The following is a 72,089-nucleotide window of genomic DNA, read 5'->3' as shown; positions in this document are numbered from 1 at the left end:
CCAGGTCTTCCGTTTTTTGGCCCGCATGTGCACATGAAGACTAGCTGGCCAGTGCTCATGCACATGCCAGAAACTGGGAAATCATCTTCCCAGCACACACATGTGCACCGGGCAGCTGCTCTTCTGGTTTCCAGCGCACACTCGCGCTCCCATTTCAGCACTCGGTGCTGAAAAGGTTCGCCAACACTGATATAGAGTCTCCTGCTTCAGCTGGATGTGTGTGTGTGTGTGTAGACTAGAACCTCCAAGATCCCTTCCATCTCTGTTATTTTGTTCTTCTGGAAGCTGACTTTTCAGGTTCACGAGGACTAGAAACGTTGTCCTTGTTTTTGAAAACCTGAAATGCCTAGGAGAGTAGGGGTCTGACTAAGTAGGTTCAGCCAAGGGAGTGTTTTCAAAGGGAAATCTATCTTTCTTCTATGACAAAATCCAAATGATGGGTCAGTTCGTTTCTTTCCAAGCAATTTCTATAATTTCCAATGCACCTCCATAACTGTCTGGTTTGGTTCTGCAACCCAACAAGACAGGCACGGACTTCAGAGGATAGTTAGGACTGCAGAAAAAAAACAATGGCTGCCAACCTTGGTGATGCAGGGGACTAAAGAGCTGTTAAAGTAGTACTTAGCTGCCAGCTGCCTGCAATTACTGCGAGTTCAAATCTCACCAGGCTCAAGGTTGACTCAGCCTTCCATCCTTTCGAGGTAGGTAAAATGAGGACCCGGTTTGTGGGGGCAATAAGCTGACTTTGTATAAAAAAGAACACCGCTGGGGGGGGGGGAGGGCGAAAGCCCTACTAAGCAGGTATATACAAAAGTATGAAGGCTATTGCTTAAAAGCATTGTAAGCCGCCCTGAGTCTCCGGAGAAGGGCGGCATATAAATCGAACCAATAAATAATAAATAAATAAACCTGCCTTCCATTGAGGACCTGTATACTGCACGAGTCAAAAAGAGGGCTGTGAAAATATCTACAGACCCCTCGCATCCTGGACATAAACTGTTTCAACTCCTACCCTCAAAACGATGCTATAGGGCACTGCACACCAGAACAACTAGACACAAGGACAGGTTTTTCCTGAACGCCATCACTCTGCTAAACAAATAATTCCCTCAACACTGTCAAACTATTCACTAAGTCTGCATTACTATTAATCTTCTCATCGTTCCTATCACCCATCTCCTCCCACTTATGACTGTATGACTGTAACCTTGTTGCTGGTATCCTTAAGATTTATATTGATTGTTTTCTAGTATGATTTGATTGCTTATTTGTTCCCTATGACTATCATTAAGTATTGTAAGCGTTGTACCTTATGACTCTTGACAAATGTATTTTTTCTTTTATGTACACTGAGAGCATATGCATCAAATTCCTTGTGTGTCCAATCACATTTTGCCAATAAAAAAATTCTATTCCTGTCCCTGTCCCTGTCCCTGTCCTATTCTATTCTATTCTATTCTATTCTATTCTATTCTATTCTATTCTATTCTATTCTATTCTATTCTATTCTATTCTCACCATTTTAGCCAGAAACCTACCAGCTAGCTCATATCTCTTGAAACTAAAATCCTTCAGGGTCAGAAGCAATTGCAAAATTGCTTTATTCATCCCTTGTTCCACCATTTTATTTTATTTTTTATACTAGGAAACCTGGAAAGCTGTATCGGAGTTAGGGTTACGTCCGCAATTGAGCGTAAAATTTCTGTTGTTAAGCAAGAGTGTTGTTAAGTGAGTTTTGCCCTATTTTATGACCTTTCTTGTCACCGTTGCTAATTGAACCACTACAGGTGTTAAGTGAGTAATACGGTTGATAAGTGAATCTGGCTTCCCCATTGACTTTGCTTGTCGGAAGGTCACAAAAGGAGAACCACATGACCCCAGGACAATGCAACGGTCATAAATATGAATCAGTTGCCAAGTGTCCGAATTTTGATCACACAACCATGGGGATGCTCCAGTGGTCATAAGTGTGAAAAAGAGTCATAAGTCACTTTTTTCAGTGCCGCAATAACTTCAAACGGTCGCTAAATGGGCTGTTGTAAGTCAAGGACTACTTGTATTTTACTCTGCTTTTGCTTAAGCTCTTTGAAACAATTTCCCTTAATCCTTCCCCTTGGAAGGATGCCGAAGCCCTCAATGAAATCAGCCTTCTTACTCGAAGTTGCTTTCTGGCATCTCCAAGCTGGCTCATGGCTTTTGATCTGGGAATATTTACTGCCAAGCGCAGGGGAGAGTCATGACTTCAAGAAGAGAATTCTGTGCAAAGGTTTGAACTGCGTTGAGGAGGGGAAAGAGGGCAAGGAGAGAATGTTTGGGGAGGAAAGAGGGTGGGAAAGAGAACAAGAGTTGCTAGGAAGGAGATGGTTCCCAGAAATGAATATCAAAGAGTAACGTGTACAGGGTGCAAAGTTTTTTGGAAAGCAGGTAGTTCTTGGAGAAAAGCAACCCACAGACTGGGAATTGGTGCAATGGAAATGCACAGCAGCCCCAAAGGAAAAGGAATGACGCTTGCTCCTGGGGAGGAAAGCTATGGCAAATCTAGACAGCATACTAAAAAGCAGAGACATCACCCTGCCAACAAAAGTGTGTATAGTCAAGGCTATCATTTTCCCAGTTGCAATGTATGGCTGTGAAAGTTGGACCATAAGAAAGGCTGAGCGTCAAAGAATGGAGGCCTTTGAACTCTGGTGCTGGAGAAGACTCCTGCGAGTCCCTTGGACTGCAAGGCGATCCAACCGGTCAGTCCTAGAGGAGATCAACCCTGACTGCTCCTTAGAAGGCCAGATCCTGAAGATGAAACTGAAATACTTTGGTCACCTAATGAGAAGGAAGGACTCACTGGAGAAGAGCCTAATTCTGGGAAAGATTGAGGGCAAAAGAAGAAGGGGACGGCAGAGAACGAGGTGGCTGGATGGAGTCACCGAAGCAGTCGATGTGAGCTTAAATGGACTCCAGAGGATGGTAGAGGACAGGAAGGCCTGGAGGAACGTTGTCCATGGGGTTGCGATGGGTCAGACATGACTTCACAACTAGCAAGAACAATGTGTACAGGGTGCAAAGCAGGGGTGAAATCTACTTACCTTCCTTACCGGTTCGGAAGCACGCACATGCATCATATGCGCACATAGACCTTCTGTGCATGCACAAAACCTTCTATGCATGCACAGAAGGTAAAAAAAGCCACATTACTTCCTGGTTAAAACCAGGAAGTAATAACACCTGGGCGGGTGGGTGGAGCTTCGCTACCGGATCGCTGAACCACCGGCCAAGATTGCTACCGGATCAGTGATCCAGTCCGATCTGGCAGCATTTCATCCCTGGTGTAAAGTTTTTGGAAAGCAGGTAGTTCTTGGAGAAAAGCAACCTACAGACTGGGAATTGGTGCAACGGAAATGCACCGCAGCCCCCAGGAAGGAATGAACTTAAAGGTGTCAGCTTTCCCAGGTCATTCAGACAGGAAACACGACCAAATGGGCCAACGCTATTTTATTGCAAGGCTACGCTTAACAGAACCTTGCAACTTTCAAAGTTACTCTACGAGAATCCTCCGCTGTCTCCTTAACCACCTGAGAAAGCTAGGGAGGGTTCCTCAGCCCATCTCTCAAGGGCTTTTTCACACACCGTTACGAAAGGCCAACCAATAAAAAGTTAGGCAGCTCATTCTCAGGAACTGGGAATGGTGCTTGACAGAAAAACACAGCAGCCCCATGCAAGAATCATCACCCAAAGGTTAAACCAGATAGGAAGCACGAGAAGATGGGCTAATGCTATTTAGTGTTATGGCTACATTAACAGAACCTTGCAATTTTGAAGTGGTGGTGGGGAGGTGCGCAATGGCTCAGCAGTTGAAGACCCTGGGCTTGTCGGTTGGAAAGCTGACAGCCTGGGTTCGAGACCCGAGTGCTGCACGATGGGGTGAGTTCCCGTTACTTGCTCCAGCTCCTGCCCATCTAGTAGTTCGAAAGCATGCAAATGGAAGTAGATAAATAGGTACCACGTTGGTGGGAAGCTAACAGTGTTCTGTGCACCTTTGGCATCTAGCCATGCTGACCCTCGTGACCACGGAAAATGTCTTCGGACAATGCTGGCTGAAATGGAGATAAGCACTGTGCCCTAAAGTAGGACAGGACTGGACAGGGAAGCCTTTATCTTTACCTTTACTGAAACCTTGAAGGTACTGAATAAATCCTCAAGTGTCAGTATGAAACGAAATTTCATTTTAATGTATGCTGATTAATGTACATTCAAAGCAGGGGTGGGCTTCAATAATTTTAGCAAGGGGTTCTCTGCCTGATTGCTGGGTGGGCGTGGCCATAGTGGGCGTGGCCTAGTCGGCCTCCTTCACCATGGTGGGAGGGGCGTTTTTGTCCTCCCTGGGCTCCAGAGGCTTCTTTCGAGCCTCCGGGAGGGCATAAATGGCCTCCCCAGGCTCTGGAGGCCCTCTGGAACTTCCCGAACTTCTGGTAGGCCCATTTTTAGCCCTCCCCGAGCCTCCACGCACACCCCGCACTTACCTGCATCCAAAACGGGCTGCGTGTGAATTCCTGGGAGGGGAGGGGCAGGGTGGGAGGGGCCAGCCGGATGTGAGATTTGGGGGTTCTCTGAACTGCATAGAATCTTAGCTAGAGGTTCTCCCGAAGCCCTGCGAACCCCCAGCAGCCCACCCCTGATTCAAAGTAACAATAAAGTTATTCTAAGTCTCTTTAACAGGCTAAGGAACTAGGGAGGGTTCCTTCTGGGTTTCTTTCAATCAGAATAGAGCTGGAAGAGACTTTGGAGGCTTCTAGTCCAACCCCCTGCTCAAGGAGGAGACCCTATGCCATTTCAGATAGGTGGCTGTCCAGTTTTTTCTTAAAAACCTCCCAGTTATGAAGCCCCTACAACTTCTGGTGGCAAGCTGTTCCACTGGTTAATTCTCCTCGCTCTTAGGAGGTTTCACCTTAATTCCAGGTTGCTTCTCTCCTTTTGTTAGTTTCCATCCATTGTTTCTTGTCCTGCCCTCTGGTGCTTTGGAAAATAAATGAACTCCCCACAAAGTTTTCCACGTCCATTAGGCAGCTCAGGCCTACACCGTCTCTTATTTGACAATTCCCTAGGCAACATTTCCTCACCCCGTCTTCTCAAGGTCAATAAAATAAATAAATACTGTGCCGCATTTCAACCCCGCCAATGGCCCTCTTGCTGAGCTGAAGATCTCTCGGCAATTTTTTCCTGTTGAGTTGGCCCTCCTTGGCAATGAACTCTTCAGCTAACTCTGGAAGGGATGGTCCCAAGTGAACTGTGCTTTGAAAAGTGGGACAACCTGGCCACCTCAGATGGAAGGACCTTGAGTGGAGGCCATCAGGTCTAATCTACCCCCAAAGCAAACAGGAAACTAGGAACTCTAATTCAAGGCAGATGTTCTCCCTTGCATGGAGAAACAATAGCTCACAATTAACTTCTTCTCTGAGGAGGAGGGGGCGTTGCTTGGCCGAAAACCTCAAGTCATACTTTCTGTTCTCCAGACAGATTGGGAAATTCAAGGACCCAGTCTGGGAGAATCAGCTGGGGCTGGGGGTGGGGAGAGAAAGCCATTTGATCCACCATAACTGAGCAACTTTCCAGTTTTGGGAGCTATACTTTCCCAAATTATTTCTTTTTTTAGGATATTTAGCAGGGGTGGACTTCAAAAAATTTAGCAAGGGGTTTTCTGCCTGGTTGCTGGGTGGGCGTGGCCATAGTGGGCATGGCCTAGTTGGCCTCCTGCACCACGGCAGGAAAGGGGGTGTTTTTGCCCTCCCCGGGCTCCGGAGGCTTTCCTCGAGACTTCGGGAGGGCGAAAACGGCCTCCCCAGGCTCCAGAGGCCCTCTTCCCGAACTTCCAGTAGACCTGTTTTTTGCCCTCCCCGAGCCTCCGTGCATGCCCTGCACTTACCTGCATCCAAAACGGGCCGCATGGGGACTCCTGGGAGGGGTGGGGCAGCCAAGGGTGGGATTTGGGGGTTCTCCAAACTGCACAGAATCTTAGCTAGAGGTTCTCCCGAACCCCCGCGAACCAAGGGTGAAATCTACTTACCTTCTGTACCGGTTTGGAAGTGCACACCCTCACGAATGCACGCTGACCTTCTATGCATGCGCAAACCCTTCTGCGCATGCGCAGAGGGTAAAAAAAAAACAGGTTACTTCCTGGTTAAAAGCAGGAAGTAATGACGATTGGGTGGGTGGGCGGAGCCTCGCGCTGCCATCGCTACCAGTTCTCTGAACCACCCGCCGCCATCGCTACCGGTTCGGTCGAACCGGTCAGAACCGGTAGCATTTCACCCCTGCTGTGAACCCCCCGCAGCCCACCCCTGCTCCTTACGATTCTCACAGATACCTGATCGAGGGTGACAGAAGGGGAGGAGAGAAGAGAAGACCAACCTTTCCAGCTTTTGGGGGAGAGGGGGGATTGCTTTGGGTTATTTGGGGGTGAAGGCACTGCACTCATGTTTTCCTAAAACAAACATATGTGTGAAGAGAAGGGATCTCTCTGCTGAAAAAGGGCCAAATTCCAGCTATGCAAATGTGGGGTTTCTGAAAGACTGTAAAATCAGGGTGTGGGAACCAGATGCACAATCTGAAGGTCATACAGTCTTATGTTCCTTCGCAACGTTGATTGTTTTCCTTTCTGCTTTTTATCAGTTGGCTTTTGATCTCGTTCTTGATGAGTATCTCCCGTTTATCTATGTATGTGTGTGTGTGTTGAAATCCTCTTATTCCGACCGAACCCTCCTATAAATATTTATAAGGCCTATCAGTTCTTTAAACAAAAGGCCAGAAACCCCCTCAAATGTACAGAGGGGAACGATGCTTGGCTCGTCCAGGGCCATCCGTGCTCGATGAGATCACTGTCTTGAGGCTCAATTAATCCCAGACTGGCTTTGGCCGGAACTAAATGAGCTTCGATCTTACAGCATTTTCCATAAAGGGAAGGCTAAAAAGGGCCACATTTTTCCCAATAAATATATTCTGCTGGACCAGATGGAAAGCCTATCTAGTTTGGCTTTCTGTTGCCACAGTGGCTGCTAGATATTTTATTTATTTATTTGTAGTGTCCTCGGTGCTCTCTGATCTTGGTGGCTTTCTTGCAGACCTTTCATTACCACACTAGATAACGTCATCAGCTCTAGAAGGGAGCGGGGGTTTTCTCCCTGTCATTATCCTTTCCAGTTCTGATGATGCTACCTACCTTGGTAATAAAACATCTGCAAGAACACAACCAAACTCAGAGAGCAGTAAGGAACCCACAATCCTTCCCCTCCCCTAACAACAAAGCTGGTCTACCCGGCAACAGGGGCTGGACTAAGAATTATTGGTAGACTCAGTCCTTCAATCTGAGTGGGCGAGTACTACCCGCACTGGCTGCTGTCTCCACTCTCAATGGAGAATGGGACAGGATCTCGTGCTGGAGCCCATCTTCAGGGAACTTCTCTCTAGCAGTGTGTGTGCTGTTCAGTGTGTGGTATTTACCGTATTTTTCGGACTATAAGACGAACCTGAATTTAGAAGAGGAAAACAACAACAAAAAGTTTTCGGCCTCTCTTTTTTTGGGCCTTTTCCGGCCTTTTTTGGCCTATTTTTCAGGTCTTTTTTGGCTTTGTTTCGAGGCTTTGTTTTCCAAAACATTTTTTCTACAACCTCTTGTAGAAAAAAATGCTTTTAAAAATAAAATAAAAGCCCCTGATGATCGCGCGGCTCAGCCGGGCATGGGGGCGGGGCAGGGATTTTTGCTACCGGTTCTCCAAACCACCCACTGGCATCGCTACCGGATCGGGTGATCCGGTCCGAACCGGGAGCATTTCACTCTTGATCCAGGCCCGGGGGCTGGATCTGGCCCACAGGGTGCTTAGATCCGGCCTGGGGGTTGCCCTGGAAACAGTGAAGGACCGGCTCACAGTGCCTCTGCCAGTAAAAACGGAGCTTGCGAGGGCCACAGGCGGCATTCCCAAGCTCCATTTTTGCTGGCAGAGGGTTGCAGGATGCCGTCGCAGCTAAAGATGGAGCTCGGGAACCCATTTTCACTGGTAGAGTGCTCCGGCCACCACAGGTGCCCCCGACATGAGTGACGTCAAGCCGGCCACCCCCCAGTCGCCCCCCCCCCCGAGGTCAAACACAGTCCTGATGCGGCCCTCCATGAAATCAAGTTTGACAGCCCTGCTCTAGACTTTCACTTCCCACTTCCCATTCCAAAAGACGCAACTTTCAGATCTGTTGTGTCCTTCCTTATTATTTTGTCTCCGGCGTTCAACGTCATCTCAGCTTTTCTAGATTTACTTTCCCCCCTCGATTTAAGCTCTTTACCATTTATTGCTTCGACGTGCCAAACCATCCTTTTCTTTACTCCGTGCTTGTCAGGAGGTGTTGAATTCTGATGCTTATCAGAAGCTTTGCTCAATTTAGGGTTTCAGATAACGCTTTCTAGCAAGTCAGAAAAGAGTTTAGAGACCGCCCAACAGTCGTTTGTGTTCCTTTGCCCAGGCAACATTTTCGGTGAATGATATCACTTTTACAAGCCGCCCAATTACCTGCGTTTCATCCGTTAGGAGGTTACATGCAATGTATTGCCAGTTATTCTCACCCACGAATTACAATAAATGGGTTGCAATTTGCCTTGGTGGATGTATTTCTCACGTTGTACGAGTAGTCCTCAACTTACAACAGTTTGTCCAGTGACTGTTCGAAGTTACGATAACACTGAAAAAAGTGACTTATAACCAATGGTGGGATTCAGCCGGTTTGGGACAGTTTGGGCCAGTTCAAGCGAACCGGTAGTTAAATTGCTGGCTGGCCCCACCCCTTCCAGGAGTTCCCACGCGCCCCATTTTGGCTCCCAGATAAGTGCAGGGAGGCCTACTATGCCCAAAATGTGGCACGGGAGGGGTGCGCCCCCCTGTGGCCCGTTTTTACTCCCAGGAGGCTCCATGGAGGCCTACTAGGCCCAAAACGGGGCACAGGGGGGCAGTGAGTCCCCCTCCTGCAGCCTGTTTTTGCTCCCGGGGGTGCAAGAGACTGAGTGCAGCCTGTCACACCCCCTGGCCACGCCCACAATGGGCACGCCCACCCAGCCGGTCATTAGGGCAGAGAACCGGTTGTTAAATTATTTGAATCCCACCACTGCTTACGAGTGTAAGTAAGAAGGATGATTTCGTTGAGGGCCTCAAACATCCTCCCAAGAAGGAGAAGAGGAAGGATTAAGGGGAATTGTTTTAAAGAGCTAAGCAAAAGCAGGAGCACAAAATACAGGCAGTCCTTGACTTACAACAGCCCATTAAGTGACCATTTGAAGTTACAGCACTGAAAAAAGTGTCTCATGTCCATTTCTCACACTTACATTCATTGCCACATCTCTTGTGTCCATGTGATCAAAATACAGACGCTTGGCAACTGACTCACATTTACGACGGTTGCAGTGTCCCAGGGTCACTTTTTACGACCTTCGGACAAGCCAAAGTCAATGGGGAAGCTGGATTTACTTAACAAACGTGTTACTCAATTAATAACTGCAGCGATTCACTTAACAGCTGCGGCAAGAAATGTCGTAAAATGAGGCAAAACTTCACATAACAACTGTCTCACTCAGCAACAGTGATTTTAGGCTCGGCTGTGGTCATAAGCTGAGGACTATCTATACATGGGAAAGGCAAAGAATACTGCAGTTTTTCCTCCAAACTCAAGAAACCTGGTCCCAAGTGGAGTCATCCAACTCATTGTTTTTCCAAAAGTGCCTTTTCAAAAGGCAACTGGGCTTTGTTTTATCTTGAAGACATTTCGCTTCTCATCCAAGAAGCTTCTTCAGATCTGACAGGCAGAATTGAAGAAGCTTCTTGGATGAGAAACGAGACATCTTCAAGGAAAAACATAGTCCAGTTCAGTGGTGAAATCCAATTTTTTTTTTACTATCGGTTCTCTGGGGGTGGCTTGGTGGACGTGGTGTGGCTTGGTGGGCGTGGCTTGGTGGGCGTGGCCGGGGAAGGATACTGCAAAATCTCCATTCCCACCCCACTCCAGGGGAAGGATACTGCAAAATCTCCATTCCCACCCCACTCCAGGGGAAGGATACTGCAAAATCTCTATTCCCTCTCCACTCTTGGTGGAAGGATACTGCAAAATCCCCATTCCCTCCCCACTCCAGGGCAAGGATACTACAAAATCCCCATTCCCACCCCACTCCAGGGGAAGGATACTACAAAATTCCCATTCCCTCCCCACTCCTGGGGGGAAGAATACTGCAAAATCTCCATTCCCACCCCACTCTGGGGCCAGCCAGAGGTGGTATTTGCCGGTTCTCCCAACTATTCAAAATTTCCGCTACCGGTTCTCCGAACTGCTCAAAATTTCCGCTACCAGTTTCCCAGAACCTGTCAGAACCTGCTGAAATCCAGTTTCACCCCTGATCCAGTTGCCTTTTGAACAAGCACCTTTGGGGGAAAAAACTGATCCAACTATTGATCTGAATTTTGATGGCCCAGAATTGGTTGCTCAGCGTTTCGTGGAGCATTTAGGAAAACGGTTTTACTGATTACAAAAACCTGCCCAGATGCAGTCTCTGTAAGTCTGAAAGCTCCTGAGACAGAGAGAGATTCATGCTCACCTACAACCATGATGTTGAACTCAAATCCGGTTTTCATGGTCTTGATACGCATCTGGTCCAGGACGGCCTCAATCCCCACGTAGCCGAATAGTCCGCCGTCCGTGGTCTTGAGGGCTGGGCCATCCTGGGGAATTGGTTCTCCTGCTAGATCGTCCTCCATGCTCAGCTGCTGAAGCTTGGGATGAATCTCTGCAAAGAGGAAGAGAAAATATAAGTTATAGGCAACCTCCTCCTTTTTCTTGCAGGCTTTGTTGCACTTCTATATATTAAGTTTGGAGTAAGAACGAAAGCGAAAGATAAAACACATTTTTCCCTTTGGAAGCAGAAATGCAGCCTTGAAAGAGAAACAACATCTGTCTAAAGTTGGGTGTTGCAAGAGACGGTGGAGAGGCTGGGACAGGAATGGAAGAGAGAGGAGACCTAAACAGCCAAGAAAACAGAAGGGGAAACCATACTGGCAGCTTATCTCATAAACAGCAACTCAGCTCAATAAGACAACAGAATAACAGAGTTGGAAGGGGCCTTGGAGATCTTCTAGTCCAACCCCCTGCTCAAGCAGAACACCAGACAAATAATTGCCCAGGCTCTTCTTTAAAAACTTCCAGTATTAGAGCACCCACAACTTCTTTTTTTTTTTTTTTTGTAAATTTTTAAATATTTTTTTACACAAACACATAATACATCAATCCTTCCGTGTGTCATCTCGGTGTTTCTTCAGTAACTTCTTCTCCTTTTTCATTACTCCTCCTATCTTCATTTCTTCCCTTATAATTTCCATTTCTCTATTACAATATTCCCCCCCCCCAAAGTACAATACATTTAATATAATATTCTCCTATTTTGTTATCAAAATCTTTATCGATTTCTCTTTTTTAACCAATCATAAAATTTCCCCCATATCTTAAAATATTCCGTATCTTCTCTCTCTTTAATCACCAAGGTTAATCTATTCACTTCTGCACAGTCTAATTTTTTTTTTAATTACTTCCCCTTCCAACGGAATTTTCTCTACTTTCAATTGAGCTCGATAGATGGCAACAGTTATGGGAAAGGAACTATAAACTAACAATATCCACTGCACACAAAGAGAATCAATATGTTTTACAGATGGCATATGCCCCCTGAAAAATTGGCAAAAATGTTTAAAGACAAATCAGCTAAATGTTGGAAATGCCATCAAATACCAGGAACTTATTATCATATGTGGTGGACATGTTCAGAAGCTAGAGTCTATTGGAACAGAATTAAGATTTGGTTATTATTTATTTATTTATTTATTTATTTATTTATTTATTTATTTATTATATTTCTATACCGCCTTTCTCCCGTAGGACTCAAGGCGGTGTACAGTCAAGAAAAATACAGACACACAAACATCATAAAATTGCTAATTAAAATTATTACTTAGAGGAAATGACCCAACAACATATTGATTTAAAACTGGAGCTGTTCCTACTGGGTATCCTACCAGAGAAAATTAGTAAAGAAAATGTATATTTGATTATTCATAGAATAACTGCAGCGAGGATAGTATTTGCGCAAACTTCTGAAGGCAAGCCATTCCACTGATTAATTGTTCTGTTAGGAAATTTCTACTTAGTTCTAGTTTGCGTCTCTCTCCTTGATTAATTTCCCTCCATTGTTCCTTCTCTTGCCTTCTGGTGCTTTGAAGAATTTGGTGATCCCCACTCTTTTTTGTGCCAGCTCCTCAAATATTGGAATACTGCTATCATGTCACTCCCTAGTCCTTCTTTTCACTAGATATATCCATTTCCTGCAACCATTCTTTGTATGTTTTAGCTTCCGGTCCCCTAATTATCTTTATTGCTTTTTTTCGACACTCTTTCCAGAGTCTAACTACAGTAGTGGCCAAAATTGTAGAAATCTTATGGGGAAAGTGTCTTTTTGATGTTTGATGGCTAATAACACCACTTTTTTTTTTTTTTTTTTTGGAGTTTCAAGATAATCCTATTCCATTGCTGGAATGGCCTGGGAATAGCCCAGATTTTAACCCAATTGGAAATCTATGGAGCCGACTAAAGAAAGTTGTTAGTCAGAAGCGACCCAGCAATGAAACCCAGTTAATAGAAGCAATCCTTCAATCTCGGTTTCACATTAGAACAGCTGCAGAACTCAAAGACTTGGTTCACTCCATGGGAAGACATGATAAGGCCGTAATTCATGCTAAAGGTTACCCAACTAAGGATTAACTGACATGGGGATCATTTTTGAATATCTCTTTTTTTCTATGGTGATCATTTTTGTATATCTCGGTTTTTTTCTATGTGTTTCACTTTTCTTCTTTCTACTGTAACCGCTATTCTAATAGCAAATCCTTCCTAAAAGTTACTGCATTACATTCTTGATTAAATTATCTTTCCATTGATATATAATTTTATGGTACTACTCCCCAAAAAAGTGGTGTTATTAGCTAGTTTTAGAAAATACACTTTTCCCAAAAGGTTTCCACAATTTTGGCCACTACTGTATCTGAAGCATCTTCCTTGACATGAGCCGAGCCTCCATTGCGCTGAGTTTCTCATGCAGCATTGCATCCGGGTTATATTATGTTTGTCTTTGATAGCCATTAGGCCAGGGAGAAAAAAAAGAGAAAGAGAAAAGTGAAAGTGAATTCAAATGCACAGCAACGTCTCTGACAAAGGTCAGACCTTAAAGAGTAGCTCAACCAAAGAGGCTGGAGGGGTGCCTCCATTAGGGATGGGAAGGGGTGGGGAAGAGGGTTGGCACCCAGCCCAAAAGTTGGGAAGCTTTGCAGAGGAACTGTGGGAGGGAAAGGGGTTAGTTTCTTCCCCCACCTCCCCAAATAAAGAGTGGAGGGGAGGGAAGTCTCTTCTTAACTGGGTTGGTAATGAGGGGAGTTGTTCAAAAGTCTGGGAAGTTGGCGGGGGGGGGGCTTCAAAAATTTTAGCAAGGGGTTCTCTGCCTGGTTGCTGGGTGGGTGTGGCCATGGTGGGCGTGGCCCAGCTGGCCTCCTACGCCACGGGGTGTGTGTGTGTGTGTGTGTGTGTGTGTGTTTGCCCTCCCCAGGCTCCGGAGGCTTTCCTCGAGCCTCTATTTCCCCTATCCAGTTTTATTTCTGCATCTTTCAGCTTACAACCCAGACTTCTTTAATATTTACCGGGCAATTCTTTCTATCCATCATCTCTTCTCCTCTTCTTCTCCATTCTTCTCCATTTTTTAATTCGCCTCCCACACTCATCTTTATCTCTATCTGCCTCTATATCGTTCTTGTTCAATCTAAACATTTCTCCAAGTACAATCTTGTATTGCCAATTCTGTCTGCCCATGTCCAGGGATGGGCTTCAAACATTTTAGCAAGGGGTTCTCTGCCTGGTTGCTAGGGGGGCGTGGCCATGGTGAGCATGGCCTAGTCGGCCTCCTGTACCACGGCGGAGAGAGGGCGTTTTTGCCTTCCCCAGGCTCTGGAGGCTTTTCTCAAGCCTCCAGGAGGGCAAAAATGGCCTCTCAGGCTCTGGAGGCCCTCTGGAGGCTGGAAACCGGCCCATTTCCAATCTCCCTGAACTTCCGGTAGGCCCGTTTTTCACCCTCCCTGAGCCTCCGCATGCGCCCTGCACTTTCCTGCATCCAGTCCATGTGGAGACTCCTGAGAGGGGCAGGGCAGGGTGGGCGGGGCCAGCCAGGAATGGGATTTGGGGGTTCTCCAAACTGCACAGAATCTTAGCTAGAGGTTCTCCCGAACCCCTGCAAACCCCCAGCAGCCTACCCGTTTATAACAGAGATGCAGTGTTCAGCGTAGGCAACTTGAAGATGGGGGGACTTCAACTCCCAGAATTCCCCAGCCAGCCATCTTCAAGTTGCCTACGCTGAGGAACACTGGTCTAGAAGGATAAGGACTTCCAGATTCCCCACCCGCTCCAAATCTAAGGCAACTGATATTTAAGAAGGAGGAAAAAAGAGCCAGCCAGAGTTTGGTGACCCTCAAAAGGCCAAAGAAGCCAGAAACCTTGAATCTCACATCTCCCTTTGCTTTCTCTGGCCAAGCAGATTTTAGCCTTTCATCCTAGCCTTGGGGGGCAGCTGCTTACAATTATTCAAGAAGAAGAAGAAGATGATGATGATAGAAATCCTGCCTTTATCTCTTTTCCTGTCCACCCCCTTTTCCCAGAGGGTGTAAGGATCAATCCATCTGCTCTTGGAACAGCGTGGGAGCAACTTCCTGTTGTTCTCCCGAGCATACGGCTCTTGGCTATATCCTTCAAAAGAAAAGACGTTGGCTAGGATCAAGGACATCCATCTCTTCTCCTCCTCTTCTTCTTCCTCCTCCCCATCCAATATTCCCAGCTGGGCCAGAGCCACGCAAGCAAAGATGAGCATCTGAAAGTTTCCTTAGATGATTCCGTCATGAAGAAACCCTTCCGTCAAAAGATACTTTTGGAAGGGAGATAGGGGCCTGGGTAGAAATTTTGGAGACTAGGCAGTGGAAAGGGATAGAGGTGGGAGAAATACCTAGATTGAACAGCCAAGAAGCAGAGGCAGACAGAGAGGAATATGGGAGGGACCATTCAGAGGTGGTAATTTACCGGTTCTCCGAACTACTCAAAATTTCCACTACCGGTTCTTCAGAACTGGTTAGAACCTGCTGAATACCACTTCTGATTCCAGGCCACAAGAACACAATTCCAGGGTTGTTTTGCAGCCTTGACATTTCCTACTACAGAGGGACCCCCGTTTCATCAATCTAGGGTGGTCTTCTCAGATGCAAAAAGAGATTGCAGGGATCTTTGGCTTCAACACTGCCCTTGACTTGGTGTGGCTTGCCCTAATAGCCATACCTATTGCACCATTAGTAAGAAAGGGATGATAACCCTTGAGGTTCCTCATCAACACACATCATCTGGGGAACAAACTATTGGATAGGTGACAGTCTTCTCCATCATGGAGTATCTCTTACCTACGTTCCCACGTAGGCTACAATGGGGTGGTGTTTATAGTCTACTAAGTGATAGGAAAACCAGCTATTACTTTTATAGGCTGTGCAAATTAAGTCACCCTGTGAAACCCTCACCCCATTGCAGTGGTGAAATCCAAATTTTGTTACTACCTGTTCTGTGGGCGTGGGGAAGGATATTGCAAAATCCCCATTCCCACCCCACTCTGGGGCCAGCCAGAGGTGGTATTTGCCGGTTCTCCGAACTGCTCAAACTTTCCGCTACCAGTTCTCCAGAACCTGTCAGAACCTGCTGGATTTCACCCCTGCACTGTTGGCAGTACATAGTCACAACATGCTTTGTCCTTGCTTAACCCAAGTGAGGGGTTTAAATGTATTGTGTGAATCCAGTTCTTGCTTTTCAATTTAAATCAGGAGGGTGATTCATTTGTGGGAGGGAGGGAATAAGAATAAGAACAGAGTTGGAAGGGACCTTAGAGGTCTTCTAGTCCAACCCCTTACTTAGGCAGGAAACCCTACACCACTTCAGACAAATGGTTATCCAACCTCTTCTTAAAAACTTCCAGTGTTGGAGCATTCCCAACTTCTGGAGGAAAGTTGTTCCACTGATTCATTGTTCTAATTGTCAGGAAATTTCTCCTTAGTTCTAAGTTGCTTCTCTCCTTGATGAGTTTCCACCCATTGCTTCTTGTCCTGCCCTCAGGTGCTTTGGAGAATAGCTTGACTCCCTCTTCTTTGTGGCAGCCTCTGAGATATAGGAAGACTGCTATCATGTCACCCCTAGTCCTTCTTTTCATCAGATTAGACATACCCAGTTCCAGCAACCGTTCTTTATATGTTTTAGGAAGGCTGCATTGATCTGGGAACTGATGGTCAATCTCCCAAAGATATACTCCGTGCGTTTAATCCTCATCCCAAGTGAGAATTTGTTAGTAACACTGAATCTGCAGTGATTCAGACTTGCACATCAGACGCTACAGATGGAGGGGAAAGATTGCAGTTTAGGCACTTCCGATTCAAATGAAAACATCACCCACATTCACACTTACATGTTTGCACCAGCAAATGTCACACGGATGAATCTCGCCTTCGTTCTTGGCACAAGTACAAAGACAAACTTGTTTCTAGACATGCCACTCTAGATAGCACTACTCGGATAATAAGCATATTGGGAGAACAGTTCCCAATTCAACCTGTCCTACGCTGTGGTTAGGACACTAACTTTTACTTTCAGAAGACTCTAGTTCTGAAATTACATGGAGAAACCTTTATTTATTTTATTTATTTATTTTTATTTTTAATTTGATTTATATGCCGCCCTTCTCCGGAGACTCAGGGCGGCTTACAATGTGCTAAGCAATAGCCTTCATACTTTTGTATATTTATACAAAGTCAGCTTATTGCCCCCACAAACTGGGTCCTCATTTAACCTACCTTAGAAAGGATGGAAGGCTGAGTCAACCTTGAGCCTTGGAGAGATTCGAACCAGCAGTAAATTGCAGGCAGCTGTGTTAATAACAGGGTGCTTTAAACCACTGTAGTACCAAGGCTCTTTAGTACTACAGCTAGTTCAGAAAAGAAGCAAGTGAGAGCAATCAACCCATGGAACAGAAGTTACCTTCAGAAGTTGTGGGAGCTTTAGACAAATCAGCTAAATGTTGGAAATGTCACCAGTTACCAGGATCTTATTACCATATGTGGTGGACATGCCCAGAAGCTAAAAACTATTGGAATAAAATCAAGACATGGTTGGAAGAAATGACACAACAACGTATTGATTTAAAATCAGAGCTGTTCCTACCTGGTATCCTCCCTGAGAAAATTTGTAAAGAAAATGTTTATATGATTATACATGTAATATCAGCTGCATGGATTGTTTTTGCACAAAATTGGAAAGCAGAGAAAATACCTTTGGAAGGAGAAGTAATTAAAAATTTTTTAGAATGTGCAGAAATGAATAGATTAACTTTGATGATTAAAGAAAGAGAGGATTCAGAATATTTTAAGATATGGGATCAGTTTTACCATTGGTTAGAAAAGAGATATAGACAAGTTAATTAATAGTAATGTAAAAAAATGGTATAATTAGGATATTGTACCTTTGGAGATATGTTGTAATAGATTGGGTGATAAATGAAGACAGAAGAAGCTACAAAAAGATGAAGTCATGGAGAAAACACCACCGAGATGTCGCATGGAAGGAATGACTGATGTATTAAATGTTTGTTTGTGTATAAAATAAAAAAACTTTTTCAAAAAAAAAAAAGTTGTGGGAGCTTCATCACTGGATGAAGCTTCATTTCAAGAAGAGACTGGACTGCCATCTGTCAGAAATGGGTCTCCTCCTGGCCGGGGTGGGGTGGCGTTTAAACACCGTGCGGGGTGGATCTGGCTGACAGGCCTTGACTAGAGACAGCATTGCCTTCTGGATATATTAAAGGTAAAGGTTCCCCTCGCTCGTCGTTCCCAACTCTAGGGGGCGGTGCTCATCTCCGTTTCAAAGCCGAAGAGCTTGACTTCTAATAAAACTATACCTTTCTCAACAAACGAAACCAAGGATCTTTTCTACTTAGGGGTTTAAGTTGTGACAAGATTGACACCCACCTAAACAACCTGTCATGACTCCAACTAACGAACCCAAGCAAATCAGAACTCTGAGACTAGAATCCTCCTCAAAGAACTTCTTTATTGGGTACATTGTATCGGCACAGACAAGGGTAAAACCAACTCTAACTATTCCCTGCGGTTTCGGTATAATTAAAATAGTAAATGATCCCCTCCCCAAGTGTCACTAGTCACACTGTCCAATTGTGGCAATTGGACGGCATGCCAGGGTATAGCCAATGACCTCAAAACCTTAGATGACCCACAATGTAGATGATTCTGCTACTGCTAATGATCCTACTCATCAAGTCATCTGTCCAACATGAAAAGGGGAGAGAAGATCTGGATGATGATTTTCATGAAGCAGAGCTACAGGCCCAAGACCTCTGGCAGCAAGGACCTCACCTACCTGCCCTCCAGGTAAAGGTAAAGGTTCCCCTCGCACATATGTGTTAGTCGTTTCCGACTTTAGGGGGCAGTGCTCATCTCTGTTTCAAAGCCGAAGAGCCAGTGCTGTCCAAAGACGTCTCCGTGGTCATGTGGTCGGCATGACTCAACACCAAAGGCGCACGGAACGCTGTTCCCTTCCCACCAAAGGTGGTCCCTATTGCATTTTTTACATGCTTTCGAACTGCTAGGTTGGCAGAAGCTGGAACAAGGAACGGGAGCTCTCCCCGTTAAGCGGCACTAGGGATTCGAACCGCTGAACTGCCGACCTTTCGATTGAAAAGCTCAGCATCTTAGCCACTGAGCCACCGCATCCCTCCGGATATATTAGGCTTAACCAATTCAGTTAAAAAACCAACAGCTGCATTCATACAACATCCCCCACTCAATGTTTTAATCTTGCTTAGATCAATTAATCAATTATTCAGTGGAAGGTGTTGCTTTTAGAAGCTATGGATGTTCAATCACTGGAGGTTTTTAAGAAGAGATTGGGCAACCACTTGTCTGAAATGGTCTCCTGCTTGAGCAGGGGGTTGGACTAGAAGACCTCCAAGGTCCCTTCCAACTCTGTTACAGGTAGTCCTCGACCTAACAACCGTTCATTTAGCGATCATTCAAAGTTACAACGGAACTGAAAAATGTGACTTTTATGACCGTTGTCCACAGGTATCCCCATGATCATGTGATCAAAATTCAGACGCCTTGGCAACTGCTTCAGATTTATGTCCTTTGCTGTGTGAGAAGATCACGTGATTCCCCTTTTGCGACAAGCAAAATCCATGGGGAAGCCAGATTCGCTTAACGACCGGGTTACTAACTCATCAATTGCAGTGATTCACTTAACAACTGTGGCAAGCAAGGTGGTGAGATGGGGCAAAACTCAATAGATGTCATGCTTGGCAAGAAAAATCTGGAACTCCAATTGTGGTCGTAAATCGAGGATTACCTGTATTCTGTCAATCCCTCACTCTGAAGATCCGTTCATGTCTGTACAAATGAACAAGTCAATATTTGCAAGGATGGTTCCTTTAAAATCCCAGAAAATAATAAATAATAATAATAATGAGCTGAGGTGGCGCAGTGGTTAGAGTGCAGTACTGCAGCTACTTCAGCTGACTGCTAGTTCATCAGATCAGCGGATCAAATCTCACCGGCTCAAGGTTGACTCAGCCTTCCATCCTTCCGAGGTGGGTAAAATGAGGACCCAGATTGTTGGGGGCAATATGCTATTTAGTATACTGTCTTTGGTGTAAGCCGCCCAGAGTCCTCGGAGAGTGAGCGGCATAGAAATATGACAAATAAATAAATAAATAAATAAATAAATAAATAAATAATAACTTTATTGTCATTGTATGTGTATATACAGTATACCCATACAACGAAATTCACTTAACACCCAAAGACCAGGTCCAACACACACAACAATCCCCAAACACACTCCCACCCACCACAATTCCCCACCCCTAAACCACCCAAACATCCACACAACAGACCAAGTAATGCTGTCCAACAGCTCACCGATAGTAGCCCTTTAGTTCATTGTTAATGCCATTATAGCTCAGGTCCACCCACCACGCTAAGCCATGGAACATCTAAACACCAACCCAAAAAGAAACATTTTGCTTCTGTCTGCACACTAGGATCTAGATTGATGGATAGTTACTCCCTTATTCCTCCCTGTTTGCTACACAGGGGCTTGATGTCATTTCTAGACTTGGATCCCAGAGATCAGGAATTCTGGCACCCTTTTTTTTTTCCGCCATGGATTCAATTTCAGGCTTTGGGCAGGTGATAATTTCCTAGCCTTTGTCCCCGATTTGATGGAGGAAATCAGCCTGCCGCCTTCCTCACACAATGGCAAGGATGAAAAAACCAAAACCACAGCAACGAAACCCTTGCCAACCATGCACATTTTCTCTCTCTCTCTCTCTCTCTCCGTTCATCATATCCACGTCTCTTTTTTTTGAATGGGTTTTGGAGGCCAGCTCAATATCTACCTCTCCCTGAGGACAATCAGCAACCAGAAAAGTCTGCAGAGGTGCAGGAAAAAAAAATAACAAGGAGCTGAACGGATAAAAAAAAAGAAAAGAAAAAAAAGCAGGAACCGGGAGAATCTCCACGCCCACCCAGGCGTTACAACTCAACTAGAGAAGATGGCTTGCTCAACCACCAGAAAGGAAGAAATCCAGGGAGGATCAGAAGTGAACCAGAGCATACGTCTGTCCGGGGTTCCCATCAACTCTGCCATCGTGACCCAATCCAACCAGCCTTCCTCCCTCCTGCCAGGCCTTAGAACACCCTATAGCTTCTTTCCCACCCACCCACCCTCCAGCCTACCACTCATGTTCTTGAAGTCTTCTCCGAGATGACCCACCAGCAGCATCTCGTGGTGGCCACACCATACAACCTTGAAGGTGGGCAGGAGAAGACTATGTGCCCTTAGAGAACAAAGCTGCTGCCAGGGAGGGGAAAACAAGCCAAAAAAACCCCCCCTAATAAAAACCCACCAGTCCTGGAGACAAAGAAGATGCGGACGAGATTCAACCTTTGAATCCTGATTTCCTTGAATTCGGTCTCTGCCAGCCTTCTCTGCAAGCTTGCCTTTCCTTCGCTGGGGAGATGCCCCTCCAGAAAAAAGAGCCAGCTATTGTCCAGGTTGCACTTCTCCCTTTCAACCCAAGACAAAAGCTATGGCGACTCCAAGGATCCCACCTACCCCCTCCCCAAATTCAGGTGAGCAGCGATATCTGTGTTATCCTTACCTTTGCTTTCAGCTGCCCATCATGCTTCTGTCTCTTTCAGGGGCTTGGGCAAAAAAAAAACACAAAAAACCGGGCAGCTCCTCCCTTCTGCCAGTTCCCCTTTTGGGTTTCACACCCAGAGCGCCAGCGAACGCACCAGGCTGCTTCCAAGCACATGACCAGAATGGCAATCAGTCCCTCCCTCCCCTCCCCTCTCCTTCTCTTTCCTGGGACCCCCTTCTCCCCTTCAAAAGGTGACCGGGGGGGGGGGGGAATGAGGAAGAGTGGGGGGAGACACAAGGCCATTCAGCAGCTTTGCCCAATAGCCTGGCCAGGTTTGCTTCCTCCTTTCCAGCAAGCAAACCCTTTTGCATTTTAAAGAAAGAAAGAAAGAAAGAAAGAAAGAAAGGGGGAAGGGTGCCAAAGGGGGGGAGGAAAGGAAAAGAAAATTCAGCTCTTCCGGGGAGGAGGAGGAGGAGGGAGGGGGGAAGAAGTTAGGGGCCAACTGGCCAAACATTGCACAAATCCCCCCCCCCCCCAGTTTTTGGAGAAGGGCACATGTGAGACTATGTTTCTGAGCCTCCTGGGTGGAGGAAGTTTTTTTCCCTCTTCCCAAATAAAAGTAAAAACCAGAATTGAAAAAAAAACACCACCACCACAATATAAAAGTAGAAAACTCGTGTGCCCCCTTCCCTCCGCAGCCTCAAAAGCTGCATTACACACTCATCCCTTGGCCACCCAGTTTTCTGCCCTTGAAATGTTCTACTTCCATAGGGATAAAATGTTTGTCTACGGGTAGTCCTCAACTTGCGACCGCAAGGGAGGGGGGGCAGCGTTTCTGTCGCTGGGCAAGACGGTGGTTGTGTGAGAGATGCTCCATGTTACATTGTAACTTAGAAGAAGTCAGGAAATGAAGGGTTGTAAGTTGAGGACTATCTTTGCCCTTGTTCAAGGGGATGCCCTCTAGATGCACTGGACTACCGTCCCCATTTTACACGAGGATGCCACCTGTGGATGATGGGAATTGCAGCCCCGACCCATCTGGAGGCTGCTGAGTTGAGGAATAGCAAAAGCACTTAGACTTATATACCACTTCATACAGGGGTGAAATTCAGCAGGTTCTGACAGGTTCTGGAGAACCGGTAGCGGAAATTTTGAGCAGTTCGGAGAACCGGCAAATACCACCTCTGGCTGGCCCCAGAGTTTATTTTATTTATTTATTTATTAGTCATATTTCTATGCCGCCCACTCTCCAACAACTCTGGGCGGCTTACACCAAAGACAGTATACTAAATAGCGTATTGGCCCCTAACAATCTGGGTCCTCATTTTACCCACCTCGGAAGGATGGAAGGCTGAGTCAACCTTGAGCTGGTGAGATTTGATCCGCTGATCTGCTGAACTAGCAGTCAGCTGAAGTAGCTGCAGTACTGTACTCTAACCACTGTGCCACCTCGGCTCAATAGAGTGGGGTGGGAATGGAGATTTTGCAATATCCTTCCCCTGCCACGCCCACCAAACCACGCCCACAGAACTGGTAGGGAAACATTTTGGATTTCACCCCTGACTTCATAGTGCTTTTACAGCCCTCTCTAAGTGGCTTTACAGAGTCAGCTTGTTGCCCCCAACAATCTGGGTCCTCATTTTACCAACCTCAGAAGGATGGAAGGCTGAGTCAACCTTGAGCCTGGTGAGAATTGAACTGCTGGCAGTCGGCAGAGTTAGCCTGCAATACCGCTTTCTAACCACTGTGCCATCACGGCGCCAGGGAAAGTGGTGTCAAGGGTTTGTAGAGCAAAGAGGATGTCAGAACTGTTAGCTAATGTGCAGGACATCACATGTGTTTTGTTTCTGCAAGCCACAACTATTTCAACATCCTAAGAAGAATATGAAAAACGGCTGCAGGATTCGGGTCTGGCTAGTCTAGAGAAAAGAAGAATTGGGGGCGACATGATAGCAGTATTCGAGTATTTGAGGGGCTGCCACGAAGAAGAGGGGGTCAAATTATTCTCCAAAGCACCGGAGGGCAGGACAAGAAACAATGGTTGGAAACTGATCAAAGAGAGAAGCAACCTGGAATTCAGGAGAAACTTCCTAACAGTGAGGACAATTAACCAGTGGAACAGCTGGCCTCCAGAAATCGTGGGCACTCCATCACTGGAGGTGTTTAAGAAGAGTCTAGACAGTTACATCTGAAACAGGTGTGGATTCTACTTACCTTTACTACCAGTTCGCATTGTGCCCGCACGCACAATGCATGCATGCACAGATTTACTTTGATGACGTCCAGGTGGGCAGAGCCTCCCACCGGTTTTACTACCGGTTCTTGTGAACCGGTCTGAACCGGGGGTTCACTGATCTGAAATAGTATACATTCTCCTGCTTGAGTAGGGGATTGGATTAGAAGACCTCCAAGGACCCTTCCAGCTCATCCCATTCCCATTCCCATTCCCATTCCCATTCCCATTCCCATTCCCATTCCCTTCCCTTCCCCTCCCCTCCCCTCCCCTCCCCTCCCCTCCCCTCCCCTCCCCTCCCCTCCCCTCCCCTCCCCTCCCCTCCCTTCCCTTCCCTTTCCTTTCCTTTCCTTTCCTTTCCTTTCCTTCCCTTCCCTTCCCTTCCCTTCCCTTCCTTTGCTCACTTAATCCCTCCTTTTGGCACCCAGAAATGTCCTTTAGACACAACCTTCCAACTTTGGCTTAATCGATGGAAAATAGGTCTTAGCCATTCATGGTAAGGAACCTACTTAAGCATAGAAGGACCATGAGTGAAAACTCAGCATCTTCTCTGTTACATCACTGAACAGTGACTTGGTTGGCCACATCACAGTGAGCTATGATTTGCTTAACCCATGACTTAACTAAACCAACGTGAATTGGTTAGGGGTCAGACACGGATCACAGTAAGCTATAAATTATGGTTTACAGTGTACAATAGTTAGGCTCATTCAATATGCTATGTTCAGATCATCCAACCCACCCGAGATAATTGGACATGCGTAAGGATGATTCATAGATCGGTTTTTCCTGGGTTGGCTAAATTGGCTTGGTCTCTTAGGAGATGATAAGAGAAAACACCAAGAGGAAATATCTCTTTGGCCTTGAAGATGTGAGATCAGCTAGGGAAGCTTCAGAGGAATAGAAAGACATATCATGGATGATGGATAGATGGGTCTTTTTTTTTGTCATTCTGATTTGCCTCTCCCTTTCTCTCTCTCTCTTTTAAAGCATAACAATTAAAGTACTGAAGCGGGCAAGAGACGATGGATAGATGATTTCTCCTTTTTGTTCTGTTTTTTTTTTCTTCTCTCTTGGTTTTTCTTTTTTTCTTCTTTCTTTTTAAGTGGGTGACATGCTTAGAAATTAGATAGGATAGAAAGGAAAAGTTTTTCTAATAAAGGATAGCAGGATTAAAAGCTAGAATAAGTGACAGAAATAAGAGAAGGGGGAATACTAGTGTATACATTTTTATATAATAAAATAAAAGTAACAACAAGGGGAAAGATGGAACAATTGAATAAAGATGGGTTGCAACATAAAATAAATGTGCATTATTATTAGAAAAATATAAGTTGATTGAATGTAATAGTTATGATTTATTTTATTAGTTTTGCTTATAATAAAGACACCCAGTTCACGCATTGATTAGATATATTTGTAAAAAAATAAAAAATAAAAAACTTGAAGAAAGACATATCACAAAAAACCACACCAGCACCACGAGATCCCCTGAGTTGCCAGCTCCAAAACATCTTTAAGAGACGTTCAAAAAAAATTCTTAATGATATGGCAGGTTTCAAACCAGCACTGAATAGATGAAATGACAATTTGGAAACAGCAATGAATTATAAGGAGCTAAGGATCTAGGGAGAATATGAAATGTAACAATTTGTTAGCATATTCTTGCTTTTGATTTGTGAATGCTATACCCTGTGCTTGTTCTGGGAAGTCTAGGGAGGCGGGGGGGGGGGGGGGAAGGAGGGAAAGGGGGGGTGGGAAAGGGGAGGGAGGGGTTGAGGGGGGAAGGGGGGGGTGAAAATGTTTGTACTTTTTATAAAACTTTTCAATAAAAAAAAAAAACAGCGATATTCCAAAATTACAAATAGCATCTGATTCCATACAAAACGGCCAGGAAATTCCATATTTGGAATATTCATTGCCACAAATTATAAAAAATCTCGACTGTCTTTAATAGGTTTCTGCTTCTTATGCTTCCAGGTGGTCGAAATGTCATATCCAGAGAATCTGCTCCCAAACATTTGCTATTGCTACAGTTGACTGTAAAATTATTTGTTAAGGCGGGAATATTTGGAAAATGGAATTGGAGAAGATATCCGGGTCAATGGCATCCCAGTTAAAGAAAAAATCTCACTGTCCGTTCATTCCATTTAGCACAAAGGTGACGAGTGGTGGGTTTCAAATTTTTTTAGTACCGGTTCTGTGGGCGTGGCTTGGTGAACGTGGCACGGGAAGGATACTGCAAAATGCCCATTCCCTCCCCACTCCTGGGGGAAGGATATTGCAAAATCCCCATTCCCTCCCCACTCTGGGGCCAGCCAGAGGTGGTATTTGCCGGTTCTCCAAACTACTCAAAATTTCTGCTACCGGTTCTCCAGAACCTGTTAGAACCTGCTGGATTTCACCTCTGCTTCTGGCCCAAAGTTATCTGAAGTTTGGCTGTCTCACAATAAGCTTAGAATTGTCCCAACTCCACAGGGTTCTTTGTTGGTGTGAAGTTTCAGTTTCATACGTTCTGTTTGTGGTTTCTTCTTCCTCTTGAGAGTGCTGGGTTGAAGGGAAAACATGATGAAGCATGACAGCTACAGGAATGGGTGTGGAAGGAAGGAATACCCCAAGCTGCAGAGAGTAGAAATTGCTAAATCTGGAGGACAGTGTTATGGACGAAGAAGGGAGTCCTTGGGTCGAGTCTGCCACTCCAGGATTAGGAGCTTTTCCTTACTCCATGACTCTTTTTGATAAGGAGACTGGGACATGGGCAAGGGGTGGACTGCTGGGGGTTCGCAGGGGTTCGGGAGAACCTCTAGCTAAGATTCTGAGAACCCCCAAATCCCACTCCTGCAGTGAATCACTGCAGCTGATAAGTGAGTAACATAGTTGTTAAGTGAATCTGTCTTCCCCGTTGATTTTGCTTGTCAAAAGGATCGCAAAAGGGGATCGCATGACTTGGGGACACAGCGACGGTCATAAGTCTGAACTGGTTGCCAAGCGTCCAGAATTCTGATCACATGATCATGGGGATGCTCCAAAGGTGGTAAGTTTGAAAAAATGGACATAAGCCGTTTTTTCCCCCAGTGCCATTGAATGGTCATTAAATGAATTGTTGTAAGTGGAGGACTGCCTGTATTTCAGCCACAGAAATAAAAGTAAGATCTGATTTTGAATCAAAGTAACTGAGAAATGTCCAATCTGATCAGTAGAAGAGGAAGAGGACTAGCAGATGAGTTCAGGGATGGGCTCCTGGGGGTTCGCAGGGGTTCGGGAGAACCTGTAGCTAAAATTCCGTGCAGTTCAGAGAATCCCCAAATCCCACTCCTGGCTGGCCCCACCCAACCCGCTCACCCCATGACCATCTCATTCCTAAATCAGAACTAATCCACCACATACCACCAGGAGGGTACCTCTAAAATCCCTTTCTCCTTCCTTTTCCAGAGCTGGCCCAAAAAAAAGGGGGGGGGCAATATTTCCTTGAAGAATTTCCTGCTATGAAAACACAAAGTGTTATCAGAATGGAAGAAGACAGAAGATGGGACTTTCTCCATCTAGACAACTGGAATACCTAGAGTACCGCATCCAGTTTTGGTCACCACACTATAAAAAAGATGTTGAGACTCTAGAAAGAGTGCAGAGAAGAGCAACCAAGATGATTAGGGGACTGGAGGCTAAAACATACGATGAACAGTTGCAGGAACTGGGCCTGGCTAGTCTAGTGAAGAGAAGGACCAGGGGAGACATGATAGCAGCCTTCCAATATTTGAGGGGCTGCCACAGAGAGGAGGGGGTCAAGCTTTTTCCAAAGCACCCGAAGGCCAGACAAGGAATAATGGATGGAAGCTGATCAAGGAGAGATTCAACCTAGAAATAAGGAGGAATTTTCTGACAGTGAGAGCAATCAATCCATGGAACAGAAGTTGCCTGCAGAAGCTGTGGGAGCTTCATCAATGGAAGCTTTCAAGAAGAGACTAGACTGCCATCTGTCAGAAATGGTGTAGGGTCTCCTGCTTGGGTGGGGGGTTGGACTAGATGACCTACAAGGTCCCTTCCAACTCTGTTAATGTTATCTGGAATCAGCTGATCTGTGTTACCCCTCTACTAAAGTGTGATATCTTTTTAGTTAACTGATCACCTTTTATACTTGTCCATCAATATTTGCAACTTTCATGCAGATTTGGCTCCTATTCAGATCGATGAATTTCCCTTTTCACTTCACAAGATAGAAGCGATCCTTGGAGCTACCAAACATTCAAACCACAGACCTTCTTCAGGAAGAGGAACTGAGTTTAAGCCATCCTGTTTAAGCTGGTTTGCTAATCAGTGTGTTGCATGAACCCGGTCCTTGTGTTTTGTAAGCTATGATTTACGGTTTATATACCAGATGGACCTACCCTAATTTATTCAGTAAATTATAATTAAGACAAACCATTTTTTCCTAATCTTTTTAGGTTGAATGAATAGATTCCTAGTCGAAGCTGAGAGAAAGCCGCTCCTTAGTCTAGTTTAAGATTAAACTCATTGAACCAATTTTCAGAAAAATCCTGGAGAGAACCTGCCTTACTGGTTTTGCATGGACATTAAACCAGGGTTTATTCGTGGCTTGATGAATAAACTACAACTGACTAGGTTGGCATAACACAGTGGTTGGGGTGTCACAGAGTCTCCAGAGGTGGAAACAAGCAAAGCTGGTTTGTATGTCTTTTAACTCTCTTGCTCTCTTGGTGGTCCATGTCTTCTCACGTTGGAGAAGACCTGCTTCTCCAAAGTCCAACTGTTTCTTTCATAGAGTATCTCCTCTTCTTCAAAGTCCAGTTGTTGCTCCATAGAGTATCTCCTCTTCTTCAAAGTCCAACTGTTACTTCCATAGAATATCACAGGGAAAAATCACTGTTTTTAGGTGTCTCTTCTTGGTAGGTATAGACCAGAGCTGTCTTAATGCATGGGCCTGATGGGCATTTGCCCATGGGCCCCACAAGCATAGGGGCCCCATACTAATCTGTGCATGTTAACCCTTCAATGTACCTTGTATCATATAAATACAGCAACGTATTTATTATATTTTACTGCATTTTTTAAATTAATACTATCATGCCAATAAAATAAATGTTTAATTTTATCGACCATTTACATTTTTATTCCTCTGAGTAGTAGTCGTAGGGGCCACATTACACTGCTTTGCCTGGGTAGGCCCATAATGCTGTTAAGACGGCCCTGAATATATGAGCAGTTTATCATAACTGATGGGCCAGCTCCAGGGGTGCTATTCAGCAGATTCTGACAGGTTCTGGAGAACCGGTAGTGGAAATTTTGAGTAGTTTGGAGAACCGGCAAATACCACCTCTGGCTGGCCCCAGAGTGGGGAGGGAATGGAGATTTTGCAGTATCCTTCCCCCAGGAGTGGGGAGAGAATGGGGATTTTGCAATATCCTTCCCCACACGAGTGAGGTGGGAATGGAGATTTTACAATATCCTTCTCCCAGGATTGGGGAGGGAATAGAGATTTTGCAGTATCCTTCCCCTGGAGTGGGGAGGGAATGGAGATTTTACAGTATCCTTCCCCCAGGAGTGGGGAGGGAATGGAGATTTTGCAGTATCCTTCTCCTGGAGTGGGATGGGAATGGAGAATGGAACCAAGCCACGCCCATCAAGCCACGCCCACCGAACCGGTAGTTTAAAAATTTGAATTCCACCATTGCCCAGCTCCCTTAAATTCCATAAATGTCTCACCTTCAAGTAGGGATATTTTTTTTTATTGTTCTCCTTTTTATTTTATTATATAAAATACAGAGAAGAAAAGAAAATAGGAAATTTAGGGAGGGAAAGAGAAAGTGGAGAAGAGAAAGGGGGTGTGAGATACAAGGGGAAAGAGAGAAAGAAAGGGGGCACTGACTTCCAACTCCTCCTAGCACAGTACAAGATAAGCACACTCCAACTTCCACTTTTTGCTTTTACACATTAATACATAACTAGCCATTTCTATAACGCCAAATCTTTCTAATCAACAAAACCAAAATCAAAGTTCCCTTTTTTATCTTTTCTTCACAAGCACAAATTCCAGAAGTGATATCCAAACAAGAACATATTTTCCTCTTTAAGTAATCAAGTTAACCATTCCTGCTTTGTCTTCCTTGCTGTGGAAATAATGTGTATTTCCATTTGCACCTAATAATCTTTGTGAGTGGTCACCATTTTTAATTTACAAAGTTTATTGTATCCTTTCAAATTCTTTGGCCTTACTGGGGGGGGGGGGGAAAAGAGGGGGAGGAAGAAAAAATAGCCTTTCCTTTCTTTTTCACTGTCACCTTATATTTTTATAACACAAATGTTCTACGTTTTCTGCAGGACAAAAAAACATTAAATCCATGCCTTTATATCCAAGGGTCATCCACAAGGAATTTACAAAGTCAAGATGGTGGACACATCTAAGAAAAGAGGACGGAACTTCAATCCTGAGGTTGTGGCAGCCATCTTGACCTTTTTAGCTCCTCGTGGAGATCCTGCCTGCTTAGACCTAGGATTTTTGGGGTATGAAGGTCAACCTGTTTTGGTCACCCCTGCCCTTTCCTTCTTAGAATAGAATAACAGAGTCGGAAGGGACCTTGGAGGTCTTCTAGTCCAACCCCCTGCTTAGGCAGGAAATCCTACCCTACTTCAGACAAATAGTTATCCAACATCTTCTTAAAAACGTCCAGTGTTGGAGCATTCACAACTTCTGGAGGCAAGTTGTTCCACTGATTCATTGTTCTGTCAGGAAATTTCTCCTTAGTTCTAAGTTGCTTCTCTCCTTGATGAGTTTCCACCCATTGTTTCTTGTCCTGCCCTCAGGTGCTTTGGAGAATAGCTTGACTCCCTCTTCTTTGGGGCAGCCCCTGAGATATTGGAAGACTGCTATCATGTCTCCCCTGGTCCTTCTTTTCATTAAACTAGACAAACCCAGTTCCTCATATGTTTTAGCCTCCAGTCCCCCAAATCATCTTGGCTTAGTCCAATGAAGAAGCCTCAGGCAACTGAACGAAGCTCCTTTTTTGTGGTCTCTCCTTGGCTTTCTGGTCACAGAGAGCAAGTCAAGAGCCAGTGATGGTCAGAAGGAGCAACTTTAAGAAAGAGCTCCCAAGACTTGACAATAAGTGTCTAGACACAATAAAATGTCTAGTCATAGTTACCCTGACGCATTAGCAGTTTTTGCCTCTCCTCTTCCCAAGCCTTCAACATTTCCTACCTTCCTTATTTTAGGGGACCCAGAGAGGACTCCAACCACAGAAGCTCCTGGAGATGGCCAGTTATTAAAGGCTGGAGGAAAAGGGCTGGTAAGAAGGTTGCAGAAGCGATGATTCAACAGCTGTTGAGAACCTTGAATGCCTCTACAGTTGCTGAGATTCTTGAATGACCTCTTAAAGGGAGACCAACCAGTCCTGAGTCCTCAAGATATCAATCAAGCACAAGAGGATGGATTTATGGTTTCTGGTTTCTCCTGATGCTTTCTGTACAGCCAGGAGCATGACTGAATGTGTCTCTCTTAATGCATGTGTGTGTACACAGTACACTGCATGTATATGTACGTGGATACACACCAGTGGTTGGTTTCAAAGTTTTTTTACTACCGGTTCTGTGGGTGTGGCAGGGGAAGGATACTGTAAAAGCTCCATTCTGTCCCAAATCCAGGGGAAAGTTACTGCAAAATCCCCATTTCCTCCCGATCAGCTGGGACTTGGGAGGCAGAGAATAGATGGGGGCAGGGCAAGTCAGAATTTTTACTACCGGTTCTCTGAACTACTCAAAATTTCCGCTACCGGTTCTCCAGAACTGGTCAGAACCTGCTGAAACCCACCTCTGATACAGACATGCCCTATGCTGAGCAATCCTATCAGCCCTTTGAGGTAGGCCAGACCAGGAAACCAAAGCTATGAGTGCTAATCCAGGTAGTCCCTGATTTACGACCACCGAGCCCAAAATTTATGTTGCTAAGTGAGATAAGCTTATTCCTACAGAGGCAGAAATAGTCCTTGACTTATGACCACAATGGAGCCAAAAATTTATGTTGCTAAGTGAGAAATGTGTTAAGTGAGTTTTAACAAGAGCACTTGGACTTATATACTGCTTTTTAGTGCTTTTACAGCCCTCTTTAAGCGGTTTACAGAGTCAGATTGTTGTCCCCAACAATCTGGGTCCTCATTTGATCTGCCTCGGAAGGATGGAAGGCTGAGTCAATCTTAAATCGGTCAGGATCGAACTACTGGCAGTTGGCACAATTAGCCTTCAATACTGCATTCTAACCACTGCACCACCACAGCTAATCAGCAATAGTCTTTAGACTTATATATCGGTTCACAGTGCTTTACAGCCCCTCCCTAAGCAGTTTAAAGAGTCAGCCTCTTGCCCCCAACAATCTGGGTCCTCATTTTAGCCACCTACTCTATTCTATTCTATTCTATTCTATTCTATTCTATTCTATTCTATTCTATTCTATTCTATTCTGTTCTGTTCTGTTCTGTTCTGTTCTGTTCTGTTCTGTTCTACTCTACTCTACTCTACTCTACTCTACTCTACTCTACTCTACTCTACTCTACTCTACTCTGTATTCTATTCCATTCCATTCTATTCCATTCGACTCTATATTCTATTCTATTCTATTCTATTCTATTCTATTCTATTCTATTCTATTCTATGCTATGCTACGCTACTCTACTCTACTCTACTCTACTCTACTCTACTCTACTCTACTCTACTCTACTCTACTCTGTATTCTATTCCATTCCATTCTATTCCATTCGACTCTATATTCTATTCTACTCTACTCTACTCCGCTCTACTCTACTCTACTCTGTATTCTATTCCATTCCATTCCATTCCATTCCATTCCATTCCACTTTCTATTCTATTCTATTCTATTCTATTCTATTCTATTCTATTCTATTCTATTCTATTCTATTCATTCTCTTTTCTACTCTACTGTACTCTACTCTCTATTCTATTCATTCTCTATTCCACTCCACTCCATTCCGTTCCATTCCACTCTATATCCTATCCTATCCTATCCTATCCTATCCTATCCTATCCTATCCTATCCTATCCTATCCTATCCTATCCTTCTTAAAGCCACCAGCCACAGGGCATGCGTAAGGCATAGGAAGGCCAACTTCCTTCCTCCCCTCCCGTCCTTCCGCAGGTGAAGAATGAGCTTCCGGCTTTCTGCATCCCTCCCCTGCTCCCTCTCCAAGCAACCCCATAAATCACTGTGATGTTGAAAAAACAAATCTCTAAAACTTTTATTTTAAGCCGAGGGTAAAAAAAAAACACACACCCAATAACCACAACCCGCCTGTCAAGAGCACAAACACACATTTGAACTGATGACTCATGGGCTCTCCCTTTATCATTCTCCTGGATCGCAAGAGAGGTCTTTACTGTCTCTTGTTCTCCAAGGATATGATTAATGAATAGCAGATTTAAAAAAAAAAAAAAACCACCGCAGCTTATGTGGATAATGAATTGGCAGAACAAGTTCCTCATCCAACCGGCACGTCTTGCATGGAACTGAAAGTGGGGTCGTAGAACCCCCGAAGCACACGGGTCTCATCCATTTAGATAAATACATGTTAACAGAGTTGGAAGGGACCTTGTAGGTCATCTAGTCCAACCTCCTGCCCAAGCAGGAAACCCTACACCATTTCTGACGGATGGCAGTCCAGTCTCTTCTTGGAAGCTTCCCAGTGATGAAGCTCCCACAACTTCCACAGGCGACTTCTGTTCCATGGGTTGATTGTTCTCACTGTCAGGAAATTTCTCCTTATTTCTAGGTTGAATCTCTCCTTGTTCAGTTTCCATCCATTGTTCCTTGTCTGCCCTTCGGGTGCTTTGGAAAATAGCTTGACCCCCTTCCTCCTCTCTGTGGCAGCCCCTCAAATATTGGAAGACTGCTATCCTGTCTCCCCTGGTCCTTCTCTTCACTAGACTAGCCAAGCCAAGTACTTAACAGATTAACAGAGTTGGAAGGGACCTTGTAGGTCATCTAGTCCAACGCGATGGGTGGAAACTGATCAAGGAGAGAAGCAACTTAGAACTAAGGAGAAATTTCCTGACAGTTAGAACAATTAATAAGTGGAACAACTTGCCTCCAGAAGTTGTGAATGCTCCAACACTGGAAGTTTTTAAGAAGATATTGGACAACCATTTGTCTGAAGGGTTTCCTGCCTGGGCAGGGGGTTGGACTAGAAGACCTTCAAGGTCCCTTCCAACTCTGTTATTCTATTCTATTCTATAAGAACCCAGCAAATGTATTATCACTTGCATCGATGGTTATTTATTGAGGATATTAATTTAATATTAAAGACATGATATATGGTTGTAATGTCTTTTTATATTTTTCACTGTATAGGTAATTGTAATTATCAGAATTACCCCATGGTTAGACGGGCGGCCAATAAAATGTATAAATAAACACAGTAAAAGAAATTAAAAATATTTGGAGGAATGCTTCAATATGTATAATTACAACATTTTCATTCTGGTTTTAATTTTTCTGCCCGAAAAATGTACTGATTTCAAAAGGCTTAGACAACTTAGAACTACACCAACTTCAGTCTGACCTAAGCATAGTACATAAAATTATTTGCCACCATGTCCTTCCTGTCAATGACTACTTCAGCTGCAACCACAACAATACACGAGCACACAATAGATACAAACGTAAAGTGAACCCCTCCAAACTCGATTGCAGAAAATACAACTTCAGTAACAAGAGTGGTCAATGCCTGGAATGCACTACCTCAGGGATCCCCAACCTTTCGGACCTCAGGGACCACTAAATTCATAATTTTAAATCCCACGGACCACTAATATGATCTGCCTAATGACTGGCTGGGTGGGCTTGGCTAGGTGGTCATGTGACTGGGTGGGCGTGGCCAACTCAATGTCACTCACATCGAGGGGCACCTTGCCAGCCTCTACTCACTACTCCTCGCCTGCCCGCCTGGGCATCTTAGGACCCCAACAGGAAGCAGTTGCTGGAGCTAAGCAGCCACCATGAGAAAGAGTTGGCAAAACAGCTCAGTTCAGATTGGATCTGACCAAGAAGGAGGCTCAGCAGAAGCACCTCACTGAGGACTAGGAGCATAGGCTTTCCAAGCAGAGGGAAGACCTGCGGGAGTGCAAGGCCAGGTACCGGTGCCTGGAGGCTCAGTGGGCTGAGATGGTCAGCCAGTTCCAGGCCATGAGGCAGTCCCACTGGAACGAGGCCCTCCGGCTCTTTGCCACCAGCGGCTCTTCCCTCCAGCCTTCGCCCAAAGCCCCACACCAGGAGGCTGAAGCAGATCCCAAGTCAGAATTTCTGCCCCCCTCTGACCCTCACAAAAAGACCCTGAAGGGGGAGACTCTCTGTAGCAACACAAACGTTCATTGCACGTATCTGTCCCAGGGGCCGTAGTTTGAGGACCCCTGATTTAGTGCAATATAAAAAATGCAAATAATTTTTCTGCGGAGCATCAAAATTTTCTTGCGGATCACCAGTTGTCCACGGACCACCTGTTGGTGACCCCTGGTATAAACAGAGTCATAGAATCAAGATCACATGAAGTATTAGTACTGTTTTATAAAACCCTAGTAAGACCACACCTTGAATACTGGAACCAATTTTGGTCATTCTTCAAAAAAGATGTTGAGATTTTGGAAAAAGTTCAGAAAAGAGCAACTAAAGATGATCAAAGGCCTGGAGACTAAAACAGATGAAGGACAACTGTAGGATTTGAGTTTGGCTAGGTCTAAAGAAAAGAAGAGTTAGGGGCAAAATGATAGCAGTATTCCAGTATTTGAGGGGCTGCCACAAAGAAGAGGGGGTCAAATTATTCTCCAAAGCACCAGAAGGCAGGACAAGAAACAACGGATGGAAACGAAACAAAGAAAGAAGCAACTTGGAATTAAGGAGAAACTTCCTAACAGGGAGGACAATTAACCAGTGGAACAGCTTGCCACCAGAAATCATGGGTGCTCCATCACTGGAGGTTTTAAAGAAGAGACTAAACAGTCCCTTGTCTGAAATGGTATAGGTTCTCTTGCTTGAGCAAGGGGCTGGACTAGAAGACCTCCAAGGTCCCTTCCAGCTCAATTCTAATTCTAATAATTCGAATCCTAGCAATTTTAATCATTCAAAACTGCAACCGACATCAGGAGACTGGATCCATTGTACGGAGAGTCGGTTGCCAAGCGTGCAAATTTTGATTGCGTGATCATAATTGCATGATCTTGCAACAATCATAAGGGTGAGGATCCGTTCTAAGTCAGTTCCCACCCCCCCCCCCCAGTGCCATTATGAGTTTGAACTGCCTCTAAATGAATGGTTGTAAGTTGAGAACTACCTGCAAGGGGTGGGAGGGGCTTCACACAACACTTCAGCAGCTCAGAGACGGACCACCTGCCCTATTTACCCAAGAGGTTGAAATGGGTTGGTTCTGACCTTTTTTTTTTTAGCCTTTTGCACGTTAGTGCACTGGGTGAGCCTAATTAATCATTAAATGATTTATAGCTCAATGAAGGATGCAGATGCAGAAAATGGATTAATTCATTAACCAGATTCTGGGGTGTCGACAGGGTGTGGTCAAAAATGTCAAGAAAGCGGTTATGCAATGCAATCCAAATTCCACCTATTTTTTTTTTATGTGCTGTGCACATGTAACACCACACACAGCTAGCCAGAGCTCTAATTATGGTTGCTATCTTAACTTTTTGAACTTTTGGGGATAGCCCTGGTTCTAGATTATCCGTGTCATGTGAATATGCCCAATCTCTGCCAATAATGGAGGTGCAGGTGGAGAGAGAAGGAGAAGGAGAAGGAGAAGGTGTTGTGGTCCGCCAGCAGCCTGCGGAGCTGGCAGCAGAGTTGGACAGTGAGGAGGTTGGGGAGAAACATGGGCCAGTCCTGGAGTCTGGGGAAGGCCCGGATGAGAGCTCTGCGTCAGAGGCAGAGATGGGACCAGGGCCATCTGGGAGTGATGTGCGGACTCCGGAGCCTCCAGAGTCGGACATCAGAGAAGCAGAGGAACAGGGGGAGCCTGTTCCCAGTATACGCAGGCACAGAGCTGCCAGAAGGCAAGAACAGTTAAAACAAAAGGGACGACTCAGAAGTAAGGCTTGGAGATGATTGGCCCCTCCCATAAAACATAAAGGAAGAGCAAAGGCAGGTGGGCCTTTTCAGGAAGCAACGTTGTGGATGGTGTCGGTTTGTACTTTGAAGCTCCGTTTTTGACTCTGGGTTTTTGTGTGGCCTCGCCAAGATCATTGCCAATTAGGTCTTTGGCAGTGTGTCAAAGAAGTTGAAGGTGGGTGCCTTATCCGAAGGACTGTGGCAGACTTCTGTTGGACTATTGATAAACTCTGGGTGATTCAGCACATGCTGTGAATGAAAGGAATTCACAGCCATTAAAATAAAAAAAGGGAAGGTTTGGGGACTAATTGTGTGCTTTTTACTATATCAGGAAGCCTAGGTCAGAACAGGAGGAGGAGGAGGAGGAGGAGGAGGAGGAGGAGGAGGAGGAGGAGGAGGAGGAGGAGACATGATAGCAGGAGAGACATGATAGGGGAGACATGATAGCAGTGTTCCAATATGTCAGGAGCTGCTCCAAAGAAGAAGGAGTCAAGCTATTCTCCAAAGCACCTGAGGGCAGGACAAGAAGCAATGGGTGGAAACTCATCAAGGAGAGAAGCAACTTAGAACTAAGGAGAAACTTCCTGACAGTCAGAACAATTCATCAGTGGAACAACTTGCCACCAGAAGTTGTCAATGCTCCAACACTGGAAGCTTTTGAGAAGATGTTGGATAACCATTTGTCTGAAGTGGTGTAGGGTTTCCTGCCTAAGCAGGGGGTTGGACTAGAAGACCTCCAAGGTCCCTTCCAACTCCTATTCTATTCTATTCTATTCTATTCTATTCTATTCTATTCTATTCTATTCTATTCTATTCTATTCTATTCTATTCCATTCCATTCCATTTCATTCTTCATTCCAATATTCTATTCTATTCTATTCTATTCTATTCTATTCTATTCTATTCTATTCTATTCTATTCTATTCTATTCTATTCTATTATTCCATTCCATTCCATTCCATTCCATTCCATTCCATTCCATTCTTCACTCCAATATTCTATTCTATTCTATTCTATTCTATTCTATTCTATTCTATTCTATTCTATTCTATTCTATTCTATTCTATTCTATTCTTCACAACAACAATAACGACGACGTGTGATGGGCCGGCACAAGAGGTGGCAGTTTTAATAGCTGCTTTTCTTGCAAGAGACTTTTCTTGCTTCCATGTCTAAAAGAGCCGCCTTGTAGAGCCACACCCCCAAACATCCCCGCTCCCTCCAAACGATTGTACAGCTGCCTGCTCCTTCCGTCCACTTCGGGTTAGTCTCGAACATCGTAAAATTAACAGATTTTGGCCCTTTGCCACTGCAGGGTGGAGCAGAGAAAGGAGCAGAGGCAGCCTCAAGAATTCAGAAGTGGGGCCAAAGTCAAAAAAAAAAAGAGAAAGAAATAAGGAGAAAAATCAAAAATAATAAAATAAAACAGGAGGATGGAAAGACGAACGGAGGAGAAAGAGAAACACAACATAATGACTGCTTTGGAGTCGAACTGATTCAACCTTAAACAACCAATCGCTGGTTTTCCCCTTCCATTCCCATCTGCAGAAACACACAAAAAACACACAAACACACACAGCACCTCTGGTTTAGTTCCAACTTGCCTATTTTGGTCAAAGCAATTAAGGGGAAGAGTTTCTTTCAGGATGGAGGGAGGCCACCCCCCACATTGTATTTATTTTCAGGGAGCGACCGGCGAGTTGAAAGTCCCTCCGCCTTCAAGTAGCTCCCCTTGAAAAACAGGATTTTTCCCTTCCCTCCAAGGGAAGAGAGAGAGGTGTTAGCACATCGCACAGAGGCATTTCTAGGCAGTCACGGAACATTCTCTACTTTATAAACTTTATAAGGCAATGGCTTAAGGTGGTGCAGGGTTCGCACAGCACACTATGATGATGGCTTGCTTTCTCACAATCTTTCTTCTTTCCCTCTCTCTCTCTCTGTCTCTGTCTCTCTCTCTCTCATTCCTTCCTTATCCATCTATCAGTATCTATCTATGCAGCCATCCATATTCATCCATATCCATCTATCCATCTCTGTACTCGCTCTCTTTCTTCCATCCATCCATCCATCCATCCATCCATCCATATTCATCCATATCTATTCATCTGTCCTCTATCTTTCTTGCTTTTTCTCCTTCCCTCCCTCCCTCCATCCATAGCTATCTATGCATCCATCTATATTCATCCATATCCACCTATCCATCTCTGTACTCGCTCGCTCTCTTTCTTCCATCCATCCATCCATCCATCCATCCATCCATCCATCCATCCATCTTCATCCATATCTATTCATCTGTCCTCTATCTCTTTCTTGCTTTTTCTCCCTCCGCCTCCCTCCCTCCTTCCCTCCATTCATCCATCCATATTCATCTATATCTATTCGCCTGTCCTCTATCTCTTTCTTGCTTTTTCTCCCTCCCTCCCTCCATCCATATCCATCTATGCATCCATCCATATTCATCCATATCTATTCATCTGTCCTCTATCTCTTTCTTGCTTTTTCTCCTTCCCTCCCTCCCTCCATCCATAGCTATCTATGCATCCATCTATATTCATCCATATCCATCTATCTATCTCTGTACTCGCTCTCTTTCTTCCATCCATCCATCCATCCATCCATCCATCCATCCATATCTATGCAGCCATCCATATTCATCCATATCTATTCGTCTGTCCTCTATCTCTTTCTTGCTTTTTCTCCCTCCATCCCTCCATCCCTCCCTCCATCCATCCATATCCATCTATGCATCCATCCATATTCATATATATCTATTCGTCTGTCCTCTATCTCTTTCTTGCTTTTTCTCCCTCCCTCCCTCCCTCCCTCCCTCCCTCCCTCCCTCCATATCCATCTATGCATCCATCCATATTCATCCATATCTATTCGTCTGTCCTCTATCTCTTTCTTGCTTTTTCTCCATCAATCCATCCATATCTATCTATGCATCCATCCATATTCCTCCATATCCATCTTTCTTTCCATCCATCCGTCTACCCATCCATATCTATCTATGCATCCATCCATCCATCCCTATCCCCCTCTCCCAATTTAGAAACCTCTCACCTCCCTGACAGAGGAATACGCTGGATCACCCATCGTAGAGAAGATGGAAGGTGACCTTGATAAAGATATGCAAGAAATGTTCTCTAGGGCTGAAATATTTTTTAAGTCTAGAGAAATGAGATAAAATTCAGAAATAGCTTGATACCTGTCAGCTCTTGAAGATAGAACGGACCAGGAAACCAAAGTCACGCATCCTATTTTTAAGAGAAGCCTACAGAAACAGGACCTTGCCAGGCAGAATGCTTCTCCGTCTCTCCTTTTATTGACACAAAAAATACTAAGGAGGGTCTTGTCTGAGATGGCTTTCTCAAATTACACTCTGGCCCAGACTCAAATTTCTCTTATCTGACTGTTGTTTTGGCTGTGGCTCTTCCTTCTGTTCCTCAAGGTTATTCCTTCTTCCCATGACATCGCTTTCCCAATTCACTGGGGTATAAGGAGGGAGGTAGAGCACAATCGGACTTGTGAGAGATTCTATTATCTCAGTAAAAGTAGTTTTAGCTTCCCGGTGGAATTGTTTTCCCGGTTTGATCTATCTAGTGGGGCTGACCCAAATAATCCAGATGAATGAACAATTTGGAAAAGGAGTTAAAGTCTCCTTAGGGTCCTATGTCGGGGTGGGCTTCAAAAATTTTAGCAAGGGGTTCTCTGCCCAGTTGCTGGGTGGGTGTGGGCATGGTGGGTGTGGCCTAGTTGGGCTCCTGCACCATAGTGGTGGTGAGGGGTGTTTTTGCCCTTGAAGAAGGCCTCCAGGAGGGCGCAAATGGCCTCCCCAGGCTCTGGAGGCCCTCTTGGAGGCCAGAAATGGGCCCATTTCTGGCCTTCCCAAACTTCCGGTAGGCCTGTTTTTCGCTCTCCCTGAGCCTCCGCGTGCGCCCTGCATTTACCTGCATCCAAAATGGGCCACGTGGGGACTCCTGGGAGGGGAGGGGCAGGATGGGCGGTGCCAGCCAGGAGTGTGATTTGGGTAGGGGTGAAATCCAAAATTTTTCCCTACCAGTTCTGTGGGCGTGGCTTGGTGGGTGAGGCAGGGGAAGGATATTGTAAAATCTCCTTTCGCACCCCACTCCAGGAGAAGGATACTGCAAAATCTCCATTCCCACCCCACTCTGGGGCCAGCCAGAGATGGTATTTGCCGGTTGTCCAAACTGCTCAAAATTTCCAGTACCAGTTCTCTGAACTGCTCAAAAATTCCGCTACTGGTTCTCCAGAACCTGTCAGAACCCCTGGTGCATACGTGTGTGTGTGTCTACACACCTCCACAGCCCTATTGGTTCATCCCTCCACAACAATCCCAGTTTCTCATGTGGCCCCCTTGGGAAAATTAATTGCCCACCCCTCTTTTAACCATAACACCAAACTCGCTTTCAGCAATGAAGAAGAGGAGTTTAGTAAATGATCGGCATGGAGTGTCAAAGATGGCAGAGATGCTACAATCCTGGATTTGAAAAAGTTGCACGATTGTGCAACAGAGCCTCCATGTTTCAAGGCAGTGTATCAGGGTATTCTAGCTTGCTGAGGGGAGCGGGGAAATGGAGGGTGGAGGACAAACATCATCATTAGACCTTGCCTTCTGATGATTCTCATAAATGCTCTTTGGGTTTTTCTCAGATGCTTTGGAGCGTTTCATCGGAAAGGGGCCCAGTGCATTCCAGAGCCAGAGGGGACGAGCGGCTTGACCAACTGGATGGCAGAGAAAACTGAAACAGAGAAGAGCTTTGTCTTCTTGGTGCCACAAAAATGAGGAAGCTCTGGGGAGTAAACTTCCTCTGGTTTCCAGACACCAGCAAGAAGAACTGCCGCATCGAAGGGGCTGTGGCCAAACCCTCCAAAAAAGAATGGTGTCCCAAGGGTGTGTTGAGATGGTCCCCTGGCTGAGACATGGTCCATAGATCATATGTCCTCTACAGAGGGAGAATGGAATGGAATGGAATGGAAGGGAAGGGAAGGGAAGGGAAGGGAAGGGAAGGGAAGGGAAGGGAAGAGAATTAGGAAAGAATGGAATGGAATGGAATGGAATAGAATAGAATAGAATAGAATAGAATAGAATAGAATAGAATAGAATAGAATAGAATAGAATAGAATAGAATAGAATAGAATAGAATATTAGAATGAAGAATGGAATGGAATGGAATGGAATAGAATAGAATAGAATAGAATAGAATAGAATAGAATAGAATAGAATAGAATAGAATAGAATAGAATAGAATAGAATAGAATAGAAACTATGGAATGGAATAGAATAGAATGGAATAAAATAGAATGGAATAAAATAGGAATGGAATGGAATGGAGTAGAGTAGGATAGGGTAGAGTAGGGAAAAGAAAAGAGGAGAGGAGAGGAGAGGAGAGGAGAGGAGAGGAGAGGAGAGGAGAGGAGAGGAGAGGAGAAGAGAAGAGAAGAGAAGAGAAGAGAAGAGAAGAGAAGAGAAGAGAAGAGAAGAGAAGAGAAGAGAAGAGAAGAATATACTCTATTTGGCCAACTGTGATTAGATACACAAGGAAACACAAGAGGAGAAGCAATTTAGAGGATGGCTGATCTTCTGTACCCTGGTTGGATTCGTAAAACATGCTAATTTAGGGCAACATGTGGTTGTGTGGTTGTGGGAAACCTAACTCTTAATCCATCTGATGTACGTTTCTTTGATGATAGCAGGTTAGATGAGTGCAGCCATTCTGTTAAGCCATGTTTTGGGAGATCCAATATGGGCCGATCACCAGGACCAGAGGTTTTGCCGTTTGCTTGTGCTGCCCAAACAGCAGGCAACGACTTAATAGTCAACCATCAACACACCCCAATCAACATCTAAAAAGCCACATATAACAGGCACCGTATAAATACCACACAGAGAACAGGACACACACTATTAGAGAGACTTCCCTGAAGATGGGCTCCAGCGCAGATCTGAAAACTCAGAAGACAAAACTATGGTCTCGGTGACCGACCCAGATAGGATCCTACAATATTATCCTGGGACACGTACATTCGCCTTCATTATGTTTTGTGAGTTGTATGTCATACGAGGTTTGGACTGACCATCCTGGAGTTTGATCGAGATTAGTTTAATGATTATTGACGTTGGAAGGACATGACTTGCAATTGGGTTGCTATCAGTGGTGAAATCCAATTTTTTTTACTAACGGTTCTGTGGGCGTGGCTTGGTGAGCGTGGCTTGGTGGGGAAGGATACTGCAAAATCCCCATTCCCACCCCACTCTGGGGCCAGCCAGAGGTGGTATTTGCCGTTTCTCCAAACTACTCAAAATTTCTGCTACCGGTTCTCCAGAACCTGTCAGAACCTGCTGGATTTCACCCCTGGTTGGCATGCTTTCTTGTGGTACGGGAAGAATAAGATACATGGTTACTTTCAAAGACATTATACAAGAAATGCATTAATGTTAGTATGGGAGAAAATTAAAGAGCAACTTTATCTGAGGATACCAGTTTGGCTTTCAACAATGGAAGCACGGATTCAGCCAAATGTTATTAACCTGGGAAATATTGTTAGATATAAAGATATTTTGAATGAAAAGGGGGAACCCAAAACTGAACAAGAACTGAGTGATCAAGGGATCGATATGGCATGGTAATATATATACCAAATCGGTATATATATCAAACCATGGTATGGTTTGGCTCTGCAACCGAACAAGACAGACACAGACTTCAGAGGATAATTAGAACTGCAGAAAAAACAGTGGCTACCAATCTGCCTTCCATTGAGGACGTGAATACTGCACAAGTCAAAAAGAGGGCTGTGAAAATATTTACAGACCCTTCGCATCCTGGACATAAACTGTTTCAACTCCTACCCTCAAAACGACGCTATAGAGCACTGCACACCAGAACAACTAGACACAAGGACAATTTTTTCCCGAGCGCTATCACTCTGCTTAACAACTAATTCTCTCAACACTGTCAAACTAGTTACTAAGTCTGCATTACTATTAATCTTCTAACCGTTCCCATCACCCATCTCCTTCCACTTATGACTGTATGACTGTAATTTTGTTGCTTGTATCCTTACGATTTATATTTATAATTATTGTTTCCTGATTGCTTATTTGTACCCTATGACTATCATTAAGTGTTGTACTTTATGATTCTTGATGAACATATCTTTTCTTTTATGTACACCGAGAGCATCTGCACCAAAGACAAATTCTTGTGCGTCCAATCACACTTGGCCAATAAAGAATTCTATTCTATTCTATTCTATTCTATTCTATTCTATTCTATTCTATTCTATTCTATTCTATTCTATTCTATTCTATTCTATTCTATTCTATTCACAAGTGCAGATACACTCTAGATATGAGAACGATGCTAAATTATATGGATTTTATAAAGAATTAACAGTATTAGATATGATATTAACAGAAACAGAAGATAGATAAAGAAATTGTACAGCTACTTATTGGGCATAAAACTGGAAGACAAACAAGTGAAGGAGACAATGATAGCACGGGCAAAAAAATTTGGTCCTACAATAGAGTTAGACAAATGGCAGAAACTGTGGGACAGGAATTACAAATTAACAACGTCGACTGCATATAAAGAAAATTTGTATAAGATGTTTTATAAATGGCATTTTATAGATGGTGAGGTTGGCAAAGATGTTTAAAGATAAGTCAGCTAAATGTTGGAAGTGCCACCAGATACCTGGGTCTTATGATTATCATATGTGGTGGACATGTGTAGAAGCAAAAAATATTGGACAAAAATACATACATGGCTGGAAAAGATGATAAAACAAAACATTGAGACTAGCTTAATGAGTTGTGTAGCCTCACCATTCTAAGTTTGTAAAAAGGTGGCTTGAACAGGCCATTATGTTATTTCAGAGGGCATCTAAGGCACAACTTGACTAACCTTCTTTTAGTAAATTCCTCTCTGCAGACTCTTCCTTCTTCTCAAAGATCTCCAGAGGCTGGTCTCCGGACTCTTCCCCTGGGCCAAAAGACAGTTCTGGATTCGAAGTCTTGGAAGCATCTTGACAGGAGATGGAACCAATCAGAGCGGGACAGTTTTCTCTTTGGTTGGGCAAAGCTGGGCTCCCTTGGGGAGTTGGCACTGTCATTGGAGACCCAAGAAAAGAGGACTGGGAAGTAGAGTGACCAGTTGGAGATGGAGAGACAAGCTGGAAAGAGTCAGACTGAGGATGAGGACCTGTTCTCTCTGTTTCTGATATCTCTGGTGGGTTTCCATAACACGTTGTTAGGGAAGTGTCATGGGTTATGATCACTTGATCTTTGTTGGTCAGTTCTGGAGATGGATGAGACAGGCTGTGGCCAAGGTTGATCTGAAGCTGGGCCTTAGGCAAAGATTTGAGCCCAGGATCACCCACCGAAGGGAGAACATAACCAATTGGTGAGTTTCCGATGAACTTGTCCAGGCTGGTGGGAAATGTTGGAAGCTTTGTGGTTTGCTTGGAGGCCAAAGAAGCCATAGAAGTCACGTTGGCCAACTGGCCTACCCCCATGGCAGAGAAAGGGGAATCATTTCGCAATAATGTTCTATTTTCTGGAAGTGGCAAGATGGAATTTTGGTCTTGGGAGGTCCACCTGTTGGTGGGGTCCCTGTTCAAGGTGGAGCAAAGGATAGGACTGGGCCCCTGGTCTTCCGCGATATGCAAGTCAAGGGACGGCAAGGAGCTGTGATTCACGGTAGCCTTGGAGACCTGCCGGATGGGACGGTCCACCTCAGCATGGAAGACATTCCCATGGGATGAGAACTTCTTCAGCAAAGGGCTAGATAGCTGAGAGATCTCAATTCCAGAGGGCTCAGCTTGCCGAGAGGGATTCGGAGGGCATCTTGTGGGTGTTGGGCACTCCAAGCTGGAAGAAGAACTGTGAAGGCTCTCATCGCTTCCTGGGCCTAAAGATGACGAGAATCCATTGGGATTCAGCCAAGTTTGGAAGGAGGACACCCTCATGAGGTTGGTTCCATTAGCCCGAGGCAAATGAACGGTACCTCGGTTGAAAGACAGGCTGTTCGTGACCCTGGTTTTGGGGATCGGACTGTGCGAAGGACTGGAGATGTTGCTCAGGCCAATGGGAGATGGGTAAGTGCTCTGCACGGGCCCTCTGGTTCTTTTTCCCTCTCCATTTTCAGAGGGGCAGGGATTTACAGAAGATCTGGCTGAGCATGAAGGAGCTTCTTCCACATCTTCCATCTCAAAGGACCTCTTTAAGGCTGCAGAAGAAAGCAAGAAAGGACACAAAAACCAGCCATGATTAGACCAACAGTGCTCAAATATGTTGCCCTTGTTATACAGATTCCTTTGAAACTGTGGGGCTGTTGAATATATCAGTTCTCCAGCTTGGTCTCAGCTCTATCCAATCAAAGGCTATTTCTGTTCTTACATTTGAATGCTCTTTACTGTTTCAGCATTATATTCTCTGGTTTCTCTTCAGCTCATATAAACTTTTCACCTTTTACTAAAGATTTCTGGGGAGAGACACATGTATGTGTATATAACTAATTTTTTTGAGGGTCTCCTCCCTTCCCTTCTTTTTTAGCTAGGGTTGTGTATTTTGTATTATTATTTAGCTCCTATTGTGTATAGATTTTGTAAAATGTTATCTTTTTAATATTGGAAATCTCCCAGAATTACTTGTGGCAGGAGTGGGTTGTTGGGGGTTCGCAGGGGTTCGGGAGAACCTCTAGCTAAGATTCTGTGCAGTTCGGAGAATCCCCAAATCCCACTCCTGGCTGGCCCCGCCCACCCTGCCCCTGCCAGGAGTCGCCACATGGCCCGTTTTGGATGAAGGTAAGTGCAGGGCGCGCACGGAGGCTCGGGGAGGGTGAAAAACGGGCCTACCAAAAGTTCAGGAAGGCCAGAAACGGGCCTGTTTCTGGCCTCCAGAGGGCCTCTGGAGCCTATGGAGGCTGTTTTTGCCCTCCCGGAAGCTTGAGAAAAGCCTCCAGAGCCTGGGGAGGGCAAAAATGCCCACCCCCCACCGTGGTGCAGGAGGCCAACTAGGTCACACCCACCATGGCCACGCCCACCCAGCAACTCAACAGAGAACCCTTGCTATAATTTTTGAAGCCTACTCCTGCCTTGTGGTAAGACAGATAGTTAAGAAATTTAACAAACAAACAATAATTTTTTTAAAAAAACCACCAGGCTCATTTTACAAAAAATACACATCTGATGATAGGCTACCGAGCTGGTTTCCTTTAAGAGACACATTTTCAGGGAGAAGATCGGAGGCTGCCTCAGCATCGGATTACGAAAATGCGTACAGATACTCCTCAAGTTACGACCATAATTGAGCCTCGCAAGGATGGTTATAAGTCATAAATAACCTTTAGGACATGGCAGTCATAAAGGTCCAATCACATGATTGGATCCGATTTTATGACCAACCTCCCTATCTTTTTGAAAACTATTATTAAAAGAATCCTTTCTAAATGAAGCGGAATGAACTGGACTGGACTGGACTGGACTGGACTAGGATAGGATGGAATAGAATAGAATAGAATAGAATAGAATAGAGTAGAGTAGAATAGAATAGAATAGAATAGAATAGAATAGAATAGAATAGAATAGAATAGAATAGAATAGAAATAAGAATAAGAATTAGAATTAGAATTAGAATTAGAATTAGAATTAGAATTAGAATTAGAATTAGAATTAGAATAGAAATAAGAAGTAGAATGGAATAGAAATAAATAGAATAGAATAGAAATAAGAAAGAATAGAATAGAATAGAATAGAATAGAATAGAATAGAATAGAATAGAATAGAATAGAATAGAATAGAATAGAATAGAATAGAATAGAATAACAGAGTTGGAAGGGACCTTGGAGGTCTTCTAGTCCAGCCCCCTGCTTAGGCAGGAAACCCTACACCACTTCAGACAAATGGTTAACCAACATCTTCTTAAAAACTTCCAGTGTTGGAGTATTCACAACTTCTGCAGGCAAGTTTTTCCACTGATTAATTGCTCTAACCGTCAGGAAGTTTCTCCTTAGTTCTAGGTTGCTTCTCTCCTTGATTAATTTCCATCCTTTGCTTTTTGTCCTGCCCTCAGGCGAATGAAGCAGAGAGTTCCGTGGGCACCAAGGGAAGGAGCCCCAATCTACAGGTCGCCTATTTCAGCCAAAGGTTTTGCCACCTTGGGCCAGATGCTGCATACAGCTGTTTCTTCAAAGACACGGGCTCTACAAACCCTCCCTCATCACAACCTGTGAAACCCGATATTCCTTTAATAAGGTGGTTTGGGGAATCTTTGATGTGGGCTCGAGGTGGAAATCCTGTTGCCTGCTGGAGATGTGGGAGATAAAATCGCTTCTCCTGAAACAAACAGACAATTGGAGACAGGAGAGCTAAATTTCAACGATTGCTGTCTTCTCCAGCTGGTGGAAGGAGCCCAGAGAAAAATGCTAATATTTCAAATATATTCTTATTCTTATTTCTACTTTACAAAACATCAGACTCCTACCTTGCTTTGGTTGGACTTTGCTCTGGATTTTGCAGGGTTTCCCATATAAGGACACGAAACGCTGCAAATCAGGACTACAAACCTGACGTTCTCCAGAAGTTTTGGACACCCCTTTTTCTTTTTTTATCTTCCTTTCAACAAGACAGACACAGACTTCAGAGGAGAATTAGAACTGCAGAAAAAACAATGGCTACCAACCTGCCTTCCATTGAGGACCTGTATACTGCACAAGTCAAAAAGAGGGCTGTGAAAATATTTACAGACCCCTCGCATCCTGGACATAAACTGTTTCAACTCCTATCTTCAAAACGATGCTATAGAGCACTGCACACCAGAACAACTAGACACAAGGACAGTTTTTCCCCCGAACGCCTTCACTCTGCTAAACAAATAATTCCCTCAACACTGTCAAACTATTTACTAAGATTGCACTACTATTAACCTTCTCATTGTTCCTATCACCCATCTCCTCCCACTTACAGTCATAACTGTATGACTGTAATTTTGTTGCTTGTATTCTTACGATTTAGATTGTTTCCTAATATGATTTGATTGCTTATTTGTTCCCTATGACTATCATTAAGTGTTGTACCTTATGATTCTTGATGAACGTATCTTTTCTTTTATGTACGCTGAGAGCATATGCACCAAAGACAAATTCCTTGTGTGTCCAATCACACTTGGCCAATAAAGAACTCTAATCTAACCTAAAAGTGAATACTGTTCTGAATTAATTTAATCAGGTATAGCCCAACCATCGCAGAAGTGAGTGGATAACCCGGAGGTATTTATGAAAGCTTGCTTACAATTCAAACAGACCAATTATCTCTCCAAACAGGAGGAGGAGGAGGAGGAGGAGGAGGAGGAGGAGGAGGAGGAGGAGGAGGAGGTGGGCAGCAGCAAAGGGATTGCTTGCAGCAAATGGCACAACCCCCAAAAGCATTCAAAACAAGTCAGTTAGGTGACAAAGAAGAATGTGAGATTGTACCCCGAGGACCTGGGCAATCTCCTGCAAGAGTGTTTTGTTCCTTGGTTAACCAGAATTATTGTGGCCTAAAAAAACCGGTTCTTTAGTGGAGCAATCAAAGATGACTTCCCTCTTTTGCGGGTCTGTGACGGACGTGGTGGCTCAGTGGCTAAGATGCTGAGCTTGTCGATCGAAAGATCGGCAGTTCAGCGGTTCGAATCCCTAGTGCCGCATAATGGGGTGAGCTCCCGTTACTTGTCCCAGCTTCTGCCAACCTAGCAGTTCGAAAGCACGTAAAAAAGTGCAAGTAGAAAAATAGGGACCACCTTTGGTGGGAAGGTAACAGCGTTCCGTGCGCCTTTGGCATTGAGTCATGCCGGCCACATGACCACGGAGACGTCTTAGGACAGTGCTGACTCTTCGGCTTTGAAACAGAGATGAGCACCGCCCCCCAGAGTCGGGAACAACTAGCACATATGTGCGAGGGGAACCTTTACCTTTTACCTTTAAGCACCAGCCAATCTCAACACATGGACAACTTAGTCTAGAACAACTAGACACAAGAACAGTTTTTTCCCAAACGCCATCACTCTGCTAAACAAATAATTCCCTCAACACTGTCAAACTATTCACTAAGTCTGCACTATTATTAATATTCTCTTTTTTTTTCTTTTTTTTTTTTTATTGAAAAAGTTTTAAAAACAAACATATTTTCCCCACAACCCCCCCCAACCCCCCTCCCCCTCCCCGACTTCCCAGAGCAGAACACAAGGTATTTCTATTGATCTTTAACAATAATCTAAATTGCATAACCAATCATTAAACTAACATCCCTATAAAAAAAAGTTCTTAACCCCCCATATATAAAATCCTATTTCTTAAACATAATACTTCTAATGTCACTTATATAACGCTTATACAAATAAAAGAAATCATTCATAAGCTATTTGATATTTTTTGGTCTGATACTTATTTTGTATATAATCTATCCATCTTCTCCAGTCCTGTATGTACCTTTCTTGTGTGTGATCCTTCAGATATGCTGAAATTTTAGCCATTTCAGCTAAATTAGTTACTTTCAATATCCAGTCATCAATAGTAGGCAAAAAGTCCTTCTTCCAGTATTGTGCTACCAACAATCTTGCTGCTGTTATCAGGTTCAAAATCAATTTAGTCTCTGCAACTGTACAGTCCGTAGTTATACCCAGTAAAAACAACTGTGGAGTAAATTTCAGTCTCTTTTTGAGAATATTCTGCATCACCCACCAAATCTTTATCCAAAATGCTTTGATTTTTCTACAAGTCCACCATATATGATAATAAGTTGCATCATCACAGTCACATCTCCAACATTTAGCTTGCACATTAGAATACATACATGATAATTTTTTAGGATCTAAATGCCATCTATAAAACATTTTATAAAAATTTTCTCTTAAATTTTGTGCTTGTGTAAATTTCACATTTCTAATCCAAATCTTTTCCCAAGTTTCCATCATTACTGGCTCTTGAAAATTTTGTGCCCATTTAATCATACAGTCTTTAACCAATTCCGTCTCAGAATCTATTTCCAATAAAGCATTATACAACCTTTTAATATGCATTTGTTTTTGATCTCTAATTTGTTTTACCAGATTCTCCTCATTTTGCACAAAGCCAATTTTTTGATCTTCCTTCCATCTAGCTTGAAGTTGACCATACTGAAACCATGTATAAGTTATACCTTCTTCTCTCAGTATATCTAAAGATTTCAAGTACATTACCCCCCTTTCCATAATAAGAAGCTCTTTATAGGTAATCACCTCCTGTTTTTGTTCTATACTTATATTTTCTATTGCGTGTCTAGGATTTGCCCATAAAGGTATCTTATAATTTAACTTATATTGATATTTTTTCCAAACCCTTAACAAAGCATTTCTTAATATATGAACCTTAAATACTTTATCCACTTTTTTGTCATATAACAAATAGGCATGCCATCCATATAACAAATCATAACCTTCTAAATTCAAAATTCTCCCCTCAGTTAAATTAAACCAATCACTGATTTGTGATAAAACCGCTGCTTCATAATATAATCTTAAATTAGGCATTTTAAGACCCCCTCTTTCACGTGTATCTTGTATAATTTTCATTTTTATTCTGGGTTTTTTCCCAGCCCAAATAAAAGTATTAACACCTTTCTGCCATTCTCTCAGATTTTCATCTTTCTTAAGCACAGGTATATTAATATTCTCATCGTTCCCATCACCCATCTCCTCCAATTTATGACTGTATGATTGTTGCTGTATCCTTACGATTTATATTGTTTCCTAGTATGATTTGATTGCTTATTTGTACCCTATGACTATCATTAAGTGTTGTACTTTATGATTCTTGACGAATGTATCTTGTCTTTTGATCTAGACCGAGAGCATATGCACCAAAGACAAATTCCTTGTGTGTCCAATCACACTTGGCCAATAAAGAATTCTATTCTATTCTATTCTATTCTATTCTATTCTATTCTATTCTATTCTATTCTATTCTATTCTATTCTATTCTATTCTATTTTTCATAGTGCTTTACAGCTTCTTTCTTACCGATTTACAGAGTCAGCCTATTTTCCCCCAACAATCTGAGTCCTCATTTTTCCCACCTCGGAAAGATAGAAGTCTGAGTCAACCTTGAGCCTGGTGAAATTTGAACTGCCGAACTGCAAGCCAGAACTAAAAAGAACTAAGATGGTGGCACACAAGTTGTTATTGTAATACCACACTGCATGGGCCAGAAGTGGTCAGAAGGGGAGTAAGGTATATGGTGGATCTTCTTGTCTACCACACATTCAAGCTTGAATTCCTTTCCGAGAAAGTGCCCGTTGGTGATGTCCACCAAGAAAATGGACCTGGGCAGTTGGAAAGAGGTTCTCAGATTGCTAGCCAAATGTCAGCCCTAGAGGCCATCTTTTACTTCAGGGCTGTCACATTTAGAGCTGTGGGAAACTGGGAGTGGGGGGTGTTATTTGGAACCCTGACCCCAAAAGGCAAGGGAGGAAGACAGAAGGTGGGATGCAAAAGAAGGTTAACCCATCTCTGTGTAAACACCAATGCATTGTTCCAAAGTTTACAGGAAGATTTGTTTCCAAATGGGAAACCTGTAAATGCTCAGGTTTAGTCACAAAGTGAGGCCAGGAAGTGGCCAAATCCTTCCTTATGATCTATTCCTCCAGCCTTACTCTTTCAAACAATAAAGTCCTCTGAATTCAATTACTCGATCTGCCCTTCCACTTAATCAAACAGGAGAAGCCAAGGCTAAAAATATGTTAACTACTTGGTCCTTCTGATTTTTTTTTAACTAAATCAACTGCCTTCCCCCCCAAAGGGAAGAGACTTAATACAATCAATTCCTTAAAGGGCCCTGATTTGCATGTTTGCACTTCATGTTATCTCTTGGTCTCTGGCTTAAGAAAAGAGATTTTAATGCAATCTGTGGCTCCAGGCTCTTTTTTTTTTTTTTTTTTCATCTTTAATGGATGTTCTGTGATCACGAAGAAATCAGAAGCCCTGGTGAAAATATGACTCACAAATGAAAAAAGTCACACACACTTTAGAGTGTTCACCCGTCAGGATCCTAGTTCAGCATTGTCTTCACAAAGAACGTGAATTTAAGGATCATGGTTTTTTGGCTTAGTTTTTTGGCTTGGATTTAACAGTCCAACCTATCAAAAACAGCACCACAAAAAACAGATTAAGGATTAGGAACACGTTAAAATAGGGAAGAAAATGGTAAGTGAACACCTGTCTACCCTAGATTGAGTTCAAATCACCAGGATCAGATGGATTACACCCCAAGGTTCTGAAGGAACTGGCAGACGAGATCTCAGAACCACAGAACTATATCTTTCAAAGATCCTGGATCACAGGGGATTGGAAAAGAGCTGGTGTAGTTCCCATCTTCAAAAAAGGAAAAAAAATAGATCCAGGAAACTACAGACCTATCAGCCTGACCTCAATACCAGGGAAGATTCTGGAAAAGATAATCAAACAATGAATCACCGAACACCTAGAAGCAAACCAAGTAATAAACAAAAGCCAACATGGGTTTGTCAAAAACAGATCATGCCAGACTAATCTTATTGCATTCTTTGACAAAGTGACAAAATTAGTGGACCAGAGGAATGCTGTCGATATAATTTACTTGGACTTTAATAAAGCATTTGATAAAGTAGACCATAACCTACTACTAGATAAAGTAGAAAAATGTGGGTTAGACATAGGGGTGAAATGTAAAATTTGTTAATACCGGTTCTGTGGGCGTGGCTTGGTGGTGGTGGGGGTAATGTGACTGGGTGGGCGTGGCCAACTTTTTTTAAAAAAACTTTTCAAAACATTTTTTCTAATGCTTTGAAAAGCTCTCTGCCAATCAGGGAACTCAGCTGGGATCATCAGAGACTTTTCAAAGCATTTTTTTTACCACCTCTTCGGCCAAGAGGTTGCAGAAAAAAATGCTTTGAAAAGCCTCTGACGATCCCAGCTGAGCCGTGCGATTATCAGAGGCTTTTTTTTTTTACTTCTAAAAGCATTTTTTCATCGGAAGAGGTTGTAGAAAAAATGCTTTTAAAAGTTTAAAAAAAAAGCCTCTGATGATCGTGCGGCTCAGCTGGGCATGGTGGGAGGGTGGGGGTGGGGGGCGCAGGGATTTTTGCTACCGGTTCTCCGAACCACCCGCCACCATCGCTACTGGATCGGGCGATTTGGTCCAAACGGGAGCATTTCACCCCTGGTTAGACAGCATCACCACCAGATGGATTCGTAACTGGCTGACCAACCGCACTCAACATGTAGTCCTCAATGGAACTGCATCTACATGGAGGGAAGTATGCAGTGGAGTACCCCAGGGCTCTGTTTTAGGCCCAGTGCTCTTCAACATCTTCATCAATGACTTAGACAAGGGGATAGATGGGGAACTCATCAAATTTGCAGATGACACCAAACTGGCAGGAATAGCCAACACTCCAGAAGATAGGCTCAAGATACAGAAGGATCTTGACAGACTTGAACATTGGGCACTATCTAACAAAATGAAATTCAATGGTGAAAAAACCAAGGTTCTACATTTAGGGAAGAAAAACAAAATGCACAGGTACCGTACATGTGGTACCTTGCTCAATAGCAGTAACTGTGAGAGGGATCTTGGAGTCCTAGTGGAAAACCATTTAAATATGAGCCAGCCATGTGCAGCAGCTGCCAAAAAAGCCAACACAGTTCTGGGCTGCATAAACAGAGGAACAGAATCAAGATCATGTGAAGTCTTAATACCACTTTATAATACTTTGGTAAGGCCACACTTGGAATACTGCATTCAGTTTTGGTTGCCACTGTGTAAAAAAGATGTGGAGACTCTAGAAAGAGTGCAGAGAAGAGCAACAAAGAGGATTAAGGGACTGGAGGCTAAAACATATGAAGAACGGTTGCAGGAACTGGGTATGTCTAGTTTAATGAAAAGAAGGACTAGGGGAGACATGATAGCAGCATTCCAATATCTCAGGGGCTGCCCCAAAGAAGAAGGAGTCAAGCTATTCTCCAAAGCACCTGAGGGTGGGACAAGAAGCAATGGGTGGAAACTAATCAAGGAGAGAAGCAACTTAGAACTAAGGAGTAATTTCCTGACAGTGAGAACAATTAATCAGTGGAACAACTTGACTCCAGAAGTTGTGAATGCTGCAACACTGGAGATTTTTAAGAAGATGTTGGATAACCATTTGTCTGAAGTGGTGTAGGGTTTCCTGCCTAAGGAGGGGGTTGGACTAAAAGACCTCCAAGGTCCCTTCCAACTCTCTTCTCTCTTCCCTCTTCCCTCTTCCCTCTTCCCTCTTCCCTCTTCCCTCTTCCCTCTTCCCTCTTCCCTCTTCCCTCTTCCCCCTTCCCCCATTCCTATTCCTATTCCTATTCCTATTCCTATTCCTATTCCTATTCCTATTCCTAACTCTAACTCTAACTCTAACTCTAACTCTAACTCTAACTCTAACTCTAACTCTAACTCTAACTCTAACTCTAACTCTAACTCTATTCTATTCTATTCTATTCTATTCTATTCTATTCTATTCTATTCTATTCTATTCTATTCTATTCTATTCTATTCTATTCTATTCTTCTAAAGAGTTGGCCCTGAGTCTTAAGCATGGCAGCAGCTCAACAGCTAGAAGCGAGCCGAGAAAAGCCAGCCTCAGTTCATTTATTTGCTTGACCTCTGCCCTCCAGCTGTTTCCTCCAGCACCTGCTTGAGCTCCGAGTGTCCATCACAAAGGAGAACCTTTTCCCACCTCCCTGGGGGTGTGAAGGAGCCCTTTGCTTCTGCACTTTGCCCCTGCTGCCCTTCATCCCCCTCCCCTCCAACACCTCCAGCAGCTGACCCCCTGAACCAAACGGAGAACATGGCAGCAAACACTCCGTCACTGTCACTGGGGAATCAAAAGGCTGGCTGGAGGGACTCCAAACATCCGTGCAGCTGGAAGGGTCCTGGTGCAAAAACTGACCCAGGGAGAGAATGAAGGCAGATGATCCACAATTGGCTGAGGGCCAAAGGTACGGATCTGATGCTATCCTCCAACCCCAAACATTGGGCTTTTAGTCCTGCGCTGGAGAAGTTTTAGCAGAGGAAAATAGATAAGAAGGGAAGGAGGGTTTCAACGATCTGTAGAGATTCTCAATCATCCAGGTCGTGGTTGTCTCAACAAAGGTCACTCTCTCCCTCCCCCCCAAAAGGAATAGGAATAGTCTTTATTGCTAATCTCGAGATTAGCGAAGATGTATCCGAATTTAAATCCAATTTGCTGGAAATGCAAACAGGCACAGGGCACTTTTTTTCATGTCTGGTGGCTTTGCCCAAAAATTAGGAAAGTCTGGGAAAAAAATAAAAACATGGCTAACAGAAATAACAGCAGAGGAAATAGAGTTTAAACCAGAAATTTTTCTATTAGGTATAATCAAAGAAAACTATAGGAAAGAAATAAAATATTTAATATTACATATAATTACGGCAGCTAGATTGGCATTAGCTCAATATTGGAAAACGGATCAATTGCCAACAGATCACCTAATAATCCAAAAAAATTACAATTGTGCTGAAATGGATAAATTAACATTTGAGTTAAAAGATAAGGTAGACTCAAAATACTACACGGCATGGAATAGATGGTACGATTGGATAAATCAAAAAGAAAGGAGAGTAAATGTAAAATTAGGTAAGACAACAACATTAACAAACAGGCACCTTCAACAAGATAAAGGATGTGATAAAGTGACAAAGTCACTTTCTATATTTTGTTTTTTCGTTTTTTGGTTTTCTTTTTTTTTCTTTCTCTCTTCTTTTCTTTTCTTCTTTTTCTTTTTAATTTTGTTTTGTTTTCTTTTTCTATATTTTGCTGTGAGTAAGAAATGTCGTTCGGATTAATATAAATGTATTTTGTATATACTGTATTTTATCTTTTTAAGTTTAATAAAGTTTGTTTTTAAATTTTTTTTAAAAAAGCAATATTCTTTATTGGCCAAGTGTGATTGGACACATGAGAAATTTGTCTCCGGCGCATAAGCTGCTCTCAGTGTACATACAGACAACAAAGTGGTAAGTCATAGATCATAAGTCATAAGACACAAACAACAAGTGATAGATCATAAGATACCAATAGGAGGAGGTAGTAAGAAGGATGAGAAGATGAGAAAGACAAGAAGGTAACTTTCTTCGACTTTCTTGGTTTGAGGAAGTGAAGAAGCTTCTTGGATGAGAAGCAAAACCAGGGGTGAAATCCAGCAGGTTCTGACAGGTTCTGGAGAACTGGTAGTGGAAATTTTGAGTAGTTCGAAGAACTGGCAAATACCACCTCTGGCTGGCCCCAGAGTGGGGTGGGAATGGAGATTTTGCAATCTCCTTCTCCCAGGAGTGGGGAGGGAATGTGGATTTTGCAATATCCTTCCCCTGCCACGCCCACCAAGCCACGCCCACCAAGCCACACCACGCCCACCAAGCCACGCCCACAGAACCGGTAGTAAAAAAATTTGGATTTCACCACTGAGCGAAACGTTGTTGCTCTTCTCTGCACTCTTTCTAGAGTCTCAACATCTTTTTTACATCGTGGCGACCAAAACTGAATGCAATATTCCAAGTGTGGCCTTACCAAGGCTTTATAAAGTGGTATTAACACTTCACCTGATCTTGATTCTATCCCTCTGTTTATGCACACTGCTGGCTCATATTTAAATGGTTGTCCACTAGGACTCCAAGATCCCTCTCACAGTTACTGCTATTGAGCAAGGTACCACATATACGGTACCTGTGCATTTTGTTTTCCTTCCCTAAATGTAGAACCTTGCTTTTTTCACTGTTGAATTTCATTTTGTTAGATAGTGCCCAATGTTCAAGTCTGTCAAGATCCTTCTGTATCTTAAGCTTATCTTCTGGAGTGTTGGCTATTCCTGCCAACTTGGTGTCATCTGCAAATTTGATGAGTTCCCCATCTATCCCCTCGTCTAAGTCATTGATGAAGATATTGAAGAGTACTGGGCCTAAAACAGAGCCTTGGGGTACTCCACTGCATATTTCCCTCCATGTAGATGCAGTTCCATTGAGGACTAGACATTGAGTGCTGTTGGTCAGCCAGTTACGAATCCATTTATTTATTATATTTCTATACCACCTTTCTCCCGTAGGACTCAAGGCGGTGTACAGTCAAGAAAAATATAGACACACAAACATCATAAAGTTGCTAATTAAAATTAATAATTAGTTTGGTCAATTAAATAAAACCCAGAATTAGATAACATTTAAAAATCATTCACATGTTCATATGTTTAGCCCCGCCTGTTGGAACATCAGGGTCTTGAGGGCACGGCGGAAAGCACGGAGATCAGGGATATTCCGTATCTCCGGGGGCAGTTCATTCCAAAGGGTTGGAGCCCTCACAGAGAAGGCCCTCCCCCTGGGAGTCGCCAGTCGACATAATTTGACTGACGGTACCCTGTGTAGTCCCTCCCTGTGAGAACGAACTGGTTGCCAGAACGCACTCTGGTTTCCATCGGTGTTGTGGTCTGCCAGCAGCTTGCGGAGCTGGCAGCAGAGTTGGACAGTGAGGAGGCTGGGGAGGGCCATAGGCCAGTCCTGGAGTCTGGGGAAGGCTCAGATGAGGGCTCTGTGTCGGAGGCAGAGAAAGGGCCATCTGAGAGGTACGTGCTGCCTCCGGAGCCTCCAGAGTCGGACCTCAGCGAGGCAGAGGAACAGGGGGAGCCTGTTCCCAGTGCGCGCATGCGCAGAGCTGCCAAATGGCAAGAACAGTTAAAACAAAAGGGACGACTCGGGAGTAGGGCTTGGAGATGATTGGCCCCTCCCATAAGACTTAAAAGAGGAGCAAAGGCATGTGGGCCTTTGCAGGAAGCAACATTGTTAATTCTGTGCAGTTTAAAGTCTGAAGCTCTGTTTGATTCTGGACTCCGTGAGGCTTTGTCAATTAGGTCTTTGGCAGCGTGTCAAGGGAGATAAAGGTGGGCGATTATCAGCCTTATCCCGAAGGACTCTTTACAACTATTGGGGACTCCTCTGTGAATGAACAGAATTCACAGCTGTTGAAATAAAACAGGTCTTTGGGACTCTTCGTGTGTTTTATTGACTCAGGAAGCCTAGGTCAGAACAATTGGTAAGAAATTATGTTGGTCTATCATTCATTACAACCCTGATCATGAATCACATTTCCATCTCACTTGGGGGGGATTATTCCAGCAGCACCGAAGAGCGAGTGGATTGGAGGAAATCTTGTTCTCAATCTCCAGTCTAGCAGGCTTCAGGCCCACCCCACCACCCACTTAAGAAATGTCTATTCATAATTTCTAGGCTAGGGAAACAGCTGGCAGCTATAAGCCCAGCCCGCCCCCCAGATCTGTGGGGGAGGGATAGGAGGAGAAAAGCCCACACCGGAATTTCTCCGCTCCCGCTGCCACTTTCATAGAAACAGCCAAGAGCATTCCTCATTGGAGGAAGTACAGGGTCCCCATGTGAAAAGTACCACCGAACAACCCAGATTTGAGAAAATAGAACAATAGGGTTGGGAGGGACCTTGGAGCAGTGGTGAAATCCAATTTTTTTTACTACCGGTTCTGTGGGCGTGGCTTGGTGGGCATAGTGTGGCTTGGTGGGCTTGGCAGGGGAAGGATACCGCAAAATCTCCATTCCCACCCCACACCAGGAGAAGGATACTGCAAAATCCCCATTCCCTCCCCACACCAGGGGAAGGATACTGCAAAATCTCCATTCCCACCCCACTCCAGGGGAAGGATACTGCAAAATCCCCATTCCCTCCCCACACCAGGGGAAGGATACTGCAAAATCCCTATTCCCTCCTCACACCAGGGGAAGGATACTGCAAAATCTCCATTCCCACCACACTCCAGGGGAAGGATACTGCAAAATCCTCATTCCCTCCCCACACCAGGGAAAGGATACTGCAAAATCTCCATTCCCACCCCACTCCAGGGGAAGGATACTGCAAAATCCCCATTCTCTCCCCACACCAGGAGAAGGATACTGCAAAATCCCCATTCCCATCCCACTCTGGGACCAGCCAGAGGTGATATTTGCCGGTTCTCCGAACTGCTCAAAATTTCCACTACCGGTTCTCCAGAACCTGTCAGGACCTGCTGGATTTCACCCCTACCTTGGAGGTCTTCTAGTCCAGTCTCCTTGCTCAGCCAGGAGATTCTATACCATTTCAGACAAATGGCTGTCAGATTCTTAGGGCTGTTTCTTCTGAAAAACCTCCCTTGGTAGACTTTCCACAACTTCTGGAGGCAAACCGTTCCACTGATTAATTGTTCTGACTGACAGGAAATTTCTTCTTAGTTCTAGCTCGGATCTTTCTTCAGTAGGTTTCCATGTGTTACTTGTTGTTGTGCCCTCATGTGCTTTGGAGAATAGATCCACCCCATCCTCTCTGTGACCACCTCAAATATTGGAAGACTCTGATCAGTCACCTCTTGTCCTTCTCTTTAGACGTTCCCAGTTCCCACAATCGTTCATTGTACAATTTAGCTTCCAGCCCCCTTATCAGGGGTGGGCTGCTGGGGGTTGGCAGGGGTTCCTCTAGCTAAGATTCTGTGCAGTTCAGAGAATCCTCAAATCCCACTCCTGGCTGGTCCCGCCCGTCCCTCCCAGGAGTCCCCACACGGCCCGTTTTGGATGCAGGTAAGTGCAGGGTGCACACAGAAGCTCGGGAAGGGCAAAAAATGGTCCTACCGGAAGTTCGGGAAAGCCGGAAACGGGCCTGTTTCTGGCCTCTAGAGGGCCTTCAGAGTCTGGGGAGGCTGTTTTCGCTCTCCGTGCGGCTCGAGGAAAGCCTTGAGTATGTAGCTAAAAGCCTCCAAGTGGCCTCAATGATTCTAAAAGGATGCAAATGACCAGCTGTCTGCAAGGAATACAAATCCTTCCATTCCCCGCCATCCAATCAGAGCTGAAGAAGCTTCTTGGATGAGAAGCAAAATGTCTTCAAAGAAAAACCAGAAAGTCCAGTTGCCTCTTGAAAAAAAAAAAAAAGCACCTTTGGGGACAACCATGACTTGGAGGACTGAGAATCTCCACAGACAAGTTAGTTAGGTTCTTCTGCTAAAAATTACTAGGTCAAAAGTGTTCCTGATCCTTCAAGTCCTGCAGATGTTCGGAGAAGGCCTTCTCATCAACACCAACGAGATCTGTCTCAGAGGTAGGAGCCCTTGATCACCATTGAGTCCCATGGGTTTTTATCAGGGATGGGCTTATCAGGAGAACCTCTAGCTAAGATTCTGTGCAGTTCGAAGAACCCCCAAATCCCACTCCTGGCTGGCCCTGCCCACCCCACCCTGCCCCTCCCAGGAGTCCCCCCGCGGCCCATTTTGGATGCAGCTAAGTGCAGGGTGCGCACGGAGGCTTAGGGAGGGCGAAAAAGGGGCATACCGGAGGTTCAGGAACGCTGGAAACGGGCCCGTTTCCGGCCTCCAGAGGGCCTCTGGAGCCTGGGGAGGCTGTTTTCACCCTCCCAGAGGCTCAAGGAAAGCCTCCGGAGCCTGGGGAGGGCAAAAATGCCTCCTTCCCCCCACCGTGGTGCAGGAGGCCGACTAGGCCACATCCACACTGGCCCCTCCCACCCAGCAACTGGGCAGAGAACCCTTTGCTAAACTTTTTGAAGCCCACCCCTGGTTTCTATGCATTGTGGAGTTCCTCCCCCACACTTCTTCTCGTGAGTTCCGGCTCCAAACTTTCCTTAATTACAAACTGTGAAATGTGGGAAGAGAGACAGGGCTACAGCAACAGCTGGTAACTGGAACCCTTAAGCAAAAAAAAAAAACAAAAACGAAAAAAAACCCTAGCAAAACTTGTTTCTCCTTCTCTCTCTTTCTCTTTCTCTCTCTCTCTCTCTCTCTCTGCGGGAGGCACACGCTAGTGACTGCAGCCTGTCCGTGTTCCAGCTCAGAGCTGGCTGTCTCTCCACAGAGGTTTCCTGAAGGAGCTTTTAGAATAAAAAAAAAACCCTCTATCCTTCTGTCACGGTGGGGTGGCCTGAATTATCTCAATTTCAGCTTTGTGTGGGAACAAAGCAGCTGCTCTGAAGTGAGGCCAATTGCCGAAGAACGCCCGGTTTTTGTATTTTTGTATTTTTTTGTTTTTGCTCTCGCTGCTTCTTGCAAACTCTCAGCGCTTCTCAACATACAGGGTGGAAGGGAATAGAACCGGAAGGGACCTTGGAGGTCTTCTTCAAGCAGGAGACCACTTCAGACCAGCGGTTGCCCAATCTCTTCTTAAAAACCTCCAGTGATGGAGCACCCACAACTTCTGGAGGCAACTTCTGTTCCACCGGTTGATTGTTCTCAGCGTTAGGAAGTTTCTCCTTAGTTCCAAGTCACTTCTCTCCTTGATTAGCTTCCATCCAGGGATGGAATTCAATTTTTTTTTTTTTACTACCAGTTCTGTGGGCGTGGCTTGGTGGGCGTGGTTTGGTTGGGTAGGCGTGGCTTGGTGGGCATGGCAAGGGAAGGATACGGCAAAATCTCCATTCCTACCCCACTCCAGGGGAAGGATACTGCAAAATCCCCATTCCTACCCCATTCCAGGGGAAGGATACTGATAAATCCCCATTCCTACCCCACTCCAGGGGAAGGATACTGCAAAATCCCCATTCCTACCCCACTCCAGGGGAAGGATACTGCAAAATCCCTATTCCCTCCCATTCCTGGGGGAAGAATATTGCCAAATCTCCATTCCCACCCCACTCTGGGGCCAGCCAGAGGTGGTATTTGCCGGTTCTCCAAACTACTCAAAATTTCCGCTACCGGTTCTCCAGAACCTGTCAGAACCTGCTGAACAGCACCCCTGCTTACAACCATTGTTTCTTGTCCTGCCCTCTGGTGCTTTGGAGAATAATTTGACCGTCTCTTCTTTGTGGCAGCTCTTTAAGTATTGGAATCCTGCTATCATCCTTCTAGTCCTTCTTTTCTCTAGACTAGCCGAACCCCAAATCCTGCAACTGTTCTTCAAATGTTTTAGTTTCCAGGCCTTTGATCCTCTTAGTTGCTCTTCTCTGCACTTTTTCCAAAGTCTCAACATCTTTTTTGTAGTCCTCCACTTACAAACAAACTGTTTGATGTTACTGAAAAAGGGACTTACAACCGAGTCCTTGCATTTACACCATTGCAGGATTCCCATGGTCATGTGATCAAAATTTGGGCACTTGGCAACCACTAAATCTTTTCACAAATGATCCCCATTGATAATAATAACTTATTACTTTTAGCTTATAGCTTAACAACGGCAGTGATTGGCTTATCAACCGTGGCAAAGCAGGTCATAAAATTGTTCTCGACTTACTTAGCAAGCACTTTGGAACTTCTGGTCCCAGTTTTGGTGGTGGACTGACTACCCGTATCCATTCTCCAGAGCAGGGGTCTCCAACAGAGGTCGGTTTCACATATTTTTACCACCGGTTTGCCCCGCCCATGCGCACGCTTGCTTCATGTGCACATGCGCCTTCCACGCATGTGCCCGGCCTCAAAAATGTGGCTAAATAGGGCGGCATAGCAGCATAGTCGCTGCTACCAGTTCACCTGAACTTGTCCGAACCGGCTGAATATCACCACTGGTCTCCAACCTTGGCAACTTTAAGACTTGTGGACTTCAACTTCTCCTTCCCTCCCTCCCTTTCTTACTAGTCTTCCTTCCTTCATCAGCTTTCCTTCCTTCCTTCCTTCCTTCCTTCCTTGTTTTCCTCCCTTCCTTCCTCTCTTCTTCCTTCCTTCTTTCCTTCTTTCTTGTTTTCCTCCCTTTCCTCCCTCTCTTCCTTGTTTTCCTTCCTCTCTTCTTCCTTGTTTTCCTCCCTCCCTCCCTTCCTATCTCCCTCTTTTTTCCCTCCCTCCCTTCCTCCTCCCTCCCTTCCTTACTTCTTCCTTGTTTTCTTCCCTTCCTTCCTCTCTTCTTCCTTGTTTTCCTCCCTCTCTCCCTTCCTATCTCCCTCTTGTTTCTCTCCCTCACTTCCTCTCACCCTCCTTGTTTTTTTTCCTTCCTTCCTTCCTTCCTTCCTTCCTTCCTTCCTTCCTTCCTTCCAGGGTTCCCATCCCGGATGGATTTTTCTGTGATTCCTGAACCTGCAAATATAAATATATATATATATATACACACCTGTCTCTGCTCTGGGAGGACTGGGATGCAGGTTGAGCAACAAGCCAACTATCCTGGCTGCTGAATGGTGGAAGCCATAGTCTAACCCAGGGGTATGCATCCTTAAACGCTCTAAGAGCCATTTGGACCCGTTTCCCACAGAAAAGAAAACACCGGGAGCCACAAAACCTGGTGGGCGTGGCCAACTCAATGTCACTCACTTCCACCAGTCACATGACACCCCCCAGCCACGCCTACCCAGTCAGTCATTAGGGCAGAGAACCAGTTGTTAAAAAACACCGGGAACCACAAAATCCTTTTGACATCTCTCTCTCTCCCCTTCCTCACCCCTCCCTCTCTCTATGTGTCTCTCCCCCCCCCTCTGTATCTCTCTGTCTCTGTGCTGGCCGCTTCTCTATCCCCCGCTGTCACCCTTACCTTCTCAGGCCAGGAGATCAGTGACTGGGAGAGGAGGGGAGGGCGAGGGACGGGGACAGCCAGTGGTGGGATCACCTGACAGGGAGCCACAGCAGAGGGCCCAAAGAGCCGCATGGGGCTCCGGAGCCGCAAGTTGCTGACTCCTGATCTAACCTATTTGGAGGGCCACCAAGTTGGAATGATACTCACTAAATTGGATCAACATTCCAATTCCTCATTTAGCAGTCTTTGTAGCACAGTGTTTAGATACACATTGTTTGGGGCCATAAATATGGTTCCTTGATTGCAGGTTGTGCGAACATAGCCCTATCAGATCATGGTCAAGCACAGCAGGGCGTAACGTGAAGTCCTGGAGCTGGGTCTGCCAACCATTTATGCTCGGTTCGGTTTTGGCTTAATACTAGCATTAACCAGGCCAATATGGAACAGAAACCATGTTTTATGGCTTACCGTGTTGTGTAAACCAGGACTATGGCTTAAAAAGTCTGTAGAGATTCTCAGTCATCCAGGTCATGGTCATAGACTGAGAATCTCAGTCAGACTTTGAGCTATACAATTTGGGATGAACATCCTTGGAATGGCATGGGAGGAGGAATGGATTTCCAGAGGGAAAAATTGCAGACTACAGGAACCAGGAGCGCTAACTCAGGTAACTCTGAAGACACAGATAAACCTCCAAGTGCTTCAACGTCCCTCTAAAAGGATGCAAATGACCAGCTGTCTGCAAGGAGTATAAATCCTTCCACCCCACCACTATCCTGTCAGAACTGAAGAAGCTTCTCGGATGAGAAGGGAAATGACTTCAAAAGAAAAAAAACAAGGAAGTCCAGTCGCCTCCTGAAAAAGCACCTTTGGGACAGGATCATGGCTTGTTCCCCAAACTTTGGTTAAAGCAAGCCATTGCTTAGCAGCTTATATGAATCTAAGTCAATCCCTGGTACATTGTCTAGAAATGATGAAGACTTTTCATAGGGAATCTATTACAGAAATCCAGTTTTGCTCTGCCTGGTTAAACAAAGTAAAGTTGAAGATAAAAATTTTATGGTTTGAAATGTGGGTGTGTTTGGGGAAAATGGAAAGCCAGAAAGGGCTTATATGTGTATGTAAAATAATTTTATGGCTGTTTCACGCCACTTATGTTAGCTTGAATTCCAACTTTAAAAGTACCTCTTCAAAGGGCCCTTAGCATACCCCAACCCTTATATAAACATGTTAAAGTACATAAGGGAAGGTATATCTTAGGTACTCAGTAAATTTTTTCACCTTATATACATTCACCCATTCAAATATACTGCCATATATTCTGCATTTTTAGCTTAACTTTCTCTGGTTGGTTCACCAGTTTCTACTGGTGGAAGCAAGGAAACCTATAGAACTGTGCTTCTAAACTTATCAGATGTGTAGACTTCAATTCCCAGCATTCCCCAGTCAGCATGCTGGCTGGGGAATGCTGGGAGTTGAAATCCATATATCTTAAAGTTGTCAAGATTGAGAAATTCTGCTTATGAAAGGTATGAAACTTCCTTGGGATTCCTTTTTTGTTAATCGGTTCACATGCAAGAGACCAAATCTTTCCTAAGGGTAAAAGTAAAGGTTCCCCTCACACATATGTGCTAGTCGTTCCCGACTCTAGGGGGCGGTGCTCATCTCCGTTTCAAAGCCGAAGAGCCAGCGCTGTCCGAAGACATCTCCGTGGTCATGTGGCCGGCATGACTCAATGCCAAAGGCTCACAGAACGCTGTGACCTTCCCACCAAAGGTGGTCCCTATTTTTATACTTGCATTTTTTAAATGTGCTTTCGAACTGCTAGTTTGGCAGAAGCTGGGACAAGTAACGGGAGCTCACCCCATTACACGGCACTAGGGATTGGAACCGCTGAACTGCCGACCTTTCGATTGACAAGCTCAGTGTCTTAGCCACTGAGCTACCATGTCCCTAAATCTTTCCTAGGGGCACTTATTTTACAAATACCGTATTTTCCGGCATATAAGATGACTTTTAACACAGGAATATCTTCTCAAAAGTCATGGGTCATCTTATACGCCAGGTATAAGCCTACCCAGGTTGGTTTGACAGACTGACGGAAGCGGTAAGAGTGGCTAATACCATCTCTAGTCATTGCTAGAGATTTCTAACCCGAATCTGAGTTGCCAGCGCTGACTGATGACGCTACGGGAGCGCTGACAACATTGAGGGGAAGCTGTGCCGATCTCGTCAAGGCTGCATGCTGCTCAATGCTGGACCCAGCTGGTTGCTGCGTGGAGCTCAATACTCACCTCATCCAGGTGAGTATTACCGATGCTCCAACTTCCCCAGACAGCTGGGGCTCGCCATTAATGGGGGTCTGGGGAAGTCGGAGCATCAGTAATATCCACCTGGATGCCTGGGATGGTGGGGGAAGCTCCACGCAGCAACCAGCTGGGTCCAGCATTGAGCGGCATGCAGCCTTGAAGAGATCGGCACAGCTTCCCGAATCTGAGTTGCCGGCGCTGACTGATGACGCTACGGGAGTGCCGACAACATTAAGGGGAAGCTGTGCCGATCTCATCAAGGCTGCATGGGTGACAGGACAGGATGACAGGAAAAAAACCTGGTACGGAATAGCTCTCTTGCCGCTACCCGTGGCCCGTTACCTTGACAGATGGGCAGCCTGGCTCGTAGGTATCTGTACCGGTTCTGTTAAGAAAACAAACAGCATGGCAGCTCCCATGGGTTTATTGTCTTATCTTTCCTTTCAGCTTTAGAGTGAATTAGGAAAAGTTTAATCCAATTGCACTGTTTTATGTTTACATGTTTGATGACAAACAGCCTTATATTTATAAGTGACAGTTTTCCTGCTAAGTACTTGCATGTCATAAGCATTTGAATTAAAATTACCATATTGAAATCAAATCTGATGTTTTTTAATTTTTATTTGGTGTGCGTTGGAAGAGGGGTAGTCTTATACGGCGAGTATAGCCCAAACCCTATATTTTAACAGGAAAAGTAGGGGGTCGTCTTATACGCCCAGTTGTCTTATACGGCGGAAAATACAGTAAAATAAGAGACTGTCTAGAGTCAGTAAGTAGATGAAGGAGGAAAAATGTTGATAAAAATGTGAGTTCATTTCAGTTTATGTCTGCTGTGTATTCTGTTTATATTTCTGAATGTGATCCGAGCCTAAACTTTACAGTGTGTGTTTTCGAATGCGTATTTCGAACTTGTATTTGAATACAAGTTCACAAATCACGCTAAAACATTGTTGATTTGTTTTCTCGGGTTTATATTATACGCTCCTGTAGTGACAGAGTTGGAAGGGATCTTGGAGGTCTTCTAGTCCAGCCACCTGCTGAAGCAGGAGACCGATAGCATTCCAGACAAATGCTTATCCAATCTTTTCGTGAAAACCTCCAGTGATGGAGCACCCTCAACTTCTGGAGGCAAGTTGTTCCGCTGATTAATTATTTTCATTATTTCACTATCATTTTGTTGATAGTCTAATAATGGGTAAATTCATCTAACATGTTAAAGCATTGTTAACAAACTTCAAATTCTGGAGTTAACCACAAATCATCCCACTGCCATCTTTCCTGGCCCCAAATTAATGAATAGATAAATAGATAAAACCAAATTGTTTCTGGTCATGGGCAGGTTATACTTTTCTCCCAGTTCTAAACGAGTTCATACATCCATGCCTTTAAACCAGTGGTGAAATGTAAAATTCATTACTACCAGTTCTGTGGGTGTGGCTTGGTGTGTGTGGGGGTAATGTGACTGGGTGGGCATGGCCAAGTTTTTTTTTTTTTTACTTTTAAAAGCATTTTTTTTCTACAACCTCTTCGGCCGAAGAGGTTGCAGAAAAAAATGCTTTTAAAAGTCTCTGACGATCAGGCTACTCAGCTGGGATCGTCGGAGGCTTTTAAAAGCATTATTTTCTACAACCTCTTCAGCCAAAGAGGTTGCAGAAAAAATGCTTTTAAAAACCTCTGACGATACCAGCTGAGCCGCGCGATAATCAGAGGCTTTTTTTTCTGACGATCCCAGCTGAGTTGCCTGATCGTCAGAGGCTTTTAAAAGCATTTTTTTCTGCAACCTCTTCAGCCGAAGAGGTTGTTAAAAAATGCTTTTAAAAGCCTCTGACGATCCCAGCTGAACCGCGCAATCATCAGAGACGCTTTTTTTTTTTTACTTTTAAAAGCATTTTTTTGGCTGAAGAGGTTGTAGAAAAAATGCTTTCAAAAGTAAAAAAAAAAACCCTCTGATGATCGCGCGGGTCAGCTGGGCATGGGGGGGTGCAGGAATTTTTGCTATTGGTTCTCTGAACCATCCACCGCCATCGCTACCAGATCGGGCGATCCGGTCTGAACCGGGAGCATTTCACCCCTGCTTTAAATCATCATCCGATCAGTTTAGTTTAGTGCATTATTTGCTTTACAAACCATCATTGATAGCTTACTGGGTTGTCTGAAGCTGGCCAATGTGGTGTATATACCACAATTTATGGGTGGACATCGAGATGGATAATTCCATTGTTCAGGTCATTTTTTGAGGGGTCCTTGGTGCTCTCTGAGCTCAGTTGTTTCCTTACCAAATGTTTCATTACCAAACTAGGTAACATCATCAGTGCTATTAAAGGAATAGGGTTTACCCCTCAGTTTAGATTCTAGCAGCTTGCCCTGTCAGTGTTGGTGGGAGTGATCTTGGAAAATTCTTTGGTTGGGCTGTTTACTGTTAGCCTGTTTAGCAGTTCCTTGACTGAACATGTTGTGGCCCACCAGCGGCCTGCGCGGATTGTGGCTGATCCCGACGACGAGGAGGCTGGTGTGGGGTCACGCCAGCAGCCTGCGCAGCCAGCGCTCGCATCGGACAGCGAGGAGGCTGAAGAGGATGTGGTGCCAGAGGCAGAGACTCAGTCAGGGCCTTCAGAACCTCCAGAGGCTCCTTCAAGTGGAGAGAGCAAAGTGGAGGAGCTTCTCCTCAATGCTCGAGCACGCAGGGCTGCCAAAAGGCAGGAGTGGCTACTCAGGAGGAGGAGGTCTCCTCGAGAGTAAGGCTTGAGGATAATTGGCCACTCCCCTAGCCTATTTAAGTCACATGCCGCTAGTAAGTTTCTTGCTGGAAACAACTTGTAATTATCATCAGAGCATTTTTGGAAAAGTCTTATCGTATCTTGGTTTCTGGGCTGGTTGCCAACCTTTGCCGGACTTTGGTTTATTCTTGCTACTTAATAAATTTGATAAGGACCATTGGTGTGTGTCAATATCCTCGGGAATCCGGAGCTGGGGCAGAAGAGAACGTGTCATTTTCGTTTTGTTTCTTTCTTAGATTGACTTAGGCTAACCAAAATAAGTATTGTTGGGATGCTGAGCTGAGAAAGTGTGGGGAGGGGGGAAGGTTGAAAGACAAAAGGGTCGTTTTTTTATTTGGTTTGCAAGGGGGAAGCCTGCTTGTTTGTTTTTTGTTTCAATCAAGAAGCTTCTCAGATGAACTGCGCTACCATCTTCTCAAATGTCCTACCTCAAAACTGGGCAATTAGCCAGAGTTTTGCAGCTCTGCAGGCTGCAAAAAAATAAGCTTGGGGGTCACAGACAGCCCTAAGGGGCACAGCTGGCCCCCTTAGCACCAGCAAAGTGTGACTTATCCCCACCCTGGCTTTGCATGATAGAAGAAGCCATGCATTCTGTCCTTTAACCATCCAGCTTGCTCTGCGGCCTTCATCTGGGATTCAATCCAGAAATGTAAATGAGCAGAATACATTTGCAACTGGAATAACTTCCTATTCTTCTCGTTATCTTCCTATTGTGTTGGTTCTCAGCAGACCTCAGGGCCGAAAGATTTCAAAACACGGTCCGGATTGGAGGCAAGGGCTCAGGGGTACTTTAGAGCAATGGTGAAATCCATTTTTTTTTTACTACCGGTTCTGTGGGCGTGGCTTGTTGGGCGTGGTGTTGCTTGTTGGGCGTGGCTTGTTGGGCGTGGCATGGGAATGATACTGCAAAATCTCCATTCCCACCCCGCTCTGGGCCGAGCCAGAGGTGGCATTTGCCGGTTCTCCGAACTACTCAAAATTTTCGCTACCGGTTTTCCGAGCCACTCAAAATTTCCGCTACCAGTTCTCCAAAACCTGTCAGAACCTGCTGGAATTCACCCCAGCTTTAGAGGTGAGCTCAGGTAGATCCCTGGAAAGCCTCAGAGAGGAAAACTCCTTTCCCAAACCTTGTTCAGGGTGGACTGCTTTGAATTAGATCCATGCCACGTTCAATTCACAGCCCCGTGCATTCTACAGCTTCAGATATTTAAAATTCTGCAACCTGAGCAAGTCAAATCCTGTAAGGGAGAAAGCAACAGGCTTTGCGGTCCAATTAAATTATTCAAGGGACTTACAACGGTTCGTTTAGCGACCGTCTGAAGTTACAACAGCACTGGAAAAAAGTGACTTATGACCCTTTTTTTCAAACTTGCAACCATTGCAGGATCTCCCTGGTCACATGATTGGAATTCGGATACTTGTTGGCAACTTGGCTCACATTTATGACAGTGGCAGTGTCCTGGGGTCATGTGATCCTTTTTTGCGACCTTCTGACAAGTAAAGTCGATGGGGAAACCAGATTCACTTAACAACCATGTTACTAATTTAAGATTTAAGATAAAGTGGCGAGAAAAATTGTAAAATGGGACAAAACTCCCTTAACAAATGTCTCACTTAGCAATATACATTTTGGGCCTCGATTGTGATCATACGTTGAGGACTACCTGTACACCTTGAGGATCCATTTTTGATCTTTGAAATAGATTTCGAGGTCTATTGATGACTTCCCCCCTCTAGAAATCTGATTTAACCAACTCTCTGGCTTGAGATTTGACCATGTCCCCTTGAGATGCAGTTCTGCAACTTTACAATCTAGAAATCTTGTTAGGAAAAAATATTTCCGCACAATAACTGAAACATTCAGTGTTATAAATCTTTACTCTCTTCAACGGGTCGGATTTAGAACAGAAAAACTGCCTCCCGAATAAGAAGGGGTTAAAACCGTATAAAACACTTTAAAAGAAGATAAAACTCATTTCTAAGATGGGAAGATAGGTGAGGAGGGAGGAAGAAGAATGAAAAAACTGGAAACGGATAGACTCAGTAAGAGAGACAAGGAGGTCATGCAGTGGTCTAAGGCACCCTGTTATTAAGCTGGTTATTAAGACCAGCTGCCTGCAATTATTGCAGGTTCGAATCTCGCCAAGGCTCAAGGTTGACTCAGCCTTCCATCCTTTCTAAGGTAGGTAAATTGAGGACCCAGTTGTGGGGGCAATAAGCTGACTTTGTATAAATATACAAAAAGGATGAAGGCTATTGCTGAGCACATTGTAAGCCGCCCTGAGTCTCCGGAGAAGGGCGGCATATAAATCAAATTTTAAAAAAAAGGAAGGAAGGAAGGAAGGAAGGAAGGAAGGAAGGAAGGAAGGAAGGAAGGAAGGAAAGAAAGAAAGAAAGAAAGAGAAAGGAAGGAAGGAAGGAAGGAAAAAGAGAAAGAAAGAGAGAGAGAGAAAGAAAAAAGGAAAAAGAGGAAGGAAGGAAGGAAAGAAAGGAAAGAAAAAGAGAGAAAGAAAAAAAGAAGGAAGGAAAGAAAGAGAGAGAAAGAGAGAGAAAGAAAGAGAAAGAAAAAGGAGAGGAAGAAAGAAAGAAAGAGGAAAAAGAGGAAGGAAGGAAGGAAAGACGGAAGGAAGGAAGGAAAGGAAAGGAAAAGAGAGAAAGAAAGAAGAAAGGAAGGAAAGAAAGAGAGAAAGAAGGAAGGAAGGAAGGAAGGAAAGAAAGAAAGAAAGAAAGAAAGAAAGAAAGAAAGAAAGAAAGAAAGAAAGAAA

At 44.4% G+C, this 72,089-nt stretch overlaps 1 non-coding gene across 1 annotated transcript; it reads left to right on the top strand.

Moving 5' to 3' along the window:
• Positions 1-46,154: 46,154 nt before the first annotated feature.
• On the top strand, positions 46,155-46,268 carry LOC139325541 (U5 spliceosomal RNA). Its single transcript, XR_011601100.1, has one exon. It is a non-coding gene; the product is annotated as a U5 spliceosomal RNA (small nuclear RNA).
• The last annotated feature ends 25,821 nt before the right edge of the window (positions 46,269-72,089 follow it).

This window comes from Pituophis catenifer, unplaced genomic scaffold (assembly GCF_029215685.1).
Source record: "Pituophis catenifer annectens isolate HBS135680 unplaced genomic scaffold, rPitCat1.0.hap2 SCAF_16, whole genome shotgun sequence".
In the NCBI taxonomy this organism is placed as follows: Eukaryota; Metazoa; Chordata; class Lepidosauria; order Squamata; family Colubridae; genus Pituophis; species Pituophis catenifer.
This window is presented reverse-complemented; position numbering and strand designations above follow the sequence as displayed.